This window comes from Alligator mississippiensis, chromosome 4, assembly GCF_030867095.1.
Source record: "Alligator mississippiensis isolate rAllMis1 chromosome 4, rAllMis1, whole genome shotgun sequence".
NCBI classification, from domain to species: Eukaryota; Metazoa; Chordata; order Crocodylia; family Alligatoridae; genus Alligator; species Alligator mississippiensis.
The window spans coordinates 95338791-95399738 of record NC_081827.1 but is presented as its reverse complement, the minus strand read 5'-3'; the positions used below and the strand labels follow the sequence as shown (position 1 = coordinate 95399738).

Below are 60948 nucleotides of genomic sequence, written 5' to 3'. Positions count from 1 at the left end.
TAGAGTGAATCTAGATAGAACCATAGCCACAGGTGGTTTAAAAAACCCCATGCAATTAAAAAAATATATTAAGTTTGCTTGGAGGACTGTGATGCTTTTTTTTTAGGCTTTTCCTCTTTTAAACTTTTTTTTGAAAATTTAAATATGCCAGGTAGCTGGCTAAAAAAAGGTTAACAATGGAAAGACTTAAAAAGTGTGTCTTTGTCAAAATGCAGTCTCTTGATTAAAAAAAAACAAGCAGGCTGGCAAAATTACTTTCCACTAGTTTTAGTTGTTATTATGCATCTTAGATCTAACAGGAATAAGTAATAAAAATTCAAATGATAAACTATCTAATCATCAACTGACTTGAATATGTTAACAGAGCCATCACAAAGAGAAAGCTTGCTCAGAGCCCAGAACAATGTGGAACATACAAACCCCCAAATCTCCCTGAAACCCAAGGCTGTTGGCAGACATCTTATCCCCCACAGAGGCCCTAGAATCAAATATTTGAAGGGGGCAAGAAAAGCAATGATCTTTATACAAAGATGTTAATTGCATTTGTTGCTTTTACAATGCTAGTTATAGTTAAAATTCAAGACACAGGCCAAGTAGTTTTGCTGATAAAGTGACTTATTTTTTCCCCAAATATGTAAAGATTTTTAGGACTTCAATTGTGTGAGAGCCTGTCCACACAGTATACTGATTCAATCCACAATTTGCAAAAACCAACATGATTGACAAATGTAACTGGCATCTCAAAAAAGCCATAATTTCCTTAAAACATGTAAAATGTTGCTAGAAATAAAGCATTCAGCTCTTGTCCAAATATTTACCAGTTTTCCAGTTTCATTTCAGGTACAAGACTGAAGTTTTCTAACTTCAGCTTCTAAATACTTTGAAGTTAATTTTTTCCCATAGAAGAACACATTAGATAGATGATCAGTGTAGTTTGCAGGGTTAGTTTTGTTTAAGTAGTTTGCCACATCCTTTTAAAGAAGTTGGTCACTGATCCACTTTCAAATCTTTGCCCACCAGCATTGAAGTCACTGGGTGCATGCAGGCTCTATGCTGTTGAAATGTGCTGACAGATTGATCTCGGGACTTATCAAAGTTGTAGAGATCTCTGCAAGAAATACTGTTAAACGAGCATGAACGTGAAGCTGATTGCATCTGTATGTCCATGAGAAAACTGTATTCTTTCATAGAAATCTTAATATTCAGAGGTATATTTGAATAAATTTAAATTTCTACATCAGATGTATATGCATGTGTATTTTATACGTGTACCATCCCCTTCATGCACCCATCATATTTTGCAAGCATACCACCCCCACATCAAATAAGTTATGCACCTTGTTTTGGGAAAGGCAAAATGAAGAAAAAAAATGGAAGATTTTTCCATAGTTACTTGGCTCTGTCTCTGCAGTTTGTGGCCATCTTCAGCCCACTCACCCTCTCTTAACATCTCAGGCAAAAGCTAGTTTTAACCCTTTCACAGCTGGATTGTTAGCAGCTCTTGGCTGATCAGACAAAATCTAAAACTGTAGCTGTTGCTGAAGACTGGACACCATGGACAGGTACAAGTTTTTGAAAAAAGCTAAAAAGTCTGCATGGCTGTGAAACAGGAGAAGATAGACCAAGAATAGCTAAACTAAACTAAGCTAAGAAAAGCTAGCTTGATTAGTGAAACATCAAGATCCTAAAAAAGGAGAAGGCTCATTAATACTTACTAAGCAAATAGCAAATTAGCTGGAATCAAGTAGATTCGAATAAGCCATGAAGTCAGCTGACTCCCCCACCCCAGTATGCCTGAATGGAAATGCCACTGGGCAAAAAAATCAACTTCTCGCCTTAAGACATGCACCCCAGTTTTGGAAGGCTAATTTTTGATGGTAAAAGTGTGTATTGTATGAAAATAAATATGGTATACAAAATTTTAATAGAACCATGAAGACTTAAATTACACAGTGGAAAGCCAGTAGAGATATTCATATATAAACAATGAGAGTGGATCCGCTCTGCCTGACCAACACCCAGAGTCTTGCTGTCTTCAGTGGAGTTTGGCATGGATGTAGGGCCTGCCATCCGGAAGTTTAACAACTGAGTTTCGATCTTTATCTGTAAAGTTCTGTTATCTAAGCAATTCTTAAGAATACAATTGAGGAAATGTGTTTCTTAATATATCATTTTAAATGTAGGTGTCACTTTAAAACTTCAAGCCAGTGGTTCTCAATCTTTTTATATTCAAGGCACCCTCTTTCACTTGCCAACTTGTTCACTTGTTTTCTTGGCTACTGAAAAATAATAAAGCAATTCTTCTGTTGCAAAGAGCTCAGAAAGACCACAGCAGATCCAAAATGTTTTTGACACTATAGATTCCTATTTAAAATACTGCAGTTGATCTTGTCAATCCTAACACCATTAGCCATTGGCACACCTAGCACTATTAATATTGTGAGGAATTGTGTCACCCTTAAAAGGATCTCTCAGCACCCTCAGGTACTATGGCACTGTGAGTCTTCTTTCTGTGAAAGATAACACTGAGGGACATTTTAAAGGGAAAATGGCACGGTCCTTCCCAAAGGATCAATTCTATTGTACAAATGCCGAATATCAACACATGCCTCTTGGTCTACAAGGAGCCTGTGAGTCACCTCAGTTCCTGGAGCCATGAAGCGATCCTTCATCCAAGGCCTGAAAGGAGACAAGTTGAGAACATTGGCCAAACATTAACCACCACCAAAGTTAGCAGGGCTTCAAAACTGTAAACTCTGGGAAACATTTATTTGATGCTACCTTACAACAGAGTGCACAAGGTTATAGACTTTCTCCAATGGGGTAGTTGTTTTCAAGGGGCGTAGAAACTCAATGCCCTGGCAGGCTGCAAGAAGTTAAATTTCCAACACTAGGAAGCCAAACAGTGAGAGGTAGGACAGAGATTTTCAGGATGTACAATTCATTACGAGTTTACAGTTGAAGAGCATTTCTAATTGGAGTTTGGTATGATTATTGATCATACTTAGGACCTCACCTCTTCCATGCTATGCAAATACTAATTGATCCATGTAGCATACTGGGGAAGGCAGCCAGATAAGAGGCCTATTTACAAACAGGAAAACAGAGGCAAAAGTCCAGCACTTTTAAATAGTCTCTTATTTGGATGCTCAGAGATGTTAAGTGTGATTCTTCCAGGTGCTAGGCAATCACAGTTCCTTTTGTACTTAGCTGTGATAGATGGTTACTACTCCTAAAAATACCTCTCAAATTATCTCTGTTTCAACACCCAATAACAGAGGCAGCCTTAAGGCCAGATGAAATATGGAGATGGGCCTAAGCTATAAAAGTCAGATCCAGGTTTAAAACACTCAAGGGAATTTGGGGGTTCAGGTCTGGAGTTCCTTTGTGCCCACTTCACAGAGCTTTTTGGCAGCATGAAAAGAGTTTTCAAACAAATGTGTACTGGAAAAAATTGCACAGCCTCCGCCCTTGTCTCACCTGATTAACTAGAGGCATGAATCCCTCACATTCATAAGGGCCAAATTAAACTAAGGAAAACCTTATCAAAGAAACATTGTATTCTTCAGTTACACATTCACTTTCCTGAGCATGACAAACAATATTTTGTATTTTATAGAATCTGACTGCCGAAGCACCCATTGGTGTAAACCTATATAAACCAAGGTACACATGCTGTTTTTGTGCTATATTTTGTTAATGGTCTTTCCAGCAACAACTAAAATTTTTACCGTCAAAAGATGCCATTTTCATCTCTAATTAATGAAGAATGGAAAAATTTTGGCTGACTGTCATATTATTAAGTAGTTCTGTTTCAATGCAATTCACCTGAATCATACCTGTTAGAAAGAGATTTGAGTAAAACTAACTATTTAAGAACTTACCTTAAAAACATTTTTGGCATTACCAAAGTGTCTACTTGCTTAAAATAATGACATTTAGAAGGAATCATTCTTAGTTTTAATCCAGTTACGATACAAAAGATCTCTGTACAATCAGGTCTCAATTTTACCTTGTTCAACATGTTCAATAACTCTCAAGGCTTTTCTTGCAGCCCATCCTCCCATGGACACATGATCCTCTGTAGCAGCACTGGTTGAGAGAGAATCCACAGAAGAGGGGTGGCACAAGGCTTTATTCTCAGAAACTGCAAAAGTCCAACATGACTAAATGGTACACTGTGTAGGCAAAGAGGTGCTAGAAACAACAGATACATCTGAAAGATGCTGCAGTGAGAAACACATCTAATTCAGTGCACACAATGAAGCATTGCAAGTGTGCAGCACTGCTGTGGCTTGACCAAGTCATCTGCTGTATCTATTATTTTGCCTCTACAGATGGCAGTCATTAGGGGTCTTCAGATGCTGATATGAAACTAACTATAAAAAGCAAAATGTATATGAAAAATTAATTCAAAATATATAGTACTGCTAAGCCCAGTATTAACACTAATCTTCTATTCTTGCTTGTCCACCCCCATTCTGCCTGGGAGCCACTGGAATATTCCTGTGACAGAGAAGGGATGGCCAGACCATCTCTACAAGCCAAAAATTCAAACTTTGATTCCCAGTGTAGGTCATATGTAGAGTGCCCCATTATGTGCTGCTGCGTACCATTACTTCTATGTTATTTGGCACCCTCTTCTGTTAGGATGCACGGTGCCCACTGGCACCAACCTTGCTACAGTACTGGCAGAATTAACTCTTCAAATGTCCATGAGGATGTTTTAACTTATGGTAGGGACCACAGCACTCTATTTTGACTCCAGAACCAGGAAAATACAAGGACTACTTTTTCTTCCAGCTCCTTTGGTACTAAGCCTTGGGATATCTGGCCTAGAGTGGGATACAATTGTATACTTTAAATAATTCTGTTTCCCCATTTGACCCATTCCAGCTAAATAGTCTAGAGCTGTCTTCAGTCTTCTCCTTCTTCTTGGACAAGTTCAGTTTCTGACCACCTCACATCAGACCTTTCCAGGTGACCCTCACTTCTTGCAGTTTATGGTTTGCAGGGTCAAGCCTACCAAACTTGCAGTTGTAAAAGAGTCCCTGAAGAACACAGAAGCAAGCTTGAACAGTGGAAGTAGTACAGGTCTGGAAAATGGTCTTGTCTGCTGCTTCAGGAACAAGCATTTTGGCATTTCCAAAGGGATCAGTTTATCCAGTTTCTTTTTGTCCAACATACTATCCAAGGTATAGCTGGAGGAATGATTGAGACTATCAGCTGATGCATCAAGCCATTTCTAATGAGCACTGTGCAAACTCTCTCTGTAAATGTCAACCTCCCCTGGTGCTAGATCAAGGATGACAGCCGTTGGTTCAATCATCCCAAGAGCAGGTTGGTCTGTTTCAAGACTGTACTGTCCATACCCCATTGCAAAACTCACAACAGGCCCAGTCACACAATTCTGGCTCCCCTGAATCTTCCCCAATAGTAATGAGAGTTTTTGACTAAGAAGGGATTGTAGGATCAAACCAAACATTTGTACTTGCAGGAGGGGGCTCAGTTGGTAAAATCCATTCTCACTTGAGGAGAGATGAAATGAAGCTCTTTTCACAGTGCTCAGGCTCCATTTGGTCCCAGATTTTTCACTTAGAAGCCATTCAAATAGAATATAGCTACAGCCTCCCTGCCAGCTGGGGAGCTCCAGAGCTCCAAGAGCAACACTGACTGACTGCAACCAAGATGCTCTCTTCCCAGGTGCTGGAGAGCAACACACAGCTTGTCAGGACTGGGCCACAAGCCAGTTGGCATGCTTGAGGAAACAACAGCAGGCTCCTGAAAGCCTGCACATGGCTGACTATATGAGCTGACCTTGGTAAAAACAGTGCGACCAAACAGAGCTGCCCGCAAAGAGGCTAGCAGTGTTGCCAAGACTTGGGTTTTGGCTGAGAATTCAGACTGGGACTGAAGGCAATCTCATGATGGCATAAAGCATGTTGGCCTCCTGCAAACTTCTGAAAATCCCTACTTGATTTGCTGCCTGCTCCTGTTGCCCGCCTTCTGGGGTAGAACAGCCAATCGTGACAGCTGCACAAAGCAACACTTCAAGCAACCTCAGAGGAAGAGAGCAAGGAGGTGGGAACAGCAGCAGCAGTTCAGCTGATTTGAGCAGTTCCACTTCCTTCCTTCCTATCCCCTTCTGTGCACAATGGGGATGCTTTCTCTGCTCCACCCCCTCCAATGCTGTAGTCCTGCAAGTTAGGTTGACAAGAAGGTTGTGATTGAAATTTCCAGCTAGGCACGCGGCAGGCAAATGTGGGTGCAAGAACTTCTGAACATTTGGATATCTGGAGGTAAGGGGAAGCAAGTGTTATTTGTAAGAGCTGCGAGCCATTTCTCTGAGGAGATTTCTGTTTTGGTATGGGTGCCATGTGTAGTTTACGTCCTGGACCCAGCCTCGCACACATGCATATGGCCAGTCAGACGTGTATTACATACAGCATGTGGGTTCAATCCAAGACCCTCAGTCAGCACTAGAGGCCAGATGATACAGCACTACAGGCTGGATCCAGCCTGTACCATAGACACCCCTACTATAAAGCATGGGTGACAAACTTAAATGAGTTGGTGTGTCAGATCTGGATAACCTACCTCCAAATACAGCCCACAGGGATTCTTGACATAGCTGCTGGAACTACTGTGTCAGCATGGCCAGTATGTAGGCCCTGACATCACCACTCTGCTGCTGCTTTGTATGCCAAACAACGATCCCAAAAGCAAAAATTGGATGGCAGGTAAGGAGCAGAAACTCCATGAGTGCTGGCCATGACAGCACGACAGCTCTCAGAGAAACAGTGAGAAGCCCTATGGGGCAGATCCTGATACAAGTCCTCTGGCCACAGAGAAACCATGCAGACCTGATGACCCACCTCCCCAAGATGGATACAGCCCAAAGGCTGTATGCGTCAAGCCCACAAAGAATCTGCCCCCTGCTTCATAGGGACATCCCCACTAACTCAGTCCCCAAGGTAAGTTGAACTTTCTAATTTGCCCCCTTGTCAATACTGCTTAAGCCTTTAATGAACTCACCCAGGGCTGCAGCTGTGCAGCGCGCAATCATGAAACCAGAGTTCAGACCTCCTTCAGTGACAAGAAAGGCAGGCAGCTCACTGAGTGAGGGGTTGCAGAGTCTTTCAATTCTCCTTTCACTAACTGCAGTTAGTTCATGAACACCAATCGCCAGGTAGTCCAGAGCCTAGGAGAGAACCTTGCTCTATTTAATCAACTATTTAAAAAACAAATCTGAAAATAATATTCAATCAAATGCTTGAAAATATCCCCCAGAAATGGTCTCTCCCCTGTCAGCAAAGACCATTTTTAAAACTAAGTTAAGGTGCAAACATGAATAAAGCATTGCATAAGTACTACGTATCTCTGAATAATATGAATACCCTACTTGAATGAAGAATAGGTGCTTTTACACACACACACACTGTGTATCACGTCTGAACACTCACTTTTTAGAAAATGCTAAAAAAACCCCAAACTCCAAACCAGAGCCCAACTTTTTTATTTTATAGATACTGCTTAATAGGGCTGTCTGAAATGGCACTGTTCCTTTCCCACTTCAGTTTCGAGGTCTGGACAGAACAGCTTTTTGTATCGAATATAATTTCAAGTTGAAACAGCGAGGCTGTTTTGATGCTGCTTCGACTGTTTCGCTGGATCATGGGGCTGGGGAAAGGAACTCAGCCCAGCTGGGCTGCCTCCCTGCCCCCCGCACAATCTAGCACGGGGGATGGGAAGGCAGCCCAGCTGGACTGACTTCCCTTCCCCAGTGCTATTGTCGAAATGTTTTGACTTCCAAACATTTTGACTATCCTCATTTTGTTCTCAGGCTATTTCGACGGCCTTTCATTTAAATTTTGCTGTTTTGAACTCAAAATTAGTTGAAACAGTGTTGAAATGAAACGGACGTCGAAATTTCGCACAGCCCTACTGCTTAAAAGAATATTTTATAAAATGGATGAGACAAGATCATAGAAAATGGGACAGGAACAGACCCTGAGAGTGACTAAGTCCATTTCTTTGCCTGGAGGCAAAGGAGGATCCACAGTATCTACACAATTACTGACCAATGCTCATCTAACCCAGATGTGCTCAACCTCCAGCCCGGGCCATTGCATCTGGCCTGCAGGGCTCCCCACAGGTCGGGAAATTTGATGGTAAGGGAGCAGTAGCCATTAATATGGCCACCCTCCCCTCTGCCAAACTCCCAAACCCCATGTGCCCATTTGGAGCCAGGCCACAACCCCTTTCCCCTACAGGGCTGGGTTGGGCTGGGCCACACTCCTCCCCACAAGATGAAGTCATGCCCCCTTTTCTCATGGGGCTGGACCACACCATGCCTCCTTTTCCCTCATGGGGCTGGGTTGACGCCAGGCCATGCCCCTCCTGCCCCTCTGCCACGCAGCTCGGTGAAGCCTCCACCCCTGCAGCATCAGGTTTAGCCTGGGCTGCCCCCACCCCTTTGCATGGCCAAATGGTGGCTCCTGTGCCGGCCCTGGGTGCTTGATTGGAACTGCCATCCCACCTACAGTCAGACCAGGCACTACCCATCTGGCTTGTCAGGGAAAAAGGTTGAGCACCCCTGGTCTAACCTGCTCTTCAAAATGTCCCTAATTTACTTATTCCAGTTCCTAACAATACTTACAGGTAGAAAGTTTTTCTTGACATCCCACCTAAGTCTTCCTTTTTGCAAATTAAGCACATGCTTCTTGTCTTATTTCCAGCAGACACAGAAAGCAGTTGGTAGCCATCCTCTTTGCACCAACCTTTTACATATTCAAAGACTGTCAAGAGGTAAAGGTTATATGCAATGCAAAGACAAACCAAAGCACAGCTTCTAGTGTAACTGTGAATTGCAATGTCAGTGCAGATGAAATTTTATATAGTGAGGAAATGGTGGCACTTACCACCTATCATATAACACAAAGAAACCTTTTTTATTCCTGATCTTCATCCTGAAAAATTGACTTGACCTTTGTTCATCATGAGGCACAGGCTGAGGATTCTCAAAATGGCCTTCAAGCTGGATACAAAATTGGGAACATTTCTTGGCTCTACCCTTCGCAGCACCCAAACTGCATTCTAGAATACAGGTTTTATAAACATAAAGACAAACTTTAAGTCCAATGGGCTGCCAAGTTTCCAACCGTTCACATATCTGATATAACTGAGCAGGTATTTGATCTCTGAAAAACCTAAACACAGGCTTAGCTTTAAAATGGAGGTGTCAAATATATGACCAGTAAGATAATCCTGCCCCTAGTGCTGCCCTGATCACCAACATTCTGTGCCAGCTGGCTCCGTGTTGTGTGCAGCACTTGGCTGAGACTGGGTCCTGGACTGTGCTGCCTGTACAGCATTGGGTCCTGGGTTCTGCCACTTGTAGTACTCCCTGGGGCTAGGTCCCAGGTTGCATAGCTCACATCACTTGTTGGGCATGGGTCATCCCTGGTCATGGGCAGATATAGGATTTTGAAAAGGGGGATGCAGGTAGTGCAGTGCATCACCACATATACCACATTACATATTTTTCTCCAATTAAAAAGAAATTAGAAATGCTACTAGTAGGCTATGGGCCTTGGGCTACATTATTCAGTTTAAGAACCAAGCAAAAACAAATATAACATTACTAGAATGTGCATTCATTTGCTATATCATATATTGTCCATAAAATATACAACAAACTAGACATAAAATAATAAAAAGATGCAGTTTCATTAGTCCTGTATTCATTAGAATTAAATGGGCATCTCTTTTCCAGATACATACAACAAAACCTAGCATTCCTGACCATCTTGACAGTGCATCCAGTTCTTCGCTGAAAGTTATTTCCACACCTAAATTAACTGTTTATCTCAATTAGCATTTTCACACCGAAGTTAACGTTTTTAGCTAGAGTTAAAAGCAAGGCTGTGAAACAGGAGCTACTTTAGAGGGAGCAGCAGACAGCAGAATTGCAGAACAAAGGCTAGCCTGATTAGTGGAACCACTCAAGACCATTAAGAGGAAGAGAGGGTTGTTAACACCTGTGGAATGGAGCGCTTAGAAGGAATAAGGTGTATTATAATGAGCCAGGACCTCAATGGTCTTCATCATTACTGCCATTGCCAGGCAGTTAGTTTTAAACCCTGGGTGAAACAGGAATCAAAGGGGGTGGCAACTGCACCACTGTGCCCCTCCTGGGTCCACCCCAAACCATAGTGCTGGCTGGGGCTGGTCCCGGGCTACGTTGCTCATGGAATTTCCTCAGGCTGGGTCCTAGGCTGTGCTACCCATGACACTTGCTTGGGCTGGCATCTCAGATCCACCCTGCATTGGATCGGACATGCAGGCATGGGGTCCATGGGCCTGATCCAGCCCATGGACCAGCCCCATGGCACTCATCTGGCCCATGGGGACCACGGACCAATGGGGCCAGATGAGTTTGACGCTCCTGCTTTAAAGTATAGGTAGTCCCACTGACTAAGTGATTTGCTACTTCAGGGCCACCATAGTTATACCAGATACGTGGGCTGTTGGCAACCTTGGTGGCCCATTAGCCTGGAAGGTCTACAGTGAACTTTATGCCTCGTTAGAAAAGGGTTATTTAGAAGGAGAAAAAAGTAACCAAACAATATTCAATTAAAAAAAGAACACAAAAAAAAACACAACAAAAAAACCCAGAAGGATACAGGTTTGTCTGTTGAGCTATTAATTTCAGTTGTGATTATGCCCTTTACAAAAGCTATTGTATCATTCACCACTCCATGGACCTAAAAGAAACAAGAGGTCATTTCTACGTGGACTCATCTTCAGGATGCTGACCTTCAGTAACTCTATGGTTTAGGAGCACACCCATGCTTTCTGGTGCTCAGACTCTGCCCCTCTACATGGCTAAGGATTTAAATTTTCCTGAAAACTTGGGGATCCTGGACATACTGTAGTCTTCAGAGCTGACTTAATATGATGATGATACAAATGTATCTGCTTCACCTGTGGGTATTAGTTTTCTCCTTAGCTACAACAACATCTTGGTGAAAATAAACGGTAATTAAAGTTTAGCCAATAGACTGTAGTGCAGTAAATGTTCTTAGGGAGTTAATCTTAGAAAACCCCTTTTCTTATAAGTCTTAGCATTGTTTAGCTCCTTATGCAGACAAAACTTCTACTGCTTAAACACATAAAACTATGCTTTTTAAGTCATAAATATATTACTTTTTGTAAACTACCAAAACAAAATGCCTTCTGATCCCCATGGCTGACTGTCTGATGAGTTTTGTTTTAAAAGTGCCGGACACAGCTCATCCCATATTGAATTCATTCCTGAACATGGACCCAGCACAAGATCTACAAGTGTTGGAGAGAACCGTAAGATAATGTAGTTGCATTATTTTAAGGAAGATGGCCAACACATAATTGATATTAAACTGAAATTGGGATTTCAGCATCATTGGCCTATCCTTGCATGAGGGAAGGGTAAACTACTTTTTACCTGAGGACAATAGTGCATTGTATATGCATCCTGGACTCTATCACAAAATCTGTGAGACTCTGCAAAAATAAGAGTTCTTGAATTTAAAGAATAACTTGCATCATTGAAAGTCCTCAGACTGCCCTATACATCAAACAATCATCTTGCCAGGCAGGAAGGAAAGCCTATTCCCCTATTTCTGATGGATGGTGATCCCAATCCAAGAGCTATCTAAATCAGAAAGCCACCTCCATCTGCCCCCGATGTGGACGCACTGAATGAATATCTATTAGAACAAAAGTGATCTTTACCCTCTAGCCTTCTCTTCACGAACTGCTGCCAACAGGAGCAACTGAACATTCAGTAAATGAAGTACATTAAAAATTCAGTACCAACCAGTATCAAAGGCTTTAGTTGTACCCTTCAGGACCTCAAGTGTAAGTGCAGCAACTATGTCAGCTTGTCTAGCAATAGCACTGGCTCTTTCAACTGCTTCACATCCCAGAGAGGTGATCATCTGTGTTCCATTGATAAGAGTCAGACCCTTCTAAAAAGACAGCAGGCTTTTATTTGAAGGAAGCCCACTGCAGTTTGTTATTTTAATTCTCATGCCCTGTGCCAGTGAAAGAAAGGCTTTTTCTCAATTTCCTAAATTGTCCTAAGTGGAATCAGAAAAGGGACTAAGATGCTAATTATCTCAGCTATCTGGTTATTTTTAGTATAGATAAGCCACTGATTGCTTGAATCTGCTCTAGTCCTGAGCCAACTTCCTTCAGATCTTGTTACTTGGGGTTTTTTCCAGCTCCTTCCTTTCTCTAGCGAGCCGGAATCTGGCCATGAGTAGTAATCCTCTGAGCGGGTCCCAATGTAGATTTCATCAACTTTAGCAAACCAGATGCTCATCTAGGACCCAAAGGGCTAGCCATTTTCTCCTTTCATGCATATGACTGTCTAAATTCAGTGGGAATATCATGTATACCATGACTACAGGAGAAATCTTTGGCAACTATCCATTGTTAGAGAAAAAAAAAATCGTAGCAAAAACACTATAAGACTGAAAATGGCTCCTATAAGAACTACATTGCATAGCAGTTGCCATAAATATTTATGTTACTGCAGTACCAGAAGAAATACCTTTTTAACCATAAAAATTTTGGTGATATAGCATCCCTGCTTCAAGACAAAGGTGTGCTTTTAACTTCTTAGTCACTACATATATGCTTGAACTTTTTTATGGTAATGCATTGCTTTATATTTTTCCCCCTAAACCATAGTAATTTCTTTCTGAAATTAAAAAAAATAGGTATGAATAAACCACTAGACCTAGGAAGCTCAGGGGAGACCTCCCACTAACTTTAGTGGACATTCGATTAGAACACTTGCTGCAGGTACCCTGAGCTTTACACAATGACTATGCTCCACTATTAGAGCAAGAGTATCACATATGCATATAAAGATTTACACTTAGATGCCTAGTAAGATTTTATCAGTGGGGGTTTTATTTAGTAAACAGATTCATACGCTCATGCCAGTAAATATCTGTACTGTGCAAATGCTGGCTAGTGCACATGAACATCTTTAAAATGTGTGTTTTTCAAGTCACAAATATGTTTCTTTTTATCAGCTACCAAATCAAAATGTCTACTGGTCCCCATAATACATCATCTGAAATTTAAATATATATTAATATTCACGACAGCAAAAATCCATCTAAAAACCCTATATTTCTGGTAATAGATGGCTGAGATGACTCCAGAGCAGTGAAACTTAAAAGAGTGACCAGATAGGTCAGTTCTGCAGAGTCTGGTGCTGTGTGGAATAACAGCGAGAGGATGGTTTGCACTGCTTTATAGTAGCTACGAAAATGGGATGTGTACATACTAGTATTATACCACTTTAGCTCCTGACTAGAGTCAGTCTGTATCAGTGAGAGTTAGAGTAACTTCCATTGATGGCTATCCCAGGAATCACTGACAATGGAAAATGTGCATGTGGATGAAGCGATACTGCAGCTGTGATAGTCCAGAAATGATGCGAGCAGAAAGAATATTTTGGGTGATATCTTTTATAGGACAAACTGCATGTTTGGGATAAAGCTGGACAAGCTTCTGAATGCAAAGCATTCTTCATCAGGTTTGTGTGGATGAATGGCATTTACCACCGATAGAAGGACAGAGTTCCAACAGTGCAACCTTAACACATAGGCAGGATATAGCTTTTATCCCAGAATGAGGTCTCTGGTATGTTTCCCCATGCCCAATATGTAATTCCCTTCTAAAACGTGATTTAAAATAATCATTAATTCAACTCAGTTTTAAAATATAGGCATCATAAACATGAAGCAACAACTGATTAGGTAGGTTGGGTTGTCACCAGGTGGCAGCAGTACATTTTTTTCTTACCTCCTCTGGTTTCAAGGTAATTGGCTTTAGACCATGGGCTTCCAACACCTGTAAAGTAGTTTATTAAAGATTTAACATATGCATTTCAAGTATTTGATTGCATGCAATCAGCAAAACAGTTAAACCTTCACCTTGGCTTTGTTAATGAACAGATTACAATACAGCACAACAAAGGGAAAGGGGAATTTTTCACATGTATACATTTAAGATACTGGTCAATGTAGAGCAGGGGCGGGCAATTATTTTGGGTGGAGGGCCGCTTACTGAGTTTTGGCAAGCCATCGAGGGCCGCATTATAGGCAGCCAGGGGCAGATAAATATTAATTTTATAAATTTTTTAGGGGCCCCTCAGGCTGGATAGAACAGCCTGGCAGGCCACATCAGACCCGCGGGCCACATTTTGCCCACTCCTGATGTAGAATCTAGTCTACTACTCTTATTCCCAACAGAAAAGTCTGGAAGTGCTTTGGAAAGTTTGCTGTCCAAGCCCATGAAGGAGTAATGGTGTTATCCCACATCCTGAAAAAAACTCTTACGGAAAATTAGGGAACAGTCTTGCTTTAAATGCAATTGGAATCCTATCCAAATCCCCTCAACTGAAAGAACAAAACCTGTGAAAGACTAGGAGAAGATAAGAAGTAACAACACAAGAGAGACTGCACAGCTTCTCACAAAAGATGCAGAAGCAGCCAGGACACTGAAGTAAGAAAGAACAGACTAGGGTTAATTTACTGGATGGGGAATCAGCAGATTTGGGGTCAGTGCCCTGTTCTACTTCAACTATCGATGAAGCCATAAAAGTACTAGCCAGTAAAGAACAGAAATTGTCAGGAAAGAATTTAAAAGGATTAAGAAATTCCCATCTTTGGGGATATTCATGGATGTATCAAAGCACTGATCTATCACTGCAGTGATGGAATACAATTAAAAAAAATCATTATGCAGCTGAACGGGCTACATAATTCTGAGAGTATTCCTTTCAACCCAAGTTAATCCACTGAGAACAATATATGTTTAAGTCATGTAGTTACTGAAATTTATCTACTTAACACCATTATAATCTTGGAAGAAGTCTTAGCAATACCTCTCTCCTCAGGTCTGGAGAACACCTTGAAGTCTTTACTTACTTGGAAACCACACCAATAATCCTCTCTCTTCAGGGATCATCTCAAGTGTGGTGGGACAATGCTGATGTTTTCAGGATGCAAGATTCATTAGCTTCAGAAGATTTGCTAATGTAACATTACATCTTATCTTTCCATCCAGATCCTAGTACCTGGAATATCTTGCATCATAGTTCTTCTGCGTATCAGGAGAACATGTATCTGAAGACATTAACATGACACTCAGGGTGGCAAATCCATGATGCATGGATTTGCATATTCTGTTATTATGTTTTACCTTTCTCCACAGCAAGCTAATGTTGGCAGCAGCCCTAAAAGTCAACGTGCATTGTAGAAATAAATACGTCAATCATAAGTCAAAAGTGTATAAAATACACAAGATTTTAAATGTTTGAATATAGTGTGTATTTGATCAGGAATTCACCCCATCCTCCCACAATACCCATTATTTAACCAAAGCCAATGGAAGGAAACAGGTGAAGTGTATTGATCACCAATACAGATTTTACATATTTAGCATCAGCCCAGCCACTCTTTGGGGACCACATCTTTCCTTCTCCTATTAACCCCAGGGCAAGATGAGAAAGTGGGGCTAAGTCTCCACTGGCTCCGACTGTTCCTTTCACAGGTATATAAGGCAGGCAAGATGCTGAGAAGAAAACAGAAATCCATTTTTTGTTAGAGCTGGCATCCATCATCTCTTGAAAGACACAAGTTCTTCTCTTCCAGAGCAAACTGGGATTTGTTTGCAGTTCCAAAAAATAGCTGTGGTTTAGAAAAAAAACAACTGAGGTTTATTATGTTGAATAAATCTATTACAGTTTTGATTTTTAAAGTAGCTTAGTCCCACAAAAACACAAGCAAAGAGTTAGAGTTGAAAGCCCAGCTCTATATGGAATGGAAAAATATCAGATAGGTCACAGCATCTCCAAATTATGGGGTGGAGACTAACAAAAATGACACATTTTTATTTTAATCGTGTTAAAGGGCTCATCCTAAGGGAATCCTTTAAAAACTGGAACTCACTCAAATACTACATGGCTTTGATAAAGTCACTGAAAATCTCAGTCCAAATACAGATCATACTAGCATCACGCACTTGCCTGAACAAATCTGGAATGGAGCTTCAGTCCCTGAAGGCACAATCTACCCAGCTCCCTATTACAGGTTTTGCAGCATGGAGCACATTTTTTACCCTCAGACAGGGCAAGAATGAGCCAATAGACCACTGTAGCTGATCTTAATCAACCTTTGGAGACAGTATTATAATAAGTTTGTGTATGTGTGTATATACACATGTACATACACACACAGAACAAGAAAGTACTTTTTATATTTTTGAAACCTGAATCCTCTTTTGGAAAATGAAACCAAATGACAACTCCACTCATCTTTAAACTGGCCATGTACTGCTGAAAGCCTAACCATCTTCCTTTGATAGACCTTCTGTGCTACCATCTTACTCCTCTTAGTTTTCACATCTCTCCCACAAGGCATCCCCCCCACTCTTCAGCAAAGGCTTATTTAGTGGCTATTTGTGCGCCCATGGTGAAACCTTGGCCATTAAAACAGGGTCCTGAGGCAACCCCCCAGAGTATCCTCACCACCTCATTTCAGATGTTTATATAAGTGGACCTTACTGCTGTAGTGGCAAGACTGAGCTGTTGGCCACCACACTGTAAGCACACTTTCACATACATGGACATGAAAGTACTAGGAACTGTTAGACGGTTTTATTTTAAAAAAAACCCAAAACAAAACCCCAAGATCAGTGAGCATCACGTTTTTTAGAAAGTTAATTTCCAAGGGCAATCCATCTACCTCCCTTGGAATAAGACTCCTTGTCAGTAACAAACCAACAGGAAACCCAATCATTACACTTTTTAAATGCTACAGCTTCAAAATGTATGATAAAAAAAAAAAAATCTCACTTTGGGACAGAAACGTATATGCTAAGTTTTACCCCCAAACTGTTTGATGTCGAAAGGTTTTAAAAATCCCTGTACATAGTGAGTTGCAATGGACAGGCATATATGCCTTTTACAGCAATAGCATTTAAGTTTGCTATTGCTGCAGCAACCAAGATTTTACACACCACTAGGGATGTTCACCTCACTTACAGGTGCCCAACTTGAGAGAATAAAAGATATCTGACTTCAAATGGCTGGTGCTCAGCACTAACCAGAAATTCAGACCCCTTAGCAGAAGTCTCAAGTTGGATACCCAAAGTCACTGTTGGCTGCTAATAATGGTGTGTTATGCTATATATAGTCCAGGCTCCTTCGCCACTTTTCCAATAGGTGTGAACTTTCCAATCCAAACATAACCTGAAAAAGGCAGAGCTCCATGTCAGACCAGCTCCACTGCTATAGGAGAAAAACAAAGGTGAAAACTAAGTTGAAATAGCCATAGTGATGGAACTGGTGATAACTGGAACTATTCTCCCTTTGTGGAAGAAGGGAAGCACTGAGGAATGAGTGTTGCCCCTAAACATCACATTGGTCCCATTTTTTCGCTCTTCCAGTCCCCGTCTCCATAGCAAACTAGCTCCTCTGAGATGTGCCACCACTAGATACTCCTGTCCCCTCTGACATTTGTAAGTCTACTTTTAGAGCACACAGGGACTGAGCTAGTGTTTGAGACATTAGACTATGATTCAGCATATGGTTCTGCAGCCGACTTCCTCATATATCTTGGGCAGGGAGGTCATTCAAAGCCTCCGAGCTTCATTCCCAATGTCCTGTTCTTGGAATGCTTTTCTCCCACACTTTGCCTCTGCTACCTACTCACAATGTAAGGGACGGTCTCTAACTATGAGCTTGTGCCCTTTATGGTAGATATTGGCTACCATATTTGTTGAGTTCTCTTGCTACTACCTTAACATAAATAATAAAACAATGGTTGTATTACATTGCTAAACATTATTTTACCATTAAATGCATCAAAAACTTGCTGCAGTTTCCAGGTATATCCCATTGTATCCTTTTGCTCGAACATTGATCCTTAGAGCTAAAAGCTTGCGAGATCTCTCTGGGCTCAAAGGCTTTCTAACACCTGCAATGACAGCAATGACCTCCAGTTTATAAACCTCTGTGATAACACTGTAGTTGAGAAAACTATCAAAATCAATGTTTTTACTACCTGCAGAATGGGAGCAAACTAAATTCACTTGGAGTTCCCTACAAAGGAAAAAAAAAACATTTAAAAAACAAACAGGAGGCAATGTTTAAAAATAAACTGTTGAAATGATCCAGAGGTCTTTTCCAGACATTTTCTTAAATAAATAAGGAAGTATGGACAACGTACTTGAGCTTACTGTTTGGAATGACAGTCCGGGCAAACTTCCCAAAGCCAGTAGTGATTCCATAAACAACTGAAACAGATGTTACAGAGAACGAACAGGACTCAGAGTCATTTAAACTGACACAAAATTAATGATTAGGGGGAAAAAAATGCAAATACCAGTCCATTCCTTTACAATGCTTTCAATAACCTCTCTTGATTGTCTTTAGCTTCAGCTTGAGATGTGAGCTAGAAAATACAAATGTCACCATTTATTTAGTCCTCTGCTTAAAAATTGCACAAGAATAAACAGATAAATACAAAAGTCAGATTCTTTCCAAATCCTTTACCTTGATCTCCCCTCCAGGTGCTTGCACAACCCCCGCGCTGCTCTGCCTAGAGCCCCCAGGGAGGCGGCTCCCGCCCCTCACACAGCAGCAGCAGGGGCCCCTCTGCTGCCCGCAGCTCAGGCTGGGGCCCCACAAAACCTTTCCCAAACTGACCAAGTCTTCTGTTGTCAAACTGTTTCCATCTAAAGAAATATTACTACACAACAGATATTTCTTAGAGATGTGTGTATATGAAGTTTCTAAACCATGATAACTAAATCAAAGCACACCATGAAAATTCAAGAGTGAGCTTTTTCTGATACGGAGCTTACCCACAATCTCACATAACAACAATGCTAATAAAAAATACCAGCAAAATACAAATGGTTGACACTGTGCATTAAACAGTCATGGGGGATCTTGCAGACATTTACTGCTGAGCAAAATGCTTCTGCTGTAGTGTTGGTGAAACTGTTCCCTGTAGTAATTACCATAATGCTTGGTAATTAATGTTTGTAGGACTGACCAAGTCCTTTGAAAGCTAATGTAGTTCACATTACAAACAAGCCATGCAATCTGAAATATCCTGTGGGGGTCTGTATCTTTCTTCCCCATAGACAAATAAAGAAACTATATTTCCTCTGAACACTGACAGGGCAAAAAAAGCAATGTGGTCTTCACTGTTCAGACCATTTCACTTCACTTCCTTTTTGAAACCCGCTTCCCCCCCCCCCCCAAAAACAAAACCCAAAAAACCCAACCCAAAAAACAACACAAAATAACCTGTGAAGCCCTCCAGCCATGGAGCTTGATGAATGTCTGTACAGACCAGTTCCTGGGTTATTTTTCTACCAGAAGAAATTTCTTCAGGTAGAAATGGATGCAGCCAAAAAAATCCTCTTGAAATCTGACCCTATCTTTAGCAGCAGTTCGTGTTCTCCACTGAAGAGTAATGAGGTGGGAAGCAGATAGGCTCAGTAAAGTTTTATATGGATGAAAAACTTGTAACACACTTTATTATATCAGCATGGCTTCTTTCTGAGGAAGCTTTACTGCAGTACCACTACCTTGCATATAAGTTCCCTAATGGACTTAAAATAAATACAACTTTCTCATGGAAACGGAGTGCAGGTAGAATTGTTGAGACAGTTGTCAGAATCCCTATTTTCTATGATTTTAAAGTGTCTCATTAGTTTAAGTATGGGGTGACCAGTTAAGAGTTGAATGAAACAATATATATTGGAGAAGCCTGAATCAGCTAGACAAAATCAATGCTTTAAGTACTTTACAGATTCAAAGCCCAGACTGAGAATGTTTACATGAGACTGAACTTAATTTGCAGCAAGTCTACCAAAAACAGCAGAAGCTTTAATTTATTCCATGTGTAGGAAGTCAGTCAGGGGAAAATAGCCATGAAAGAAATGAAAGCTTTCTTGATTTAAATGCACTAATGACATTTAGTATTGATTTAACTAAGTCTAAACAACCAATTGGGAAAGAGTAAAGAACTATACAGGCTATGATAATCTATTCAATACGTTTTGGTACAGAAAGTGTCAGGCAGGAAAGGGCTTTTCCAAAACTTGTTTTCTATTAGCTCCCTGTTGGAACACACTAGATGTGTATATCAGAGTAAGGCATTTCAGCTGTCAAGTTATCATCAACTGTGAATAATCTAAAACAATTTGCAGGGCACTAGCCACAACTTCTACTGTGTACCTTTCTCCTCCTCCTATTACAAAACAGTTACTGTACTTATTTTCACTTTTTAACTTTGCTACTTGCATATGTCCTAGCTGCAAGCCAGCATGTTCCAAAATATAATATTTGGTCATTGCTGATAAACCTTAAAAAAAGAGCAAGTAAAATTTTGTTGCCTGTGGTTAAATACTTCTTTTGAAAGTGACTTCAAAAACCAATCTAGATATGGCAGAATTCACAGTTAATAAAACCCCCTTCAGATATTGTACATTTTCATCTGCTTAGTGTTCTGCTCATAAACAGAGAGTAGTGCCTTAATCTTCATTTTCATATAATCATAGCCACAGGTGGTTTTAAAATAACCCTGCAATTAAAAAAGAATAGTAAAGTTTGCTTGGAGGACTGTGATGCTTTTTTTTTTAGGCTTTTCCTCTTTTAAACTTTTTTTTGAAAATTTAAATATGCCAGGTAGCTGGCTAAAAAAAGGTTAAAATTGGAAATAAAATATGTGCATTTGTCAAAATGCAGCTCTTGATTAAAAAAAACAAGCAGGCTGGCAATATTACTTTTCACTAGTTTTAGTTATTACTATGCATCTTAGATCTAACAGGAATAAGTAATAAAAATTCAAATGATAAACTATCTAATCATCAACCGACTTGAATATGTTAACAGAGCCATCACAAAGAGGAAGTTTGCTCAGAGCCCAGAACGATATGGAACATACAAACCCCCAAATCTCTCTGAAACCCAAGGCTGTTGGCACACATCTTATCCCCCACAGAGGCCCTAGAATCGAAATATTTGAAGGGGGCAAGAAAAGCAATGATCTTTATACAAAGATGTTACTTTGCATTTGTTGCTTTTAAAACGCTAGTTAAAAATCAAGACACAGGCCAAGTAGTTTGCTGATAAAGTGATTTATTTTTTTTCCCCAAATATGTAAAGATTTTTAGGACTTCAACTGTGTGAGAGCCTGTCCACACAGTATACTGATTTAATCCACATTTTGCAAAAACCAACATGATTGACAAATGTAACTGGCATCTCAAAAAAGCCATAATTTCCTTAAAACATGTAAAATGTTGCTAGAAATAAAGCATTCAGCTCTTGTCCAAATATTTACCAGTTTTCCAATTTCATTTCAGGTACAAGACTGAAGTTTTGTAACTTTAGCTTCTAAATACATTGAAGTCATTTTTTTTCCCATAGAAGAACACATTAGATAGATGATCAAACATACAGGTAAGTGCAATTTGCAGAGTTAGTTTTGTTTAAGTAGTGTGCCACAGCCTTTTAAAGAAGTTAGTCACTAATCCACTTTCAAATCTTTGCCCACCAGCATTGAAGTCACTGGGTGCATGCAGGCTCTATGCTGTTGAAATGTGCTGACAGATTGATCTCGGGACTTATCAAAGTTGTAGAGGTCTCTGCAAGAAATACCATTAGACAAGCATGAACATGAAGCTGATTGCATCTGTATGTCCATGAGAAAACTGTATTCTTTCATAGAAATCTTAATATTCAGAGGGATATTTGAATAAATTTAAATTTCTACATCAGATCTATACGCATGCATATTTTATATGCGCACCATCCCCTCCATGCACCCATCGTATTTTGCAGGCATACCACCCCCACATCGAATAAGTCATTAACCTTGTTTTGGGAAAAGCAAAATTAAGGGGAAAAAAAAAGGAAGATTTTTCCAGAGTTACTAGGCTCTGTCCCTGCTGTTTGTGGCTATCTTCAGCCCACTCACCCCTCCCTTACCTGCTCACGGAAAAGCTTGTTTTAAACCCTTTCACAGCTGAATTGTCAGCAGCTCTTGGCCAATCAGCCAAAATTTAAAACTGTAGCTGTTGCTGAAGACCGGACACCATGGACAGATTTAAATTTTTGAAAAAAGCTAAAAACAATCTGCACAGCTGTGAAATAGAAGACAGACCAGGAATAGCTAAACTAAACTAAGCTAAGAAAGGCTAGCTTGATTAATGAAACATCAAGATCCTAAAAAAGGGGAGGGCTCATTAACACCTACTAAGCAAAGAGTAAATTAACAGGAATCAAGTAGATTTGAATAAGCCATGAAGTCAATTGACTCCCCACCCCAGTATGCCTGAATGGAAATACCATTGGGCAAAACATCAACATCTTTGCTTAAGACATGCACCCCATTTTGGAAGGCTAATTTTTGGCATTAAAAGTGTGTATGGTATGAAAGTAAATATGGTATACAAATTTTAATAGAATCATGGAGGCTTAGATTACACAGTGGAAAGCCAACAGAGATATTCATATATAAAGTACACAGAAGATTGTAGACTAAAATCACCTCCTTTAGAAGGATGCATAACATACTCAGATATGGATGTGTTCACCATGAAGCATACATTTGCAAGTTCTGAAAATCAGTCTTACCTGAACAATGGTCGAGTAAATTTCATCCGGCCTTGTTCTGTAGCCATTTTTAAAGCCAAAGGAATGGCTTCTTCCCATTTGGCTTGGATGCAAAGGCGTAACCATCTGAAAAAAATATATACTTAGATGTGTATTTCTCTTTTATTTTAATTTGCAAGTTATTTCAAATGTATGCTGTCTTTGCTAATATCAACCAATGCAGTGCTTCTTATACCATCACCTGAATGAAGACGTAAACACCAACCAGTGTAGTGTTCCTTACAACATCATGTGAACAAAGACCTAACATTTCCAATACATCCCTTATGTTTATAATGAAATTGGACTTTTTCTATAGGTCAGTTATGATTACCTCCAAGTTGTCCTATATCAACTTGGGGGATTATTACTTTTGCAATGATGTATTTATTGGTATTACAATAGTACCCTGATGCTACTAGTCAGGATTAGAGTCCCATTTCAGACAGAAAACAGCATCAACGAATGCTGACAAGCTTATCTACTTTGCTATATAAGTAAAGTCAAGGGGAAAAAAATCAATATTGATACAGGAATTGGAAACTACATTCTGTCTTAAAATGGTACAGTCTGTATCAACTGCAAGTTGCAAACGCATTGCAGAATACACAAATTAAACATAAAAGCCTGATTGTTAAAATACTTTGCCACTGTACCACAAACAGTGATGTTTAGTAGCAAAAAGCTACTTTAAAAGCTAAATTACAACACTCTTGAAAATAAATAGGCAGTTAGAATTCCAATGAAACAAGTCTTAAGGGAACATAAATGTAAAAGAGTAATTTGGGGTGATACTAATATTGCCAAACTAGAATTAAGGGGAGGAAAAGAAGTTGTACACAAGCCAACACCCCCACTCATTCACCATTAAAATTTCTGTCACTTGAAAGACTGGGAGCTTTTTGGGGAGAACTCACACAACTGGACATTTACAAACAATTGGGGTAAAACATCTAGTGTTGCAAAACACTCTCTCAGTAGCAGGGGAATGGATTCAGTGGTGACCTAAGAGGTGATACTCATTGATAATTTCTAACTGTCTAGGCAGGTAATAACTGCATGGGCATCAAAGGCTAAGGATATAAATGTTTATGGTGCAATGGTTAATGGTTACATCTGCATGATCCCCTACTGATAAGAGTGCAGCAGAACCACTACAACTTCAACCCTGTTTCTAAATCAACTTTAATCCTATTTGCTTTACAGGATCATGCAGAAGCGATGGCTAGCTCGTGATGCGCACTCATGAGTACCAGCTACCCCTCCTCTTTTAAAAAACTACAGTAATCAATGCCCTCAAAGTCTGTATGAAATGAATAATGAATGTAGGAAGTGCTGTTCTTCCCCCCAACCCCGCCTCAAACACTTTTCATGAAGGAATTTCCAGGTTATAACTAATCAACTGACCTGAATCTTATTTCAGAATTGTTTACAGCATTAAAGTTGTAAGCTTCCTGCATTCTCTTTACATGTGACACTGGAAGCGGTGCCTAAAAAACAATGGGAAGGTTAGAAGAAGCAATAGGTTTAAATTCATGTTTCATAAGAGGAAGCAAGACCCAGAAAGACAACTTTAACTTGGAGAGAATTTTAAACAAGAAGGTTTTATTAATGACCAAAACTTACATTTGCTTCATCCATTCCATGAAGCACAAGTAAATAAGGGGCAAGGAACATGGAGCTTATGCAATGTTAGAACCGATCCAGTGACAGCAAAGGGCCCTAAACAAGGGAGCATTTTGGTCCAGTTGTATTTTAAGCTCATTCATGGGGCACAAAGGCTAAATGGAGATAAATCCAATCATGTTTCTAATTTTGCTTCTGTCAATTTTAATTCACTAAACACTACTGGTGCTGTTTACCAGAGGCAGAAAAAGCCAGCTTGCAGATTGGAGGTCTCCATGCTAGGGATGGAAATTTATTTTTAACAAGTCTCAAGTGTGGTGAAACCTAGTCACTTGCGGACTCTACAATACACACCTGTGCCTTTGTTTGTATGTCACCTGGTCAGAATGAGACTTGATCCAAACATGCCCTTACCTCCAGAAGCAGCAGTGCCAGGAACTCAATCAATTGATGGGAGGACAGTTCTTTCACATCTGCTGAACTGAAGGATTTCAAATCGCTTTCTGTGGCCTAAGCAAGCAAAATCAGGGAAATTTATTTGGAAGAAAAGGGGAGGAAAAAAGTCTGTCTACTTTTGCTTTGGGGCATATGCATTTTAAATTTTAAACCATTTAATTTTAAAAAGCTGCTTTACAAAATACAAGTCTAGGATGATAGAAAAAACAATGAATCCTAAGAAGAGAAGCTGTGGGATCAAGCCTGTAGGCTAGTGATTAGTTTTCATCACTTTGTTTGCCAAGTATCTTTAACAGGAGACTTGAGATGCTCATTAAAAGCAGGTAAAAATCCAAGTCCAACAATTGTAGTGAACATTTTTCTCTTATTAAAGACTTTTGTGAGGAAAAAAAAAGTATACAATATGAACAAAACCATGACACTGACAAAAATAAGAATACCACACAAAATTCATTACTGATTTTGTGCCCGTTCTGGCAAAACTAAAAGCAAATCACAACATATCACTGATCACTTGATATTTGCTTTACTTCATTTTATAGCGGAATGCTCACATGATAAAGAAGGAACAGCACTGCTACTTGGATATAGTGGATATTGCCATTACTTCGGCATTTTTCTCTCAAAAGTCAATTTTTAAAAACTCAAACTCACAGGGATGTTTGAGAGAGGATTTTCCATGTGCATATTGATACACAATATATGCAATCAAGTTCACAGTTTACACATGCGATACACCTTTCCATGCTCAAAAAGCTGCAGCAATTCCAGAGAACCGTGTGTGAAAATTTAGCTTTTGAAACGATACAGAAATCCTGATCCCATTGCCATGCATGTACTCTGTCAAGTAATGGGGGTATTTTTTTTTTTTAAGAAGAAAAAGTTTATCTAGATTTAAGACCTCTGCAGGGTTCCTTAACAACTCACTTTAATCCATCTTTGGCTCAAGGCAACACAAGCATTTGATAGTGTCATATCGTATCTGATAAAAGATTAAAAAAAAGAATTATATTTCAGGCGCAGAACTCCTATGCATTTTTCAGACACTGTTGTACAAATAATAAAAAAATTGGTTATACACACACACATTATAAGCCAGCTGCTATCACAATGCAATTTACAAAACATCTGCCACCATGGAAATGCATTTCCATGCTCTCGTTCTTCACAAAAACTTCCTTCTTCATGACAGAAATCACAAATATTTTGAACACTGATACTGCCCATACACTTCTGTCCCAAGGCTGATCAAGAGCTTATAGTCAGCTTCAGAATAAACAAACATACAGTCATTTGGAAACCATAAGTTTTTTTTCTTGCAAAATTTTCCAAAGGGTGTGGGAGGGGGGAAAACCTTTGAAATTTTTCAATTTACTATAGTAATTTTCAAAGCTAGATAGGTTCTCCACCCAAAAAGTTATCAGAATTTTTTTCACACATGCAAGACTTTCGGAACTATTTTTTTCTGATAAAGGTTTTGCTGAAATATTGGCAGACAGCTTTGGTACGTGTTTTTAGAATATTTAATAGCTTTTTGGGAAGAAGGTAAGAATTGGCGAGTGAAAGAGGAAACAAAACCATCCTTACTTCGGTTTCACTGATGGCATGCCAGGGGTGTTCATCCATGTATTCCAGTCAACTTTATCAAGAATGTCCACCTAAAAGCAATGCAGACCCTTCCTCAGCTCTTTATTTAATCTTTAGACAAAACAGCTTGCAATATGAAAATTAGTTTTGATTTTTAGTTATGGTCTGTAATACCAATTTGATGAGGTGGTAATGCCTACATAGCTTGCTTGTGAACAACAGCATCTCTTGAAAAAATAAGATTACAAACTAGATCATTTTATATTCTCTATACTGGAGATGAAGAGGTGCAGAAAGGTTAAATTCTGTTTCAGCTTCATGCATTTACATGGCTACGTAAATTTTAGGTCTCATGCAAAGAATATTTTAAGTGCACATAGCTGCCCTTGCCTTTCAGAATACACGCAGTATGCTACACTATGGCTGCATAGGTAGGCCAAGGGAACAGAATGATCCAGGCACATGCATATCACAAGTCCCAAATCTGTAGTTCCAGAAAAACTACAGTTAGCAGGTATGATGTTAGCAGCCCTCTTACATTTTAGCCAAATAATTTAGTGGCTAGGGCACTCCCTGGGAGCAGGAGAACTGGGTTCTAGCACCACCCTGCCTGCAGACCTCTCCTAGATGGGTTTTAAATTTGCATCTCTTACTTCCCAGCAAAGTGCTCTAACTACCAGGCCACAGGCTCTCAGCTGGAGCCCTGGCTTTTCTCCTACTGGAAGCCAGAAAGTGGCTCAGGAGGATGTGCACTGCAGGGAAGGCACAAGTCTAGGGCTCTAGCTTGCACCTCAGTGGGGCAGAAACTATTCCAGTACTGCTTATCCATCTTATCCAATTAATATCAAATGCAAGGTGCAGTAGGCCAGTTTCAAGATGTGGGCTAGAGAATGCTCAAGGTAATATCTAGTCCATGGCCTGGTTGTTAGAAGCGTTCTGCCCGGAAGCAAGAAACAAGTTCATATCTAGGTTACCGAGCTAAAAGATGAGAGCACCCTCCTCTTCACTTCCTGTAGGTACGTATGCAAGGTGATCCTATTCCACTACAGGTAGAAACAGAATCCAAAGCATACGTCACTGCCAAAATAGCTATTACACAACTACAGAAGTGCCATTTGGTATAGGAATGTGAAACTGGATTTAGCCAATAAGTGAGTAGACATCTCTTTAGGAAGGGAGTTATTCTATACACAGTAGAACCTGGATCATTCTTATGTTACAGTCTGCAACCCACTGGCCACGTCTACACAAGATGTTTACTGCAGAGCTGACTAATTAGCTCTGCAGTAAAGCATTACCATCTACACATGCAGCCATATTAGGTCACAATAGAATAAATTGCAGAGGTGGTTCAAGCGCCTACACTGAACACCTTCAAGAGCAAACTGGATGCTTATCTTGTTGGGATCCTATGACCCCAGCTGACTTCCTGCCCTTTGGGCAGGGGGCTGGACTCGATGATCTTCTGAGGTCCCTTCCAGCCCTAATGTCTATGAAATGCTGCCGCACAGCGGTCTAATTAAACACAAGTACTACCCTGTGGCAGCATTGTGCAAACAGTGACATGGCCAGCTGGGGCCAGCAGGCAGTCCCTGCGCTGAAGCGTCCTTGTGCCCCAGCTAGCCCCTCCACAGCATATGGCACCTGGTTGGAGCAGTCAAGGCTAGCAGGGGACTTGGGGATCAGCCTGTCACACCAGGGCTACTCCAACAGGGCTCCATCTGTTGCAGAGGAGATAGTTGGGGCATGAGGGTGCTTCAGTGCAGGGGCTGTCTGCCAGCTAGTCCAGCACTGAACCACCCTTGTGCCTTACCCAGCCCCCTCTGCAGCACATGCAGCCCCATCAAAGCAACCCTGGGCTGACAGGCTGACCTCCCCCACCCCCCTCCCTCCCCTCCAGGTCTTCTGCCAGTCTGGGCTGCTTCAATTAGATTCCACATGCAGTGCACAAATAAACTCCAGAGCTCAATGTTAAAGCAGAGTGCCCAGGAGCAAAAAACTCTGGAGCGATAAGCTCTGGAGTTTATTTGTGAGCATTAGTTGCATGTGTAGATGTGCCCACTGTGAATTAAGTACAAGCTGCTCACGTATCTGCTGCAGCTTTTTATTTACTTTGCTTCTCCACTCAGCTGGAGTACAGCCGTGGTTTAGTGCAGCTTTTTGTTACGTTTCTGTACAAGTCCCAGCTACTTTGCAATGGACAGGCGAACCTAACCCTGCAAAGCATCTAGACTCTTCTATATCAGTATTTTACTCGGACTACATGCAGAATCCCATCCTCTGTTTCCTTTACTATGCCATGTATTCCTTCCACTTCACACAGCTGCAGATGAAATCAGTCTTAAGTATTATCCAACCTTATCCTTGAAGTAGGAATACAAGAATTTCTTCCAATCCTCAGTTACAATGCTTTTATAGGCAAATTGCTGTATATAAGCCTTCAAGAAGCCAATGAAGACATCTAATGGTGGGGAAAAAAAAGTTTCCATGAACAAAACTAGCATTTGAAAACAAAATAAATGTGTTTAAAACATTCCCTGGATCATCACAGCTCTAACACTCCTACCCTACTAAAATAGAGTAAATACCCACCTGGTCCTCCAAGAAGTTGTTCAAGGTAAAAGAGCAAAGCAAAGCCTTTCTCATATGGAACAGAAGAATATGCAACATCAGTATCTACTTCGTTCAGATCAAGGACCAGTTTAGTGAAAGGGTTTTTCTGTCCAAGGGTATTTATCTGTAACAATATTATAAACAAACATGTTCACCAAGAGACACTCCAAAACCAACAGTGATTTGCAATCTTCTATCCAAAACCAAACCCACTGTGCTTTGGGGCGCTCTGCTCCATTTTTCATACTTGACTTACTTCAGGGAACTGACATGTTTAACAATTATAAGGCATCAAATGATCCTGATTTAAACTATTAGGATGCAAATGTTACATCTGCATGCTTCTACAGATTAACCCTGTTTCATTCACGGTTAAAATTACAGTGATTTAACTCACTTGTATGGCTATAGGAGCATGCAGAATACATCTTACCCACTGTAATGCTGCTCCCAACCAAAAGCTACCACTTTTCACCCCTTCAAAAGTTTTTTTTTTGTTTTTTTCTTAGGGCTGGAAGGGACCTCGGAAGATCATCGAGTCCAGCCCCCTGCCCGAAGGGCAGGAAGTCAGCTGGATCCCAGCAAGATAAGCATCCAGTTTTCTCTTGAAGGTGTTCACTGCAGATGCTTGAACCGCCTCTGGTGGCAGGCTATTCCAGACCTTGGGGGTTCGGACAGTAAAGAAATTCTTCCTTATGTCCAGCCTGAAACGGTCTTGCAGCAGTTTATAACTGTTTGACCTCATTATGCATTGGGGCGCTCTGGTGGTCACTCCTGATGGTCCCCCGAGCCTGCGCTTTTCCAGGCTAAAGAGCCCCATAGCTCTCAGCCTGTTGTCGTAAGGTCTGTTTTCCTGACCTCTGATCATGCGCGTGGCTCTTCTCTGCGCTCTCTCAAGCTTCTCCACATCCTTTTTGAATTGTGGGGCCCAAAACTGGACACAGTACTCCAGCTGCGGCCTCACCAAGGCCGAGTACAAGGGGAGAATGACATCCCGGGATTTGCTTGAGAAACATCTATGGATGCAAGCCAGCATTTTGGTCACTTTACTAGCCACAGCATCACACTGAAAGCTCATGTTCATCTTGTGGTCAATGATGACCCCCAAGTCTCTTTCTTCCGTAGTGCTAGCCAGTGTAGCACTGCCGAGCCTATAAGGATGCTTCAGGTTTTTCCTCCCAAGGTGGAGAACCTTGCATTTTTTAGTGTTAAACACCATCAGGTTCTCGTCCGCCCATTTGCTGAGCTTTTCTAGGTCAGCCTGGATCGCCCTCCTGTCTTCAGGGGTGGATGCTTTGCCCCAAAGTTTGGTGTCACTGGAGAACTTGGCCAGTCCGCTTCTGACTCCAATGTCCACATCATTAGTGAAGATTTTCCTATATAAGCTACAAGTGCCCAGGCAGTGCCCAAAAACTGCGAAGAGGCAGCCAAGGGGAACTGCCAGCCTGCAGGGGAGTATTAAACCAGGGTTGGAAGGATTTTGTTTTACAGCTGCGAGTCTGGTGTTTATACTTCGGTTAGATCTACCAGAGGAGCAAGTTGTGGATATAGAGACGGAGGTACCCATGTACAGAGGTGCTTTAGTGTGCTCCCCTTGTGGTAAGCACCATGAGGCTCAGCCCTAAGGCAGAGGGGCAGAGGCTATCGAGGTGCAGGTGGACCCCGCCAAAATGGGGGACTGCTGTCAGGGCAAGGCTGACGCCCAGAGACTGAGGTCTTGAACAGCAGGCCCAGGCAAATCATGTGACCATAGAGGAAAAAGGGGATGAGGCTGTGATAGCTGAGAACCCAACAAGTACCTCAGAAGTTTACGGGTATATCCCCTTAAAGTGGAAGTACTGTGAGAAGACAAAATGGCTCCACGGGTGGCTGGTCAGGGCAGACAAGAGCAATCTACCCCGTGAGGTGACTACTGACCTTCAAGGACCCTTCCCCATCATCAACAAAGGCATGGCAAGCCAGTGACTGGAAGTAAATGGGGGTTGGGAAGGAATGGGCAATGTGGGTGGATCCCCGTGGGTCCTACACATTGCCCCAACAGAACATAGAAACTCAGCCACAAATGGGGATAGTTTAAGGGCATTCATAATTTAGGGACACATGTTAAACAACTCAACTTCAATGACCCCTCTGTTTAAGCATGAAGATACGACAGAAATGATTTACCGTATTTTGCAGTTCTCTCCAACCACCTAGAGCTTGGAAATGCCTGAACTGTTCACCAAACAGCCGTCCACCAATCCTGCGTTCCAAGTACACAGTGTGTCCCTCATTTAGCCTAAGAATTTATCCAGAATATTAATATGTGTGCAATGCCAAAAAGCACTTCCTTGATTCTTTTATAGGCTACATTATAGCCATTAAAAAACTTCAGTATTATACCTACCAAAAATGATCCCAAGTTTTGTTTGTCACCAGGTTTCCTGTCCAGCTATGGGAGATTTCATGAGCAATAACCTGAAATGCAAATAACCGTATCAGAAGTAGATCACAGACTTCCCTGAGGAGTGTGCACAGTAAAATCCCCACAGAAAAAACAAATCATAATGTGATTAATTTAACTGATGAACATTTTCAAACGTACTTGTCTACAGAAATGCGGGAAACAAGGGGCTTCCCTGTTGTTTCTTTTTTCTATGCTGCCTGGAATTCCCTGAATGATCCTGAAGTTTTTCCCATTCTATAACTTTACACACAAAATGAGGGGGAATATTGATCAAAATACCAGGAAGAGTATTTTGAATACTGCTATGTAAGATTTAACTTGAAGTAACATAGCATGATATACTTACATTTGATAGAGATTTGTCCCCTGCCTAAAACAGAAAGACAATTTAGAATGTAGTTGCTAGATCAAGTTCAACTCAAAATTCATATACTAGAGACATATTTCACATGCAGATCTCTGCCTCTTATAAAAGTCAAGAACATCTTATGGGTCTTTCAGAAGATGTCCAAGACCTATGAATTTCTGGATTAATACTGGAATAAGTACTGAAACAATATATGTCACACTTACCAATAGAGTTGGAGTCACAAAAGTAAGACAAGGGTTCTCCATACCACCATAAGGAAAAGAAGGTGGTAAAACCAGCAAGTCGTATTGTTCCCACACATAAGGCCCTACCAAATCCTCTGCTATTTTCAACATGTCTTCAGTCTGAAATAAAAGTTCACATTGGTTTCTAGTAAGGCTTCTCTAATTACAAATAGTAAATAAAAACTATGAGCTATTAAGCCACACACAAGGCTCTCAAGGACATCTTAGATCACTTCACATACCAACAATTGCATGATTGTACTATATCACTTCTGTAGTAAGTTTGGCAGTTGCTTTGCATTCCATTAAGAGGACAAGGGAATAAATAAAAAAAGACTGAGAAAATGGAAAAAAAATGGACTGTTATTTTAATACTGTATAAAACAGCAGGACAATTAGCAAAGTCTATGTAACTGACCTCAGTAAATTCATAAGCTGATTTATCCACCAGCTCCTTTTCTGCCCACACCAATGTCCTTGGACCAATTTTCCTGTTGAAATACAGAATTTAGTTAGATGGTGATATCCAATGTTTCTGTGAGGACAATCTTGGGAAACTCAGCTTCCCTCTTTTTCACTGTTACTGTATATGTCAGAATGCAGGATAAGGGGAGAAGAGGAATGATCTGCTTAAGTAACAAGTATGAAGTTACAGACTTGAATTCTCTAGTCTCCAGAACAAGACTGAGAGGCAGGAGTCAATTCCAGCCCCATCACTTGTTCACGTTACTTTTTTCCCCTTATAGAAAGGTGGGAGCTTATTAGCATTCTCTTATGCTGTGGCTAGACTCAGACATTTTAATCTACCTGAAGACTTCAAGAATGACTAACCTACCCAGCAGTAGACTAAATAAGTATTATTTCTTTTGAGATTATATAAAGTAGAATCTTAATAGTATTTCACTAACCATTTGTCCAAGAGGGTTTTTTTAAAACTGAATGTGTCCAAATAATGTCAAGACTGAAGATTCCTAGATCTTTTTATAATGGATACCATTTCGTCAATAGATATCATATCCACTCACCTGCTTTCCAAAGCCCCAACAACTAAAGCAATCAAGTAGCTGGGTATTGGAACCTAAAAGAAATAAAAAGTATATTTAATAAACAGTTGTAAATCATCAAAACTATAAATCATCTACCTAATAAAAGGAAGACATTACATGAGCATAATTATACATACAATTGCTTCACAACTTTCCACTTCGCTTTGCATTAACTCATAGGCTGTGGTTTTGCTGCCGGATATGGCCACTATTGGTGATATTATAAAGCTGTCTATGCAACTGAGTTTTAGGGATGGCAGAATCCATATTCATTTTATATTGCAACCATTTCCCCATACACTATAAAAACAGCAGCAAATCTGGGAACGCTTGACATATGTTAAAAGAGCCACATATCCACTCCCATGGTTCTCTGTACATTGTCTGGTTCCATTTGTTTTTGAATCAGGACTTCAGGGGACCCAGCTGGGACAACAGACATCTATACGCCAAGCTCAATAATGCAAGAGATAATAGTGGGTTTATGAAAAGCCGAGTTGTAGATCATCTCATCCCGAGTTACAGCTCGAACAATAAGAGGAACCTAGCGTTTTGATGAGTACAAAAGCACCAGACTGAGTTTTCCTGTCCTTACTCAGGGTGAAGTTGCAAGTTACACTTAGAACATACGTTAAATTTAGAGTGTTGTGTGAGCAGTCTCAGGTTAACGGTTAATACCATTTCTTGCCTGCGCCACTCTGACTTCCCACTAGAGGGCTGTTGAGCTCTGGTGGAAGGGAGGGGCTGGGAATGATGTGTCCTGGGCTGCTGGAGGACTGCAAATTGCTTGTTATCTCTGTGAAACGCACCTAAGCTATTCTAACATGAGCTAAGTAGTACAGCCCAGAGTTAACCCCCACCTGAAGTGGCATAACTGAGAAGCTCAGAGAGCACTTAGCAAGAGGGAACAACCTTTAACAGGTGGACGCTTGCATTTCAAGTGCCTTTAGTCTAAGTGTAACGTGTACCTTCACCCTTAACACAATTAATAATGGAACTCAGCAATGTGAGTTGAACCTGACTATCTGGGAGAGTCCCAGTGATGTCTTGATGCACAACAAATCTGGAGGGGATTCTAATGATCATTTGTCAATGAAGACTTTACCAACCTATCAGTCCTTCAGAGCCACTGAGGTAGTTTCCTCAGCTTATGCAAGGATTTTTCAGTTCAACAGGGTGACTAATACACCAGAATTAAGCCCAGATTGATGCTGTCCTGGAATCACACATAAAAGGGCATACCTACACTCAACCAATGCTTGTTATTACAAGGAAAACTGGAGGCTTTAACCGTTGCTAAATCAAGAACTGCTGGGGTTTTGTTACTATTTTGCATTTAACAGGCGGGGATTTAAGATAAATCAGCTCACTATCCCAGGCATTGAGTAACCCCAACCCTCATAACCAGTTCCTCACATGTGCCAAAGTCCAGGACTGCATAGTTCAGGGTATAACAGAGCTGTTGCTTTGAAAGGAAATTTGGAGGAGAGCTCATGAAGTAAAGTGCTGCCATAAGCACCTCTAGCAAACACAGAAAACCCATTTGTACAACCCCATTCCAGTGAAATGAAGCAGCCCAACCATCTCGTAAGGCTCTCAGCTTCATAGGACAAAGTCAGCCTCCTTCCAGATCATAATATTATGCTAACACAACCCTCCTAGTCTCCTCTCCTCTCTTAGTTCTCCCCATGATATTCCTCTTCCCTCTAACTAACCATTCCAAAAAGCAGGAACGCTATCTCCTTCAGTTTCTTATGATGGGGGAAGGAAGGACCTCTTTCATGTGCCCCATATTCATAACCTGGAAGAGGACTGTACCTTTCAAACCATCTATGCATTGCTGGATACAAGAGCGCTAGGTGTTTTGGTATTTGTTCAGTATTGAATTCCTATTACATCTGTATTGCACTAGGACAGACAGGTGTTTTATTGCTGTTGTATGCTTTTAATCAAACTTATTTTTAAGTGATGCAGTTTCATTGGAACATGCCTTAAACCCAAAGGGTAGCACAGGTTTATTCCCCCAAAGCATTCTGTTTTGATTAAAATTAAGCTCTCTAGTTTTACTTGCTGGCTTTTTGAAACAAAAATCACAGAAATGTAGGGCCAGAAGGAACATCAAGAAATCACCTACTCCACCCCTTCAGCAGTGACTCAGGATAAACATATTTATATCATGCCCAACAAAAAAAGTTTATCACCCATTCTTGTAAATCTCCAAAGTAGATTCCATTACCTGCATTCACGGTCTGTTCTAGGGCTTAAAACAGTGGTCACCAACCCAGGGATCCCAATCTACAGGTAGATACTGGAGCCTCTTTTGGTAAATCCTGGGCTGAGGGGACAGCTGGGCATGCGCACATGGTCAATCTGTAGGGGAGGGAAGGGGCAGATGAAGGCCCCCGTGGTGAGTGACTGGCCATGTGGCCCAGGAGCTGGGAAAGGTACGTGAGGTCCCAGCCCGGGTAGGTGGTGGGAGGTTTGGAGCCCCAGGGGCTCCTCCAAGGGTGCAGAAGGGGTGGGGGGCTCCCTCCCATGTCTGTGGGGCCGGAGGCAGCAGAGGCTGTTGTCACTGTGCCTCGAGCCCCACTGCAAGCTGGCCACATGCGGATGCAGCTCAGTTCAGCAGCGAGGACTCACATGGGGGCAGACCAAGCCCAGCTGGGTCTGAGAAGATCTGGTTATTCAGGGGTGCATGGGGGGCCTCCCGCTACTGGGCGTAACTTGGCAGAGGCCTGTGCCCTCCCCACCTGTGCTCAGGTTGCAGCAGGCAGCCCGCAGCAGCACCCACCTCATCCCGTGCTCCACCCCCACGTGCCCCTGGACCATGGAGACTTTCAGACCTGGCTGGGCCAGAGCCTGATGCCACATTCCTCTGGCTGCTGGGCAGGTGCAGCTCAGCGCAGCTGTGGCCCAGAAGTGGGATCAGGCCCCGGCCCAGCCAGGTCTGGGACACTCTGAAGTTGAGGGGCGCATGGGGAAAAGGGGATGGTGCAGGGCAGGCCAGGCCAGGCCAGGGGGCAGCTGGGTGGGGCAGGGCGGGTATGCGGTAGATCCTGAGGTGCCCTTTAGTTCCAAAAAGTGATCTTCACTATAAAAAGTTTGGAGACCACTGGCTGAAAACAACCTTACAATTTGTAAGTTATATGTTTTGAAAATCCTAAGCCATTTTTGCTACAAATTAAGCTGTTTTCTTACCCTTCCTCCAGAGGACATGAACAAAACTTTATTATCATCTTTAAAAGCAGCTTTTAAAAATATATAAAAATTTATAAAATTACGTGCCTACAACCAGGCACAGTAGTCCTGATAATGCTGTACCAGTGCCAAATAGGGTGGGGAAAATTACTTCACATCCTGCATAAGAAATTACTCTTCATAGATACCAGAATAAGAACTGCTTTTTTTATTTTGTTTTGTTATTTTGCAGCACGTTAGCAACTAGCTTTCACTGAGTTTATTGGATTATCTACTAGACTTTTGTTCTTACCTTTTGACTGAAACGGTATATCTTCCTATTGACATCGTCTGGGTCAGGCATCTCTCCATCACGCTTAGCACTCATAAGAGCCACTAGTTCTTTAGGAACAGATACCTAACAAAGACAAAGGAAATATTCAAGTATGGGAAAGGTTAATTAGCACAACAAGTGATATTATTTTTATTAATAGTTAGCTACCCTCATGTAATAATGAATGCTGGAAACAAGGAGGGACCCCAGGTAGACTTATTTTATTTTTTTGTTAATTTTGCCCTAAGATTCAGGTTGCAATGAAAACGAGATGGGAAGAAATTAATGCTTCACCTCCCTAAGAAGATACTTTGTCAGGCAAAGCAGTTGCTTTTAAGAGATACAAATCTATTTCCTTCAAATTTTCAATTCACTGTCACAAGGTACTCATAGTTTTTACTGGTTCAAAAAGAAAAAAAATGACCACTCTATCCACAGCCAGCCAGCCTTACATGTTATTTAAGGGACACAATCAACTGAAAGCCATATAACATCGCTCAAGGATTCAAAAGTCAATTCTACTCCATATTAATATTTGTGGTTTCACAATGTGATTTTTCCAAGGCCTGAGTAACTCCCCCCTGAGGCCTTGATAAAAGTTAAGAAGTATGAAAGTCAGATTCAAGACAGAACACTTCATATGGAAAAGCAACACTGTGTATCATGGATCACAAAACCACATTTAGGAAAAGAAAAAACACAAGAAAACTTCTGCATGACCAATTTTACTCAGTGACTTTTAAGAGTCCCAAAACAAGGACGGAACAGAATTATATTTAAAAGGCCACCTCCATTAAAAGGCCAACTTTTGGGATGCTTATACCATGATTTGATGTAGATATGAAATATGCAAGTTGGTTTCCACCTTTACACAAAGTTATCCACACTTTTTTAACACACAGACTCAATTTTTGACATCAGGTATGAAATGAGTTTTCTGCTTCTGCAGCAGTCCCATGCCCTGTATCACAACTGTAAATAAGATACCTGCTAACACATATTCTTTCAGAGCCTGTCCTCCCACTGTACCTCAAGAAATAGACTCTCCCAACAAAGGAGGGTCCCATCTCTACTAGGCCTATAATGATATGAGGAGGGATGGTCAATAAAGACATCTCATTCTCTTAAAAGTTAGAAAAATGCCACAAAGGAAAGAAACAGCTTTCAGCTGTAGCAGGAAAAATCTGTAATTCCTTGTTCTTAAAATGGACCATATTTTGCAGTCTCTGTATATGAAATGTTTGCATAATAGAACTGCAGAGAGTGCTTACAGACTATTGCTATCTAGTTTATACACCTTAAAGATAACCATTAGGTTAAGTAAAAAGTCAAAAGCATTACATCTTAATTGCAGCGCAGATTGAAGAATTACTTTAGCAAGCCACTATCTGAGTAAGACTGAAAAGCATCAACATCTTGATCATCCAAAACCTGCCAATTACAAGAGACTTCCCCATTGTAGTTGCACTCTTTAATTCAACATATATTACTTGAGTTCCTCTACCTCTGCATAGTATGTCATTTTCACAGAAGGTGTATCCTGGCAGGGAAGGAGAGCTCTGCAATGGGCAGCCTAGAAAAAAAATGACCACACTAAATTAAAAATCACCAGCATTTTTGTGTGCTGATTTGTGATAAAGCACACATACACACCAAAGAAAAGTGTTATAACATCTACAGTAATGTGAATAAAGATGAGCCCACAGTTACCCTTTTTGGTACAGACTTGCTACAGGAAATTGGGAAATACAGGAAATAACGGTATGGAAAAAGATATTGATTTCAAGAGCTGAATTATGAAAGCAGTTTGGAGAGATAACAGCAGTTTTTACAACTGTTAAATCTCACAACCTCTGATAAATGCCTTCATTTGTAGAGCACTTCAACTTTGGCCTTTGATACACAATTATAAATTGTGGACTTTCATTTGCTATCTTTAAGACAACCAGCTTCTTACAGGGAAAGCAATACAGTGTTTTTTGTACTTCCTATTACTAAGGTATACAAAAAAAAATAGGAGTCCTCCTAACCTGACACTGACTGAAGAGAAATGGATGCTTCTTCCCAGATGTTTGTTCCGGAGTAAACCACTGGAGTGCTGAAGATTTTGGGGAGGTTTCAAAAGTAACTTCCACAATTACATCTTGCCCCCTATATGAGTTAAAAACATAATTAGGCATTTCTGACATACCCCATGCATCAGAGCTGAATTCAAAGGAAAATCCTGTTTGAAAATACTGTAATACCAAGTTTTGCAGAACTTCCTCAGAAAAACTGAAGATTTGGACAAGCTGTGTGTTAAAACTACTTTTTCCCTGTGCTTATGATACAAGTATACCAACAACTGCTAGGGTTTTTGGTTGTAGCCATGTTAATCTAAGGACATAGGCAGGCAAGGTTCTTTAAGCAGATGTGATATCTTTTCTTAGACCAAGTGAGTAGTTGGAAAAAAGTTCTTGGCAAACTTTTGGGCAGTCATCCTTCTTCAGGCAGAGGGAGTCTCTGCTCGTCATTCCTTGGAGTCTCAGATCAGCAGACTCCCTATGCCTGAAGAAGGGTGACTGCGCCCAGAAGCTTACCAAAAACTTTTTTCCAACTACTCAGTTGGGCTAATAAAAAGATATCGTATCTACTCAAAGAACTTTGCGTGCCAACAACTCCTAGATCTTTTTTCAAGTGTGAATAACCCCAAGATAATTATTCTTTTGCTGTCTTTATTAAATAGATATCCTTCTTTCCACAACCCTAAGAGTTAAAAAAACTGTATTATTTTTCTTGCAAGAGTCCTAGCAAAGTCTGTAACTTTCACATAATTGTTCGATGAACTACTATCTAAAACCTATTTACACTTCAGTAAGAAACCACAACAAGAAGCTGATAAAGCATGTTATATATACACACATGCCTTATTAAAAGAGGTGTTGTACATTTTGAAAGTCAAAATATTTTAAACTCATAAGTAAAATAGTGTCACATTTACTGAATCTATTTGAGGAAAAGCATGGTTATAAATTAAACTGGTACATAAACAAACAAGCACACAAGCAGGATTAAAGAAAAAACACAAAACGCCCCAATTTTATTCAACACACAGCATTTATCAACTCATTCCAAAAAGAGACAAAGAGCATAACATGAGATTCTGAATCCAAAGTACAATCTGAATATGCCAGCTGAAGGGGGAAAAAAAACATAGTTGTCAGCAGTATATTAAACAACTGATAACTGCCTTGTTATCTGAAAGGTAGCTCACATATGTGGCCCTCTCTTGGAATTAACAATACATCATTATCATAAAGTAGAACAACCTCTACTTAAAATCAGAGAAGCTGAACATCTCAATAAGTCAGCCAGGTACACATGTAGTTTATAAGTGTGTGCACTTTGCAATACCACTAACAACAAAATAAAACGAATCATTTTGAGGTGCACAAGTTAACTGCCAAATAAAACACATGTGCCTACAGATGTTATTCCCTCCAGTTTTGTTATCCTCACGTGCAGGGTGGTGTGTTAATACAGGCTTGTAAACTCCTTGGACCAAAACCTTTGTCTCCTCATTGGCAGATGAAGTACCTAACTGGAACGATAAAATAGCCAGGTCTCTTACAAAAAAAAAGGCTAGCAATAGAGGGGGAAACAAGCCTTAAGCCAGCTAAGTCCAGATAGTTCCTAGAGGGGTCTACTTATAGCAGGAAATCAAAACGATCCTAGAATACCCACTACTTTGTACTTCTCCCCATATCCATGGCACAGATACTGACATCTCAACTACAAGACACACGGGACTTATTTTAAAGCTCACCAATATTAATTTTGTTTAACAAGGAGTCAATATTGTGGAACACTTCTTTGACTCCCACTTAAACTACCCATAAAACTAGATAAGACAGCTAGTTCTGCAGTCCCTTGTACCCCTGCCAGCTGTGGAAGAAACCAACACTATGACTTCAGAAGTAATGACCAGTTTTGAAAATTTAACATCTTAAGAGTCAACATAACCATTTACACGTTATTCAAACATGGCCAGATTAGTATATGGAAGATGACTTTTAGTTTGGCTAGATGATAAATCAAACAGAGAAGGGTCTCAGTTGTCAAAGACACTGATAGTAGTTTGGTAATAATTTTTTTACTTAACGCTACATTTTAATCAGCTCCGCTGTCATCAAGATGCCAAAAACTGAAGTTCAGATTCTTAGAGCTTTGCATTTCTGCAGCTGTAGTTGATAAGCTTAACTTGCATACTCTGTACAAACATTTTCAGCCGACTACAAATGGAAATGAGGAGTTTGCCAGGAATGCAAGATCAGTCCCTATAAAAGCAAGGAATATGAAGATCACAGCTCTCTGTACTGCTTTACTGAGGTTGGCCAGAGGTCCTGAGCAATCCCTACTTATCAAGTGCGCAAGAGAAGCCTACAGAATCAAGAGTCAGAATTTAGATCTTGACAGAGACACTTTTCATTCCACCTACCTATTAAAAAAGAAGTTTAACAGCACAATTCTGAACAAAAGCAAACTTAAAAAAACCCCAGCATGTCAGAAATTAGAGACAGTTATAAAGCACATAGCACAGTAAGAATAAGAATGCAATCACCTGTAAGCACAGAATATTGTAAAAAGCATTATGCTTTCAATAAATAGTTTGGTAGGTCTCTTTTGCAGAATGTAGGTACCTGGTTTGTATGACTTAACCAGAGGAGAATACAAACACATATATATGGATACCTTCTTAGTTCAAAAGGAAGAGTAATTTCCAGTGGTGACCCTTTGAAACTGTGCCTTTCTCCAAGAACAAATTTTGCCTCCTCTCCATTAACGGTCACTTTATGTATCTGAAGATCTTTTGTATCCAACACCTGTAACCAAACAAGTGTTATGTAGTGACTGCAAAACGTTTAAGCAACACTTTAAATTCATGACTGGAAATGTAACTGAAGAAATAGCAGCTGATCTTTAAAGTGTCTCTGCCCATGTCAAACATCTGTTATTTAATTAAGTTACATCCAGGACTCTCTGGAAGTCAGTGGCACCTTCATTTAGCTACATGAAGGCGGTCAGAGATACGGCCCCTGGTGCTGAATGTGGGTCTTGGATGGGACCCACGCCCTCCTGTGGTGTACGCTGGACCTGCCCTACGTACTGCACAGGGAGCACGGGACCAGTCTGGTCTGTAGTGTGGGCAGCGATGGGAGCAGTCCAGCACCGCGCTGAACCAGCCTGGCAGGCTGAACCCAGCAGGCAGGGCCTGAGTGCAGGCCTGACCTGGCCGGACCACTGCCCAGCGCTGCCCCCTCAGCACAGCCTGCAGTCTGACACGCCCCACCCACCACGAACGTACTGGAAAGACAAACAGCCAAGGAGCAACATTTCAGCCAGGCAATACAAGGGTGGATCAAGAATCACTCACACACACACACACACACACGGATCTCACACGCAGGTCACATACACACGGGCCACAGACATACACACACGGATCTCTCACACAGGTCACACACACACACACACACACACACACACACACACACACACGTGCAGATCTCACACACGCGCGCGCAGGGGCGGCGCGGGCGCTACCAGGCAGCGCAGCCCGTCGCGCTGGCCGCGCAGGGTAAGGGCGGCATCCCCGCGCAGGGCCCGGGCGGCGAAGTCGACGCGGCAGCGCAGGCGTAGGTGCTGGGCGCGGCAGGCGTCGGGCGAGGCGAAGGCGCTCGTGTCACGCTCTGCCATGACTCCGGCTCCTACTGCCCCGAGCCCCCGGGCTGAGCCGGGCCGTGGCCCGCGCGCGGCCCCATGGGAAGGGGAGTTCGGCGCCCGCATCCGCAGCCCGAGAAAGGGGCGGTACGAACTACAGCGCCCAGGGGGCATTGCGAGAACTTGAGCAAAGGCTGCTGGGATACACCATTCAGCAAGCTGCTCTCACCACCGCGGATTGGCAGAGCTCTTGAGGGCTGGCAGCAAAAAGTTGCTCATGTCACTCCTCGTTAGTATAGTGGTAAGTATCCCCGCCTGTCACGCGGGAGACCGGGGTTCGATTCCCCGACGGGGAGGCGCATTATTTTTTTTTTTTCTCCTTTTCTTCTTGTGTCTGCTCCAGAGTACCTGGAAGGCAGCTCAGGTCCCGCACCCTGCCTGCCCTCTCCCATGCGGCAGCGGATCGCAAAGCTGCTTCTTGGGCAGAGTCCTTAGTCACCAGAGCAGACAGCTGAGAGAGACCCGGCTTGCCCTTAGACCCAAAACTGGAAACGTGCAGCAGCATTCAAGCTAGTCACTGCCACCAAAGTGCCTTGAAATACATATCCAACCTATAGCCCCCCCCCCCCCGACAAACAGGTTTCTACTTATACTAACTGCTGTGCTAAGTCTGCAGGACACACCCCATGATATTCACCTGTATGATCAGCACCAATCCTGGTTTTCTCTGATTTAAAAACTCCCCAATTTGGGGTTTTAAAAAAAGGAACCCTAAATCCACATTTTTCCAAGTGAAAAATGAAATGAAAGTGAAACATATGTGTGTGAAAGTGAACATATGTGTGTGTCTCCCACACACACACACACACACACACACACACACACACACAAATACATACACATACGTATATATATATATAGTTACCCCAACTTCTGGTTAAAAAGTAACCCCAAATCCACATTTTGCTGTGATTTAAATGAAACACTATATATATATATGTACACACACACACACACATATAGATATAGATATATATAGGTTTTATTTAAATCACAGATAAATGTGGATTTGACGTTACTTTTTAACCAAAAATTGGGGATTTTTTTCAATCCAAGAAAACCAGAATCCCTGATGATCAACATGATCCATGCTGTGCTCAAATAGGGACTTTTCTGCAAAATTTAATTGCAGCCATCTTTTAGCTGCATCCCTAACCATGTCCTACCTATTTTATTTTATTTTATTTTATTTTATTTTATAGAGGTACCTGAAAATAGCTGCATTTGTAAACCTCTCTGTGTCCTAATATGTTTCCTAAAAATATAGGACAAACTGGCACCTGCAGGATTAAGTGAGCACAGAATAAGATTATTACAGTACATGTGTGTTTTTGAGCTATGGACTTTGACATTGAATGAGTCTGGACTTCAACATTGACTTCAACACTGAATGAGCCTGGATGCACACACAAGGTAGTTAATCTTGCAGCTGCAGGATTTTACAGGCTAATCAGGTTAATCAGCCGATTAACTGGGAGAACATATGGGGAAAATATTTTCATATCTACATTAACTCAAACAGCTGAATTGGGTTTAATTAAACTTTCCGAAAACATTCATTTTTTGCCTGAAACCAAGAATGGAAAAATTCACCCCAAAAGGAATCTGAGACACAATTACAAGCTACTGAGTAAAGGAACATTTACTGAGCAAAGGAAATTGGGCCTCAACTTTAATTATAGAAGTCAGAACTCATATTTTTATGGCTGTTAACCAAACCCTTAGTAATAGGAACATATTGCTTTTATTCTAAGAGCAAGAGGACTAGTCAGTGTGACTAGCATCTAGCCACACCCAGTCCAAATTGTTCCTGCTACATATTTAGTTAGTTGGCTATGTTTAATTTACAATGTAAAAACAGCACCTAAATTAGACTCTAGGGAGGAAGCATTTGAAAACCTTCACTGGCATTAAGTATAGACTTGGAGTGAGTCATGGAACGCTCTGCTAAATGTGCACCTAGTCACAGGCACAAATTCTTCATGTATTGATGCCATGGAAAGGTAGGTGACCAGACAGATACTTAGGAGACCAGGCTACAGGACCTGGGTGAAAGCTGGGGAAAACTCAGAAATGACAGAAAGGTGGCATTGCTGGGTATTCACTTATTGTACACTAGTGAACAGTGCATTGTACAACCGTTTCAATTCTAGCATCCTGTTCTCACTCACTTACACATTTCTGAAACCTTTTCTAAATGAATTTTTCCATGCTTTCTCCCTCAACATGACTTCTTATAATTTTCAGCTAAACACATTCAGGTATTTTGAGCAGGAGGAAATCAAGAAAATGTTTTCTCGTAAGATGCTTGTAACCTTTTATGGAGGGATCAGGGGATGTAGGGTAGTATGTAGCTTTACTTTTGTAGACTTTGTAGTCTAATCTGGCCCTCTCTACAAAATGCATTTGGCACTCCAGTCTTCAATGTTCAAAGAAATGGCATTAAGATAATGTGTAAAGATAAGCATTCAAGTTAAGAAATGGCCCAGTAAAGTTGCACAACATTGCTTAGGTGTGTCATACTGTAAGAGGGAAATTTATCCCCATGCACTCTGCCCTAGTGTCAGGGTTGGTCTCTATAAACAGTAATCAGCAGGCATTGCCTTTTGCCACCAGAGGTTTTACTGTGCACACTTTCAATGCAAGGTGCAGAATTCAGCCTCTGTCTCCTGAATTAGACCAGCTCCACAAAAGGCAGGTCCTCAGCCAGGGATCCACCAGCAAAAAAAGCAAAAAGTAGATGCTGTATTACTGGTCCCACACTGCCCTTGTTTCTGCAAGATGGTCTGCTCAAATGAAAATTCTTAACTCCACAGCCCACAAGTCAGTGGGCAAAAGGCAGCTGCCTAGCACAGGGGTTGATGACATGACAGCCTGCAGGTCAATATGGCCTACTGAGCTGGAGGGCTTACCAGAGCCAGGCAGCTGGGAGCTATACCTGCAAGACTGCTGCTTTTCCCTCCCCTGCTGGCTCCAGTCTAATGCAGGCTGGGTGATTTTGGAGGCTTTGCCTGTGCCAGTGCTTTGGCCAAGTAGCTAGGAGCTCTAGCCACACCACTGCTGCTTCTGCCAGCCCCCTGCTGTGGAACCAGCACAGCTTCCAGTCTGCCTGGTGCTGCACTGGGGAGAGGTATCTGCAAACTGCATCCACAGCACCCCTGCTTCCTTCCCCATCCCACTGTGGCTACAGTTTGGGTGCAACATCCAGCTGGTGGGAAGCTGCTCTGGGGCAAGGCAGGGGTGGGGGCTTGGGAGAAGCAGCAGCAGCATAAATCCAATTACCAGCTGGAAGCTGCGCCCATGCAACAGCTGAGGGAGTGGGGGGAAGCACTGCTAACATGAGTGCAGCTCCCAGTTACCTGCCCCAATGCAGACATAAGGAAAACCTTCCAGCCATCAAAGCACCACTGAAGCTAACTGGCCCACACTGGACTGGAGCCAGGTTATTCCAGCATGCAGTTTGTAAAGGGTTGCAGGCCCCTCCCCTAGCACGTTTGGAAATGCCTTTTCCTGTACGCACATCTCAGCAAAACAAGAGCATATCAGCTAAATCTCTTTTTCCTCTCTGGATGTGAAAAGAGATGCGGCCTAGCTGCAGGTCACCTGCAGAAACAGGGAGTGCAAGACCTGAACTAAATTGCTAGACAAAGATGAAGAATCTGTAGCAGGCCAAACAGGGGGTGAGGAAAACCAACAACCCGTGGGGCCACCTTACAGGCCCGGCAATTTCACACTGCACTTTCTGCCATACTTGGTAGAAACCCTACAACCATAAGAGTGACTTGATAACTCAATCACCTGAAAGAGGGGACTTAGGCAGTACACAGCAATGAGGATACAAACTCCACTGAGAGCCAGGAGCAAAATATATGGCCACAAGAGCCATAAGCAGGCAAACCCTAACAAGCCCCACAAGGTGGGGAAAGGAGCCCCAAAAGGAATATTTCTGAATTACAGCATGATTTTTTTTAAATAAACATTTTCTTTTTCCTTTGCAGTTCCCTTTCATCCTGCATCTGCTTCCCTCTTTTGACGTAACACAACACTCATTCACGTGGTTAAAAAAAGGAACTGATCTTGTTTAGTAGCCACTTTATTTTAAAATGACATAGCTGCAAAGAAAGAAAGAAAGAAAATCTAGTCACTATGAACAGATATATCCTTATATGAGTACACAAGCATAAAATAGAACGTATATAGGCAAATAAAGGTCCCCTGCTAGCAATCAAGTGCCTGTTCAGTACAAGTTCCTGCTCTAAGAGTAAACTATCTCCCTACACAAACAAGCATGAAAGGGAGTGGTTTGATTTAGACGTCTAGTGTTTCCAGTCCTAAACAAATCACTCTTGCTTATGCTCACCTAGAAATAGAGAAAAGAGGCTGGAGGTGTTCTTTGCTCAATGGGTTCATTTTCCTTCAGTTGGCAGTGTTAGGTGACAGGGTCAAGCTTTCCTCCTTTGCAGAGCATTAAGGAAAGGAGACCTGATCAAGGAAAAGGGAGCCATTAACACCCACTGGAAGAGCTTCTCAGTTGAGGCTGTTGTTGATGAAAGTACTCTCAACTCCGTCCCACAACACCCAGTCAAAGATGATCTCAGAATTACTCCAACCCGTGACAAGGTGAGGAAAGCCATCAAGGAGATGCAGAACAACAAGGCATCAGGAGCTGATGGAATCTCCACTGAAATCCTCAAGTCAGTGGAAGAGGAGCTCACATCACAACTCCATGCCCTCATTTTAAGGATTTGGAATAATGAGGACATGATCCCCAATGAACTCAAGGATGCCATAATTGTGAAAATCATCAGATCAGGGGACAAGTTTGACAGGGGAAATTACAGAGGGGATCGCCTTACTGTCTACCATAGGAAAGATCATTATGAGAACCCTCCTGAACCACAGATGCACCTTCCACTTGTTGAAGAACTTCTCTCACAATCTCAGTGTGGGTTTTGGACATTAAGAGACACAACTGACATGATCTTCACTGCTTGCCAGCTGCAGGGAAAATGCCAGGAGCAATATAAATCTCTCTAAAAGTTCTTCTTTGATATCACAAAAGCCTTCAACTCTGTCAACCAAGAAGTGCTGAGGAGGATCCTTCTAAGTATGGATGTCCATCAAAATTCATCAGCATTCTTTGCCTGGTCCATGACAGTATGCAAGAGGCAGTTCTCAATAACAGATCTATAACAAATCCTTTTGAGGTGAAGACAGGAGTTAAGCAAGGCTCCAACACTCCTCTCGATATTTCTTACTGCAGTGCTACATCTGACAACCAACCAGCTTCCAGTTGGAGTGGAGATAAATTACCGAATGGATGGTAAACTGTTTAATCTCGGCTGGAGCTGACTCAGAGCCAAAACTAAGACCATCCTGACCTTATTCATTGAGCTCCAGTATGCTGATGATGCTGTAGTCTGTGCTCACTCAGAAGCAGACCTTAAAGCAATTATCAATGTCTTTACCGAAGCATACAAGAAAATGAGACTGACTCTTAACATTCAGAGGATTAATGTCCTCCATCAATAAGCTCTTAATGAGCAGTCCCTAGCTCCAGTAATTCAGATTCACAGTGAAACTCTGGAGAACATTATTCCTGTATCTTGGAAGCCATCTCTCACAGAAGACTGACATTGATGAAGAAATCCAACATCACCGCAAACGTGCAAATGCAGTCTTCAGATACCTAAGGAAACGGGCGTTTGAAGATTGTGACATCAGATCTGAAACTAAGCTCATGGTTTATCAAGCAGTTATGATCCCCACCTTACTACCTGGAACTGAGACATAGACAATGTACAGGAGACACCTCAAGTCACTGGAGAAGTAACAATCAACACTGCCTGTGGAAGATCTTTTGAATCTGGTGGGAAAATAGATGCACCAACATTACAATACAAGCAAACACCACCAATATAAAGGCAATGATCATTCAACATCAACTTTGCTGGGCTGGCTGCGTCATCTGGATATCCCACTTCAGACTCCCAAAGCAAGTTTTATTCTCCCAACTTAGTCAAGACATACACTCAAGAGGAGTGCTTCAAGGGAAAGGGCATACACTCAAGAGCATACTGGAGCTCAAAGGAAGTTCTCAAAGCCAACTTGAAAAAATGCAACATTGACATCAACTCATGAGAGACTATCGCCCGGGACTGAGGAAGAGTCTGCTTCAAGGATCTCAATATTTTGAAACCTTACGGCAATAACAGGAGAGAGAAAAGCGGGAGTGGTAGAAACAACATGTCATAGACCAAATCAAGAATCCAGAGCCACCCACCCCACACAGAACCATGCACCCGAGTTGCAACAAAGTCTGTCATTCTTGGATCAGCCTCATCAGCCATCTTCAGACCCACAGAGAAGACAATCATGACAGATGCGCATCCTCAACTGCGAGGGATTGCAAAAGAAGAAGAAGATTGTGTGGATTAACATATAAATGTCCCTGTAGTTGTCTTGAACCATTGCAAGGAAATTTTCTGGCAGGCCTTTTGCTTCCCCCTGCAAAACAAGACCTTCTTATACCACTGGCACCTTTATAAAGAGCCTAGAAGCCTGTAAGCCAAGGCAACTGAGCTGCCTGAAGCATTCACGTTCTCTAGGCCACGAATACACAATAGATGGTCCATCAGCTAGATTTGCCCTGCCAACTGATTTAATGCAGGCTGTGAACCAAGGATGTTGGTGGCAATTTGCTGGTTGGGGAAGCAGCATCTGGGTCAGAAGTGCAATGGCAACAGGGGAGCAGTAGCCAAGGTGGCAGCACCACAGTGGCAATTTGGCACTGGTGTGTTTGGGTGGACCAGGGTGAGAGTGGTTAGTCCAAGGGGATGTGCTAGAACAGGGGTTCAATGGAGAGTGCTGAGGTCAAGCCAGATGTCAATCTGACTCTGAGGTATCAAGCTAGCGGTCACAATGAAATCAGCGTCAAGCCAAGTCATTAGTTGCATTGGGATATTACCAGTCCTAGATTGCCAACCCTGCTCTAAGGCTCCTCCCCCAGAATAATACCATCACATGTACCACTTAAAAGCAACTATGAGATCTGTCTTGTGCTGACCCTCTACCCAGGGCTAAATTCTACCAGAGGCATAAAAGAGAGAGTCATAATCCCCACTCAACACCTCTTGAATGAATTTTCCTGTAGTAGGCAGAGTAGATTTCAGCTCTAGTGCAGTTCTGAATGAAGAGTCAGTGGGACATAGCTGTTACACTGCTCCCACTCTGATTATTTTCTCAAAGCCCAACTATGTCATCCAGGAACCACTTATACACATAGTGGCCCATATCTTTTTTGGCTGTTTTAGTTGGCTCACAATGCTTACCACCATGTGCATGTTTTATTGCCCTTAATTTTTAAAAAGTTCAAGCTGAGCAGACACAGTACTAGCAGCCAACACTGTATGAACAAGGAACTCACCTTTGTGTGTTTTGGAACACAAAGACAACTTAAATGGAATGAGGGAGGAGAGGGGTAAAAGAGGCCAGGGTGTTAAGTTACTGTTCCTAAGCCTAGTTACACATGTGGAGTGACTTGCAGAGACTTGTAGCCACTAGAGAAGAGTAGAAGGCAGTACTAAGAGGACAATAATAAGGGTTGGAGAGCCACCGCAGAGGTGGCAGATTACAATCTGTGTTATAGCTCTGTGTGTGTGTGTCTATCTCCCTCACACTACAGTTCAGTCTCGGAGTGGAGTTACAGGTGTGTAGTCAAAGATATATCTACTCTGTGTGGGGCAAGTTAGTACAGTTCCCAAATAACAACAGCATCAAACCTACAAAAGTGCTGAATGAGTAGGGATGCATTTCTTATGGAGATGTGTAGAAATAAACGCAGCACTGTCCAATCTGAGCATAGTCTCCTGAAAAAGTGTAAAGAGCTGAACGTCTTCCTGCCATTGCTGATGTACTTCCCCATTCAAAGGCTATGCAAATAGGGATACCCCTTCAGATTTACCCCCGGCCCTCCATATCAACACCCTTTTTGGGACCTTGTTAATTTACAGAGCTGGCAGCTTGAACCTTTCATTCCTCACTGTCTAATTGCCTGTAACTCCCATCATGGTAGTACATCTTGTAGTCAACCTAGCAAAAGTTTAAATTTGCTGATCACCAACATCATGCTCCATTTCTTCTGTCATTATTAGCTACAAGACCTAGCAGATAGCCTTATTGAGTATTTGAGTTGCATCATCTTGCATGTAGGTGTCATTAAGATGATTGGCCTGCTGTTGAGGAATTACGGTACTAGAGAATGGGTGTTTACAACCCACTGAGGAAAACTTTGGGCTTTCTGAATTGTTTATGCTCCACTTCAACCCTATCATGGCCATAGTGGTAATTTACCATAACTGAAGTTTGCAGTTCCTCACCCAGATCCCTTGCATGAATTTCTGGAGATATAGACAATAAGCAAAACTACTAAATAAGCAAAACTACTTTCTAAAACTACTAAATTCAGTATTGTCCATAGAGCTATTTTTAATTTAATAGCATAATTCACATTCATTAGATCACTGAACCCAGTTACATAGGCTACTATACTAAAGATTAGAGCTATAACAGGCATTATATTCTGTCTCAGGTACTTTAACAAGAGCTGGTATTAAACATGCTGACAATATCATGTTTGTCACTAACTGTTTTGCAGCTGCCTGGTAAACTGACAGTTTAGGAAAAAAAAATCTAATCTACCCAAATTTTGCTCCATGGACTCATTCTAAGTGTCTTGCTTGATAGGTAGACATCAAGGCCACCAGAGCAGATAGGAATGCTTCCACCTTCTCAGGATGTATAGAGATGGTTTATATGGGTTGTTGCCTAAATCAGCTACTTTAAAACTACTGTCTTGTTTACCATATAAATAAAGGAAGCATGTAGTATATCATCATGCTAACACATTTCAGCCTATCATACGTAACATCTGTATCCACATCTGCTTTTGTCAACTATTAGTTTCACAAGATAGTTGCAATGAAGATAAATTAGCAAAAAAACCCCCACACATTTGCCAAAGACCTGCCAAGGAATCGGTTGGGCCTTTGGATGATCAGGATATAAAAGGAGCACTAAAGGATGACAGGGCCATTTCCAAGCAACTAAATTAATTGTTTGCATTTCTCTTCACCCTGGAAGATGTTAGGGAGATTTCCTCACTGATCCACTCCTCTCTAGGGACAAGTTAGCGGAGCTGACTAGTGAGGTTTCAGTAGATGAGGTTGTAAAGGAAATTGATAAACTAAACAGTAGCAAACCACCTGCTACTGTTGATGGCATTCACCCTAGGGTCCTGAAGGAGCTCAGCTTGGAAACTGCCAAACTCCTAACTGCAGTATGTAACAAATCAGGAAAATCCTCATTACCAGAGGACTGAAAGGTTGCCAGTGTGACATCAATATTTTACAATGGCTTTCAAGGGGACCCAGGGAACCACAGGTTGATGAGTCTAATTTCTTTTCCTGCAAAACTGGTAGAAACAATACTAAAAAAAAAAATATTCAGCACATGGATGAACATGACTTGCTGGAGAGGAATCAGTATAGTTTTATCACAGGGAAATCGTATCTCACAACCTAGCTATTTAAGCATGTTACTAAGTAAGAAGATCAGGGTGATCTGCTTGTTATATCATATTTGGGCTTCCAAAAAGCCTTTGACAAGGTCTCCCATTAAAGACTCTTAATGAAATCAGGAAGTCATGTGATTACAGGGAAGGACCACTCATGGATTAGAATTTGGTTTAAGGATAGAAAACAAAAAGGAGTATAAATGGTCAATTTTCAGGATGGAAAAAAGTCAATAGTGGGGTCCCCCAGGGATCTGTGTTGGAACAAGTGGTATTTAACATATTCAGAAATTATCTGGAAAAAGGGATGAGTAGTTAGGTGGGAAAAGTTGCATATGACCCTGTAACAGGGCACTGGGGCATGCCTAGGGTGACCACTCATCCCTAATTGGGTGGGACAGTCCCAGAGTGGGAACCCCAAGTCCCAGTCTTGAGCAGCATTTGTCCCAGAGTCTCAGCATCATGCAGAGATGGCAGGCTTCCCTTGCAGGCTGGCAGTGCTCCAGCCTGCAAGGAACTGCTGGGAATGGACTGCAGGGGGCGCCACATGCATGTGCATGCCCAACACATGCACATGGCTGGAAACACAGGTAGCCTGGAGAGCAGCTCCTTGCAGGTAAGTCTATGAGGGGTGGGGGCACATGGGAGGTTGGAGTGACCAGATTTGCAGGTGGGGCGGGGGCAGACATAGTCTGGGTCTGAGCTGGTTGAGCAGTCTTGCTTTAGTCGCTGTGAAGTAGGGAGCTCCTTGCAACAGAGTATCAGGACTTGTGAACTGACAGTGGAGCTGAATAAGAAACTTTGCAGGTTGGGAAAGCAAGGGAAGGTACCTGGGGGAGAAAGGGGCTCAGTTATATGGGCAGCTGGCCCTGGTTTATGTTAAGCCCAGAGGGGGTTTGAGTGCCTGCCAGAGGGCAGGTGCTTGTTATTAAACTGTGCTAGAAGTTTTGCCTAGAGCCCTGTAAGGGCAGGCTAAGCCTGCTCAGAGGGCCAGCAGCCCAAGAGTGGCTAAGAGCAGGGCCCACCAGAGGGTGCAAGGGCCTACGGTGAGGATCTGGAGATCCACAAGCTCAAGACTTAGGGAGGGCTGGGAATGTGATTGGAGGATCCAGAAATACAAAGTGGGCTGAGAGAGAGCAAGATCAAGGAAGGTCTAAAGACAGAGAGAGATCAAGCAGACAGAAATGACAATTTTTGCCTGGTCTGGCCAGAGAAATTGGTTTATAGCCATGACCAAACACAAGTGAATGGCTGCAGGCTGCTTCAAAAATGGCTGATCAGGTGAAAATCTGAACCCTCATTGCATGAGGGGTCAGATGAAGATGTTTCAAAATAGAGTGTTTTTTTGTAATTTCTACTTGCCTGCCAGTCTTGAGCTGCTTTCAGAATGGGGTATTGGGGGGGGGGGGGGTGAAGGGTATGGGGGGTTTTTCAGTCCCCACTGGAGGATAGGGTAGGTATATTGGAGTCCCTCCTGGGTGGGGGGGCTCCAATTCACCGACCCCGTCCCACTCTCCAGCGCCAGATGGGGAACCCCTAGAATGGACTCCCTCTGCTCCCTTTCCACCCTCCCATTCTGAAAACTTTGCAGCCTTGCAGGGAGGAGGGGTCATTGCTAGGGGAAACCATCTGCAGGGTCACAGCCAGAAGCTAGATTCCCCTCCCCCCTGGAACCAAAAGTGAACGTGTTTGGTCCAGAGGATCGTTGTACTTCTATCTGCACCCAGAGTGTCTGAGTGTGGGACCAGGAGGGTCAGGAGCTAGGGATAGGCTGACAATTGGACCAAAGGGTCCACAGGCCCAGAGAAGGGGTAAGAGCCGGGCTAGGGTCCATGAGTCTAAGAGGGGCTGTGCATGGGATCTAGGATCTGGGAAAGCCCAGAGAGAGGGGTTGTGCATGGTACCAAGGGTCTGGGTGGACCAAGAGCAGGCTAAGTGTATGAAGATAATAGGGCTGTACAAAGCTTCAGTCCCTGATTCGATTTGGCCCGATTTGGTGGCTGAATCTCCTAATCCAAATCGAATCAGAGGACCCTTTAATCTCTCCGAATTGAATTGGAACTCTCTGAATCGATTCACAGAAATTTGGAAAGATTTGGTGATTCAGACATAGACATAGCTTTAAATGTTTTTTCTACATACCTCGAAGTAGCAGGCGGCTTGTGAATGCTGCAGTGCTGGGGCACGTGGAGTGTCCCACACAAGCACAGAGGGCTCCCTAGCACACTTGGCAGCAGGCCCCGAAGTGGACCTAAGCACTTCCAGTCCACTTCTGAGTCTGCTGGGGAGCACGCAGGCCTCTGTGCCCCTCCTGGCTTGGTGACTGGTGCTTCCTGGGCCTGGGGGGGACACCCAGGGTCTCCCATTGGGCCAGGGGGGTGCAGGGAGGGGCCCCCCATGTGCTCCCCAGTGGACCTGGAAGTGGACCAGAAGTACTTCCAGTCCACTTCTGGGTTCACCGCTGAACACATGGAGGCCCCACCACACTCCTGTGGGATGCTCCATCCGCCCCAGGATCACAGCGATCATGAGCCGTGCTGGTACCTCGAGGTATGTAGAAAAAACATTTAGAGCTGTGTCTACATCCAAATCGCTGATTCTCCAAATCAGCATTGAATCTTCAGATTTGGATTTGGCCAAATTGAATCAGGGACAGTGATCCAAATCAACGAATTGAATTGCTGTCCCTGATTGGGGCAAATCTGAATCAAATAGGGCCCACGTCACACACCCGTAGAAGGTAATATCATTAGAGTAACACCTGTGAGTCTTGGGGCATGGTGTAGGGGAGGAATGGAGCCATGTAATTTTCTCTTACAGCTACAGGTGCCCTGCATGGGCAGTGACAGGCCAATAGGTACAGACTGGAGCTGGGGGGAGGCTGTATCTAGACTACTGGGATCCAAGAGAGAACTGGTGTAGAAATTGTCAGGATTAAGGCTCACTCTAAGGCCCATGGGCAGCCTCCCTTAAAATCATAGAATCATAGAAAGTTAGGGTTGGAAGGGACCTCAGGAGATCATCTACAAGGGCACACTGCTGACTCATTTCAGCTTATTGTCCACTGTAACCCCCAGGTCCTTTTCTGCAGAGCTCCTGCCCCCAGCCAGTTAGCCCCCAGCTTGTACTGGTGCATGGGATTGTTCCATCCTTACTCACCTTTAAACAAGAACAAGACATGGCGGGCAAGCAATCGAGGGAGGACACTATTAGTCAGAGCCAGGCAGGAGCTGCAAGGCCACCAGGGGTTGTCACAGCTGGGGATTTTTAGCTACACAAACAGCGCCAGCAATTCACCCCTTTCTCTCTGTAGCAACTGCTCTGGGAATCAAGGGTGGGGACGGGTTGGAGGGGCTGCTGCTTTTCTTTCTTTCCTTGCCTTGCTGCATCTGCTTGTTGTTTTTTTTTTTACTTTTTATTATGAACCTGGTCTAAGGTTTGCACTTCTTCCCCACTAAAGGCCAAATATGTATTCTGTTTGCTACTGATCTAAACTACACTGCTTGCAAAAACTGCATAACTTGGGTCAATTCTGCCTCAGGCTTTTTGATTGTCTGTACCTAGCCATAATCAGGAATGAGGGCAGAGGTGTATGAGGAAACATGGGGTGCAATTTGTCACATGTTTGGACCCCTGAAGCACTGTACAGCCATGCCCTTACAGAAGTGCACAGCTTCACAGGCCCAATCCCGTGACAATCGTGAGGGTTCAGATGAAGGCGCTCCAAAGCACAGTACCTTCATTAACTTGTGTCTGCATATGCCAGGAGCAGGGCTGGGCTGGCACAGCCCAATCCTGCTCCCAGCACTGTTTTCAGAATGGGAGGAGGGAGCTTATTCTCGGGAATGCCCAGCTGGCACTGAAGGGTAGGGTGGGTGGATTGGAGCCCACCTGAGATGGGGGGGCTCCAATTCAGCCTCTCCCCCACTCCAGTGCAGGCTGGGGAAACCCCAGAATGGATATCCCCCTCCCCTGCCTTCCCTTCTTTTCTTGAGACAGCACAAGGGTGGGGGGGGGAGGGAGCTAACGTGTGTAGGGTTGGGAGGATTGGACGAACTCAGCGCTTTCTGTGAAATGCCATGAGTTAGGCTGGGAGCTGCACTTCTGTCTGTGCCTTAAGGAGCTATTTAAAAAAGTGCTTCCTTTGAACGAAGGAAAAGGAGTTGCTAAGGAAGTTTACCCAGAAGTAGCCCTAGAAAAGCAGAAACAGTATTAAAGATTCTTTTGGAATGATTTTGTTTGTGAACTAGAAGACTATCTGTAGGTGTGTTGTACATTTACAGGGGTTCAGATGTCCCTTACCCATCTTACTAATTATTCGTTATTTTGTCTTCTCTGGAGTGCATAATCACAGACATGTTTTTGGAATCCAGAAATATGATCTCATCTTCCAGGCAGGGTTGAGCTGGCAGTCTTGCAAGGCACTGATTGTGATTTATGGCTGCTTGCAGATGTGAACCCCCCCCAAAAGCACTTTAAACTCAGCGCATTCCCATGCTGAGCCCCACGGATGCCCAGAAGAGGTAGTGCCTTAGTTGGACCCAGCTTGCCCAGCATCTGTATAGATCAGGCACTTTAAAGCTGACTGAATCAGCTTTAAACAAAAAGCTGTGCTGAAGCACCTGATCTATACAGACACTGCAGAACCAGGTTGAAGTAACATGCTGCTTCTTCTGGTAAAGTGCTTTTGTTGTTGTTTCTTTTTTTTTCACATTTGCAAGCAGCCTATGAGATCTTTGTTCAAGTCCCAGCTGTACCACAGACTCCCCTACACAACCCTAAGCAAACAACTTTCCGTGCCTCACCTCCACCTCTGTTAAACAGGAATAATACTCCTTTTCCTCCTCCCCCTACTCTGTCTGTGTTGTCTAGTTTGACTACAGTCTTAGGGGAACATGCATTGTATGCCTATATGTAACATTTGGCATGAGTGCAGTTATAAACTTACTTGGGTCTCTAATGCTACTATACTACAAGTAATTAATGAAAGAGGTGACCTTCCAAAGCAGGAAATCACTGTGGTTTTCACTGTAGCTGGGCATTAACAAAAGATAACAAAGGAATCCCATTGTTAAATAAGGGCTGACCAAAGGCATTCCTCTCTTTCTTATTTTGAAAAAACCTGGTAGAAAGGTACTATGCTGTAGGTGCTTTGCTCTCTCCTAGATTTATAATAATTATCACCATTGATCAAGGTCCATATTGAAGACTGCTTGTTGATCTATTTTTATCACTTATTTGCTACCATATTTAGATGTGTTTTAAGGCTAAAATGTCCACATTAGAATCATTTTAGCTTCATGTCACACAGTGTCACAGAAAGCATTCCAACTAGCATAGATGATTTAATTTAGCTGTTAAGTGTAACTATTTTAGTTGCAAGTTGTAACATGCATCATGCCTTTTGTCTGAGCACTTGGGTTACTAAGAAAATATTAGAGGAAGGGCCATGTCAAATTAATCATTTTTCTTTTGTGCAACAGTAGCTTGCACAGCTACTTGTAGGAGCTCGAAGGAGCTTTGAGGAAGAGTTTGCTACATCTTAGATTTTGATGGAGTGCTGCTGGGAAGGGATACCCAAATTAGACAGACCAAAACTGCTCAATTTAGATGTTTTAAATGTTGTTGCTTTTTGGATCAGACATGCTTTAATAGTGAAAACAGCACTAAAGATCACTAGCTAGATTCATCGCAAGTGAATACTTTACAATATTCCCTCAAGTTCTAGTCCAATTTTATGGTACATTTTGTATTTCAGGTTCATTGCTACTAGGCACATGATGCTTGTTTCCAGGTGGTCTGGATTTTATTATATTTAGCACCAGTGGGTGCCAGTCCTCTTTCACAGAGAAGCAATAATGATAATTAGAGTCATGTGGATGGATCAAGAAGAAACTAGAGTTTATGATTAAAATTATTAATACTCCACATGAAACAGAGAACAAAGCTAGAGATGTTTAGTCCAAGTCTGTTTTGCAGCACCATGAATCATTGGTCAGAAAGATTTCACTACAGCTGGATAGGGCTATATATTTTGAGACTGAATTCCACAATGTTGATATTATAAAATTTGTGCTGTAATTGTGTGTGAGGAAGGGGCTGACAGGATACAATTCACATTTCCTATCAGCGAACTATTAAAAGAGCTTCAGAACCCAGAAGCTAATGCCAAAAATTGGAAAACTGAAACCAAACCACCGAAAGCAAAACTGATATAGAAGCTTTTCAAAACCACTGAACTGGAATGGTTTAGTTTCACCCAACTCTGCCCCTACTATCTCAGTAGCTCAGTTTGTTGTATGCAAGTATGCTTTTGTACATCTTTTATGTACAAAAAATTACTGCTCCAAAACTTAAGAATTAATAGTTGCAATTATGGGATTAGACTGTACTTTCTCTAGCGTTAATTTATGCTTACTATTTACTGAGAACCCTACCAAGTGAGCTTCTAGCTTTGTTATGAACTGGTGACACCTAATGGTAGGAACATAATGAAATACTTTTAAACAACACAATTAGGAAAAATGTAGCAAGGGGAATATTGTATCAATATGAAGCAAATATTGCAATTCCTAGATCTTTTACATTAATTGTGTATGTATGGAAGGATGATGAGGTGCTGTTACCATATAACTGTGTACTTTCAGATTTATTTCATTTGCTCTGATATGATGTTTGTGGACTACATGCAGAATTTAGCATACAGGATATTTCCATCATGGATTTTAGTTTTGGTATTCATAGAAAGAAACCCAGTTTCAGTGACAGTTGAAATGGGGAAGAGAGGAAAAGGAAGATAGGGAATGTGAAAATAGACCCAAACATGGGACAATGTGTTGAGGCAAGTGCTGGATAGCATAAGGGTAAGAAGACCCTCCCTGATCTGCCATGTGCCAAATGCAGAGGCCGCCTATGCCACCTTGTAGCGCTCATGCTGCAAGGTGGCCACCTCTGAATTGAAATTTCCCTGAGAGAGAAAAATAGTCATGGTGCAGTTTTTTGCAGCCCTGTCCTTGACATACCCCAAAAGTCACCAGGATCAGGAATCAGGATCCTACTAGTTTGGCGACAAGGCTTTCTGCGCTAAGAGTATTCTCAAGGGAACATTTACACCTGCTTTATGGCCACCTCAGTAAAGGGAACTGAGTTTGCCTTTACTGCACAGTTTAAGTGGCTGGCACTCAGGTCTGAGCTCATGGGTTTGCCTGAATCAGATATGAACAGAGACCATGTTGGAGTGTGTCTCAAGTGATAAATGGACATCATTCACTAGCTGTGTCCTAGCATGGCTGATTCTCTTCTTTGGGTGAAACAGACGTTGTGCGTTGTCCCACAAAGTTGGGTCCCTGCCACTCCCATGGCCTAATCCGGAGAGACAATACTCAGAGCATGTCATTGTAAATGGGGGAAGTCTTGGGTTTGCCCACTTGTAGAGATGCACCAGGGAATCTGGATTGAGACTCTGGACACAGTAGCATAACCAGGGGTGGATGACATGGGCACCCACCCCAGGTGTGAAGTTAGGAGGAGCATCAGAATCACCTTCTGCCTCTGCAGAGTTCATGTCTCTGCAGCATACCCATGCCAGAAATACCAAAACAGCCCCTGGCTGTTGCCACTTGAAGAGCAATAGCCAGGGTGGGTAGAGCATGCATGGTAGCAGCAGCAGTTCAGCTGGGACTGCGTAGAAGTTCCCAGTGTGGCTAAGACTGCTGCCCCTGGCCCCATCCATCTCTGTTCTTGGAGCTCTTGTGCCCCCTTTCTCCCCTCTCCTGCAGGGTTTGCCCCAGGTGCCAACTCTGCCTGTAACACTAGTGCCTGAAGCCCCAGGAGCCCCTGCCTGGGTTTTCTGGTTTCCCAAGTGTGGCCTGATTCTGACTCCAGGCACACCTCTGCAAGCAGGGAAACCTGGTAGCTGATGACCAGAGATCCTGGTTTTCTCTGATTTTAAAAAATCCCCAATTTTCAGTTTAAAAAAGTAGCCCCAAATCCACATTTTATGTGATTTAAACAAAACACTACTAATATATAAATATATAGAGATGTTTCATTTTAAGTGTGGAAAAATGTGGATTGGGAGTTACTTTTTTTAAACAGAAAATTGGGGGTGGGGGGTTAAATCAGAGAAAACCAGAATCCCTGCTGATGACAGGTACTTGATCCCAGGGGCTATGTTAAGGGAAGAAGCCCAGAGAGGACTGAAGATGGGCAAGTAAGCCCTGAAGAACTATTTATAGTGCAAAGGGCAGTGGCCTAGGTCCACCAAGAGAACTATAAGCCTCCTTCAACCTGAGAGGCCACTCAAGGTACAAGAGATTGTAGGGAACAACACATGAAAACAGGGATGGGAATGAAGGTTAATAATGAGGGCTCTGAGTGGGGACATAAAGCAGAGAAAACTGGCCAGTGCCCACTGCCCTTTGAACACATCCAAGGAGCCTGTACATGCTGCCCAGTGAAACTCTGCCCAGACATGCACAGATGAGTGAAAGGAAAACAACCCCACAGTTGCTTGGGTTGCCCCAAACAAGGGCCTCCTTCCTGGTCTGGTAGATTGACAGTTTGGCCAGAGCCAAGAAGAAGCTGACCAGGAGGTCCCAGGACTTGGTGGGGCCACAGATAGGGAGTGCATAAAAAAAAAAGTGTGCGTGGGGGGAAATGTAGCCAGAACCTCAGGAGGAGGCTCCAAAGGAGGTGGTGCTGCAGCCTCTGCGAACAGAAAGGGCAGGTGTTGGAGGAGTCAGTGGAGCATGCCAGTATGCACCAGTGGAGACAGCTCCTGTAGGAACTGCCAACCTAGATCCCAAGTGGGACATGGGATTAGGCTGGAATACAGGCTGGTCCACCAGGGACTCACCCTCACTGAATATGTCCTGTCACTTGGTGTCTGGGTGGAATATGAGGGCAGGACGATGGAGCACGTGGAGTATGAGCACATAGAGCTTGCAGCAGTCTGCTGTGTAAAAGCAGACCAGTTTGATATCCCCTAGCCTGCTG

The 60948-nt window shown here is 42.3% G+C and overlaps 1 protein-coding gene, 1 non-coding gene and 1 pseudogene across 3 annotated transcripts; 1 reads left to right on the top strand and 2 right to left on the bottom strand.

The window, feature by feature from the left end:
• Positions 1-972: 972 nt before the first annotated feature.
• Positions 973-42382, bottom strand: LTA4H (leukotriene A4 hydrolase). 2 transcript variants are annotated; one of them, XM_059726344.1, is made up of 19 exons: positions 42204-42382; positions 41352-41482; positions 38651-38771; positions 38125-38193; positions 36600-36704; positions 33089-33141; positions 32482-32554; positions 32043-32183; positions 31816-31839; positions 31410-31480; positions 31190-31301; positions 29003-29147; positions 28768-28871; positions 26411-26481; positions 25751-25805; positions 24782-24877; positions 24149-24231; positions 22724-22828; positions 973-1108 (listed from the first exon to the last, which is right to left on the bottom strand). In XM_059726344.1, exons 1-19 carry the CDS (start codon positions 42354-42356, stop codon positions 988-990), a joined length of 1833 nt encoding a protein of 610 aa, XP_059582327.1. In that variant the 5' UTR covers positions 42357-42382; the 3' UTR covers positions 973-987. The 2 variants fall into 2 exon arrangements, with proteins under 2 accessions (XP_059582327.1, XP_059582326.1); XM_059726343.1 differs by lacking the exon at positions 973-1108 and adding an exon at positions 21207-21732 and having other exon boundaries at positions 42204-42379.
• On the bottom strand, positions 2686-18418 carry LOC132249831 (histidine ammonia-lyase-like; annotated as a pseudogene).
• A 222-nt stretch (positions 42383-42604) lies between the features above and the next one.
• TRNAD-GUC (transfer RNA aspartic acid (anticodon GUC)) lies at positions 42605-42676 on the top strand. Its single transcript has one exon. It is a non-coding gene; the product is annotated as a tRNA-Asp (tRNA).
• Positions 42677-60948: the final 18272 nt, after the last annotated feature.

What these genes read in the sequence shown, in the direction of transcription:
- LTA4H (XM_059726344.1), bottom strand. Translation starts at nt 42,356, where the DNA reads ATGGCAGAGCGTGACACGAGCGCCTTCGCCTCGCCCGACGCCTGCCGC. An exon ending in TATACCGTTTCAGTCAAAAG is followed by an intron (nt 33,142 to 36,599) that starts GTAAGAACAAAA and finishes TATTTCTTTTAG; the next exon opens with GTTCCAATACCCAGCTACTT. An exon ending in CAGCTTATGAATTTACTGAG is followed by an intron (nt 32,184 to 32,481) that starts GTCAGTTACATA and finishes CTTTTATTTCAG; the next exon opens with ACTGAAGACATGTTGAAAAT.